Consider the following 72,089-nt stretch of genomic DNA (forward strand, 5'->3'; position numbering starts at 1 on the left):
GAACGGTGCAAAATCTACCCAGCCATACACAAATGTCTTCCCCAGTCACTGTCTCATTAAACATTCTAACAATCACAGTTTTAAGTGTGTTATCAGAGAGCTTTTCAACAGTAAACATAGAGAACTGGGATTTAGCTGCTTCAAATCTGTGCCAAAACTCGTTCAGGTGGGAAATCGCTCTAAAGCTAACATCATAACCTTTGTTAAGGGGCAGAGTCACAATACAATTCAAATCCTCAGGTTTAAAATTTAAAGTCTTTTGGATCAGCTTCCTGGAGAAGTCAAGACGTGACATCCCCAGGAGCTTCCCCTCAACTTCTTTAAAAAGGAAACGCACGCTGTGGTGCCTCCGCATGCCGGCACGAGCAGCCGACATGGTGGAGGCACCAACAGCCTAAAAATTTAAAGGAACAATAAATAAATAAATAGATAAATAGATAAAATGTCTTACCTTAAAACTGTACAGTCGTAAAATCAGCTGGATCAATGTACCTCCTAAAAGTTGTGTGGCTCGGGATACAAGGCTGATCTCGAGCCAAGAAACCTCCAAGAGGCGATCGCTGTCTCTACCTGACGACCAGATACTTGATCTTAGCCAAAAGGCCGAGAAGCGATGACACAATGACGCCGAGGCGGGGGAGCCGGCAAAGGCCACGCCCACCTGGGCCGCGGCGAGAGGGCCTAAGGTCGCCAACAAACAAGCTCACCGAAAATGGATCACAACAGAGTGCCCAACACGACACTTTGGAGTGCAACCTGGGACTTTGGATCATCATCGTTCAAAAGCACGAAATGGCTCGTAACTCCTAAAGCGTCGGTCGCAGACCCAAGTGTCTTACATCACCGGAATCCTTGGCTCGGGCCGAACGAGACGCACGCCTCGGATTGGAGGGTCGCGCTGGCGAGATTTTCGGGTATTTTGGATTTTCTGAAAAACCTACTTTTGCACAGTAGTCCTGGGCCGTTTGCCCAATCTGGCCCAAACCGGTGCCGAAAGATTCTCTGGAGTCTGACTGCCAACAGTGACCGGAAAAAAAGTGGGAATTTCGATTCCCGCTGGCGACGGGACGCCAAAACGTTGGCAGTGGGCGAGGCAGGCTTTACTTAAATGGCCATAACTCTCCGGCGGCAAAGAGACAATTACACCCAAGTCGGTACACCTGTGTACGGGCTCAGCCCGTGGTCACGTGAAAAGGGATGTGGCGACTGGCCACCTGGTGGCGCTGTAAACAGAAAAAAAAACAACAACAACTTGAATACGGCCATATAGGCGACTGTGTATCACGTGATTTTTCACACGTGCACAAGGTATTCATAACCACATGATAGAACTCCTCATTCTGAACAACTTTGGACCACTGCTGTCAATCAAAGCGTTCCTTAAATATTGGAGATTGCTTGAAGAATGAAAAAAACAAACAAAACAACAAGCCTACTTTCGCAGATTGGTCCCAGGTTGTTTTCTATCTCTGGATCAACCACTGCAGTTCAATTCTCTGGACTTCCTAGGTTGCATTACCCACCAGAGGAAGGAGAAAAAAAATAAGCGGAGCTTTAACAGTCTGCTCTTTTAACCAGTGTGCGTCCAGGGGAGAGCGCGAACGCAGTCCCCCACTACCATAAATTATGCAGTCGAGATTCCCACATTTGGGGAATTCGCAGGGGTCAGCACAACCGGAGTGCAATGGCCGAGCCTCGCCCTGGGTGAACCACCTTCCTGATCATGGTGTCTCCCCTGCCAGGTAAGTATGAGTTCCCAGGCCTCCAGTCAGAGGGACCCTGTCCCTCTTCGCAATCCTCACCGACGGTTAGTAAAAGACTCCAAGAGACAAGAGAGACATCAAAAATGTGCGGTGACTTTTTTTTTTTTTTCTTCTTTTTTTTGGTTTCATGCTCCGGAAAATGGATTTAATACGCAGTCCCCGGAGAGTGGACGAATCAGATATTAAACTGATAAGAGCAGAGTTTATTCTTTTTTTTTTTTTTTTTTTTTTTCCACACCCACCATTCTACCTTCACCGGTATTGCATATGATCACCTACGACATTCCACGAACATCTGCTGTCACACTATAAGACATTTCTTTCATTGAACACTTTAAGGGTGGGTGCACCGTTCCCAGAAGTACTGCAATACCGGGTCGATGCGTGGAGTGGACGGAGCAAGCCCCTATTCCATCTCCCAGTTCCAAAAATCAATTTAATATATGGTGCCCGGGTAGGGCACGTATCAGATATTAAACTGATAAGAACAGATTTTTCTTTCGAAAAAAGTTTATTGTCACATTTTCATTTCATTTTCACATTTTTTCCTTTTAAACAATACACGTCTTTAAAATACAAATGACACATTTAACTTTTAAAAATCAGTTTTGTGTGGTGTGTCATGTAAAAGTCCATGTATGTAAAAGTGCTTGGTTTAAAAGAAAGGTAAAATGGATGAAAATAAATAGAAATAAAAGATATAAAACAATAAAGCATGCCAACTAAAACATCATCTCTTGTACAGGATCGCGGGTGAGTCCCTATCAAGATTTTCCATTCACTCCAGGTCTCCAGAACAGGCTCCAGACTCCCCGCTTCCAGTGCCCAGCGAAGATCCCCTCTCCTCCGGCCCGCTGGCCCGCTGTTCCCGTAGCCGGTGTGGTGAGGGTGCATCTACGGGCGGCCAGGGTCGGTGGCGGCCGGGACCTTTTCTGTGCAGCCTGGCCCCCTCATCCGAATAACGACGTGCGGCCCACCCTGCAGCGTTGATGTTATTCTCTGCTCGCACGCGTGGAGGGGGACCGTCACGCGTTTCCCCACCAGCAGGTTTCTGGTGACCCAGATGGCATCCTTGATCATGTTTAGGGTGAGCCAGAGCGAGGAAAATGTTGGTGGTGTCAGCTCCTTCAAGCCCTGACCCACCCCCAGGATGGCGAGCTTGTAGTCCACCTGGGCCCCACCCGCTGGCAGGCACGGGAAAAACAGGGGGCCGGTCTTGGCCCACAGGTCCCGCGCAGCGCCGCACTCCCAGAGCAGATGGTAGACGGTCTCCGGGGAACCACATCCGGACCGTGGGCAGGTGGAGTTTTTGGCCATGCCTCTGGAGTGCATGACCGCCCTGACCGGGAGGATCTCATGAGCCACCATCCACGACAAGTCCTTAAGCCTGTTCTGGAGAGCTGGGTGGGCTGCGTTCCTCCAAACGTCTTTGGCCTCACCTAGTGTGAGGCCTGGAATCGGACTCACCGGTTCGCGGTCCTGCACAAGAGAGATAAGAGACTTGTGGTTAGTTAAAACTGTGACATCTTGATTCTCTAAAAGGTATTTCTTTAAAAATTTCTTGATAAAACAATACTCTCTGGGCAAGTTAAAAGACACTGGACATTTAAGATCAACTGGTAAAATTTTCAAATATCTTAGGTACGACCCCATCCAGAAACGGGTCATGGCTGCAGTCTTGTTCTCTCTGGATGGGGTCATTGCATATTTAATATGGAGGGCGGTGAAGCGACTGCCTAAAAACAGGTGGGGGTCTGGGAGGCCTTTCCCGCCGTTTTCTGTTTTTTTCTTTACGACGTCTCTTTTGAGTCGCTCCCACTTGGACCCCCACAGGAAATAAAACACTGCCCTCTCCAGGTTGATGAGGAAACTTCGTGGGGGACTAAAAACAGAACAGACAAGTAAAATCAGTGGTAAAATCACAGCTTTGAAAATTAAAATCTTGCCTTCGTAAGTCAGTTGTCTTAGTCCCCAAAACCCGAGTCTTTGCCTAACTTTCCCTATCAAGTCAGTCCAGTTTCCTTGTCCTCCACCCTCTCTGTCAAATTTGACTCCTAAAATTTTCAAATTATTTTCTTTAAAATCCAAATCTAGTCCACCTGTGTCCACGTCCCCCCACGGCCCGAAGAGCTGGGCCTCGGACTTGCTCCTGTTGAGCTTAGCGCCCGAGGCCCGACCGTACCAGTCAGTCAAGTCCATTGCTCTTCGTACTGATAAAAGGTCAGTCGCTAAAAGGGTCACGTCATCCATATATAAAACACAGGTCGCCGTCAGTCCACCAGTTCCTGGGATGTCTAGTCCTTTAATCCATTTATCCCTTCTCAAGATTTGTGCCAGTGGCTCAATACAAGCCACATACAGAAGGGCAGATAATGGACACCCCTGACGGACGCCGCTGCGGATATTTACCGCGTTGGATAAATGCCCATTAACTACAAATCTGCTGATCAGACTGTTGTACAGCAGTCCCACCCAGGCTATGAACCTCCCTGGAAACCCCATTTTATCCAGTACCTTAAAAAGGAACTGGTGCGAGATGCGGTCGAATGCTTTTTCAAAGTCTAAATTTAGGACTACTAGCCGAATGTTTCTGTCTCTCGCGTAACAGATGGCGTCTCTGATCAGCACCAGGCTGTCCGTGATCTTCCTTCCGGGCACAGCGCATGCTTGATCCGGGTGGATTACGTCCGCTAAAACCGTCAACATACGTGTGGCTAAAATTTTGCTAAAAAGTTTGCAGTCAACGTTTAAAAGAGTAATGGGTCGCCAGTTCCGTAAGTCCGTCTTGTCTCCTTTTTTATGTAAAAGTGAAACTATCCCTATTCTAAAACTGTCAGGAAGTCTTTCAAGAGTCTCAAATTCTTTAAAAACAGTCAGTAAGTCGAACGCTAAAATATCCCAAAAGGTTAAATAAAACTCTAGAGGAAGTCCGTCTGTACCAGGGGACTTTCCTCGTTTAAAACTTTTAAGAGCTTTGTGAATTTCTAAGATGTTAAAATCTTGAGATAAAATTGTGCATTCGCTGTCGACTTTCTTTTCTAAAAACTCTAAAACTTCCCTTAGCGTGTCATTGTGAACGTCTTTTGTGCTGTATAGGTTTTCATAAAATACTTCAGTTTCCTTTAAAATTTCTTTTGTGGTGTAAACCTCCCTTCCTCCACTTTTCAAACCAGTGATAGCCCCACCCCGTGAAATAATCTTTTTAAAAAAATACCTAGTACACCTTTCACCTTCCTCTATCTCCCTCTCCCTGCTCCTTAAAATGACACCTTTGTTTTGACTTTCGGATAAAACTGACATTTCTTGTTTTATTTCTTTAATTTCTTCGCTAAAATCAATCCCATTATTTGAAAGATTAAAATACCTCTGTAGTCGTTTTTGCAGCCCCATCATGCATCGATTTAAACTATTCTTTTTATTTTGTCCTATCTTTCTAAAAAACTGTCTCGTCCGTTCCTTTACCATCTCCCACCACTGTGCACGTGAGTCGTAAAAGTCTTGGAGGGTCTGCCATTGGCTGAACTGCTCCCTGTACTCACTAACTACTTCCTTATCTTCCAAAAGGGAGCAGTTCAGCTTCCACAGCCCTCCCCCTACAGTCACACCGGTGGGTAGTGAAAGGGTGCATGACAGCATTATGTGATCTGAAAAAAAGAGGGGGGTTAATGTTGCATCGGTTGGCAGGCAGTCTCGTGTAAAAACATAGTCAATGCGGGAGGCTCTGGTGCCGTCACCACTGAACCAGGTGAAGCCCTCCTCTCTGTGATGCATTGCTTTAAAACAGTCTACTAATTTAAAATCTCTAACTAAACCCTGCAATAAAACCGATGTTTTGTCAACTTTAAAATCCTCTGTCCTCTTCCTATCTTTCTTAGTTAAAACACAATTAAAATCCCCTGCTACCACTAGGGGAGCCCTACCTAACATGTGGGGCTGCAGGTCTTCTAAAAGCTCATGCCTGTTATTTTTATCTGTAAAACCATACACATTTAAAATGTTAAAATCCTTACCTAAAAAAGTCAGATTAGTTAAAATTGCCCGCCCATCCCTCACCACAGTGCTGCCCTTCACCAAAATATTGGGATTTTTGATTAAAATAGCAACACCGTCATTTTTGTTAAAACTGGACCCACTCCAGATGGAAAGTCCTGGGGTCCAAATCTCCTCCCATTTCCTGTAGTTTGTTAAAAAAGGCAGACCACATTCTTGCAATAAAAACACATCTGACTTAAAAGATTTTAAAAAGGATAACACGCTCTGTGCTCGTATATTGCTCTTCACACTTCTCACATTGATTGTGGAGATAGTGAGAGCCATGAGCAGTATGGTTAAAAAGGTGTGAGACATTTAAAAGCAACCGAGTGACTACAGAGATATAGTTAAAATCATGTTACATCTTGTTGCACTTGCCTTCCCTTTTCCCCAGAAGGACTGGGATCAGGGGGGAAAGTGCTTGACGCCTCAGGGCTCGCAGAGAAAACCTCTTGCGACTCCTTTGGCGACGATGTTCTCAGCTTAAAATGCAGAAAAGAGACTTCATTTGGAGATTCTGCGGGCCACATACGGTCTAGATCTTCAGTGGGGGAACTATCTAGCCGATGCGCTACCCGCAGCTTTTTCTCCTCTGTTTGAACCAGAGGAGATCTCGCAGTTCTTTTCTGCACTTGAGCATTTGGGAGTGAAATATCACTTTCACTCCCACTGGAGGGCATACTCATCTCCGAGACGGTGTTGAGGGAGGAAACCGTTTCATCCTCTCCGCTTTCTGTTTCATTTCCTTTTTCTTGTTCGGGAGTGGTTTCCTCCCCCTGTTCCGTGTCAATCCGTGACTCTGCCCCTGTGGCCGCCCCACTTCCTTTTTCCTGGCCAATCCCTGAGGCTGGCTGGGAATTTGAAATTCCCGCCAAAACCTCAGGGACCGCCTCCTCCTCCCTTTGTTCTTTTGTTTGCTTTGCTTGTGGGGCGGCCATTTTGTTGCTTTTAAGTTTGTTGGCAAAACTTTTTGGGCAATCTCTGTAGAGATGGTTTGATTCTCCACACAGGTTGCACCGCCTGCCATTGGTACACTCCTCAAAGTTATGACCAATTTCTCTGCATTTCCCACATATAATTTCCTGGCATGCTTCAGCTAAGTGCCCAAACTTTCCACACTTCCTGCATAATTTGGGCATACCCTGGTAATGGATGTAGCCTCTGTTCTCACCAAGCACAATCATTGAAGGCAGATGCTTCAGGCCCTGGTAGCCCCCGGCGTCTTCCCATTGTTTAATGGGAATTCGCCAAGAGCATGTCCAGATGCCATCCTCATCTAAAACCTTGACTGGCTGGCTTCGAACGGTGCAAAATCTACCCAGCCATACACAAATGTCTTCCCCAGTCACTGTCTCATTAAACATTCTAACAATCACAGTTTTAAGTGTGTTATCAGAGAGCTTTTCAACAGTAAACATAGAGAACTGGGATTTAGCTGCTTCAAATCTGTGCCAAAACTCGTTCAGGTGGGAAATCGCTCTAAAGCTAACATCATAACCTTTGTTAAGGGGCAGAGTCACAATACAATTCAAATCCTCAGGTTTAAAATTTAAAGTCTTTTGGATCAGCTTCCTGGAGAAGTCAAGACGTGACATCCCCAGGAGCTTCCCCTCAACTTCTTTAAAAAGGAAACGCACGCTGTGGTGCCTCCGCATGCCGGCACGAGCAGCCGACATGGTGGAGGCACCAACAGCCTAAAAATTTAAAGGAACAATAAATAAATAAATAGATAAATAGATAAAATGTCTTACCTTAAAACTGTACAGTCGTAAAATCAGCTGGATCAATGTACCTCCTAAAAGTTGTGTGGCTCGGGATACAAGGCTGATCTCGAGCCAAGAAACCTCCAAGAGGCGATCGCTGTCTCTACCTGACGACCAGATACTTGATCTTAGCCAAAAGGCCGAGAAGCGATGACACAATGACGCCGAGGCGGGGGAGCCGGCAAAGGCCACGCCCACCTGGGCCGCGGCGAGAGGGCCTAAGGTCGCCAACAAACAAGCTCACCGAAAATGGATCACAACAGAGTGCCCAACACGACACTTTGGAGTGCAACCTGGGACTTTGGATCATCATCGTTCAAAAGCACGAAATGGCTCGTAACTCCTAAAGCGTCGGTCGCAGACCCAAGTGTCTTACATCACCGGAATCCTTGGCTCGGGCCGAACGAGACGCACGCCTCGGATTGGAGGGTCGCGCTGGCGAGATTTTCGGGTATTTTGGATTTTCTGAAAAACCTACTTTTGCACAGTAGTCCTGGGCCGTTTGCCCAATCTGGCCCAAACCGGTGCCGAAAGATTCTCTGGAGTCTGACTGCCAACAGTGACCGGAAAAAAAGTGGGAATTTCGATTCCCGCTGGCGACGGGACGCCAAAACGTTGGCAGTGGGCGAGGCAGGCTTTACTTAAATGGCCATAACTCTCCGGCGGCAAAGAGACAATTACACCCAAGTCGGTACACCTGTGTACGGGCTCAGCCCGTGGTCACGTGAAAAGGGATGTGGCGACTGGCCACCTGGTGGCGCTGTAAACAGAAAAAAAAACAACAACAACTTGAATACGGCCATATAGGCGACTGTGTATCACGTGATTTTTCACACGTGCACAAGGTATTCATAACCACATGATAGAACTCCTCATTCTGAACAACTTTGGACCACTGCTGTCAATCAAAGCGTTCCTTAAATATTGGAGATTGCTTGAAGAATGAAAAAAACAAACAAAACAACAAGCCTACTTTCGCAGATTGGTCCCAGGTTGTTTTCTATCTCTGGATCAACCACTGCAGTTCAATTCTCTGGACTTCCTAGGTTGCATTACCCACCAGAGGAAGGAGAAAAAAAATAAGCGGAGCTTTAACAGTCTGCTCTTTTAACCAGTGTGCGTCCAGGGGAGAGCGCGAACGCAGTCCCCCACTACCATAAATTATGCAGTCGAGATTCCCACATTTGGGGAATTCGCAGGGGTCAGCACAACCGGAGTGCAATGGCCGAGCCTCGCCCTGGGTGAACCACCTTCCTGATCATGGTGTCTCCCCTGCCAGGTAAGTATGAGTTCCCAGGCCTCCAGTCAGAGGGACCCTGTCCCTCTTCGCAATCCTCACCGACGGTTAGTAAAAGACTCCAAGAGACAAGAGAGACATCAAAAATGTGCGGTGACTTTTTTTTTTTTTTCTTCTTTTTTTTGGTTTCATGCTCCGGAAAATGGATTTAATACGCAGTCCCCGGAGAGTGGACGAATCAGATATTAAACTGATAAGAGCAGAGTTTATTCTTTTTTTTTTTTTTTTTTTTTTTCCACACCCACCATTCTACCTTCACCGGTATTGCATATGATCACCTACGACATTCCACGAACATCTGCTGTCACACTATAAGACATTTCTTTCATTGAACACTTTAAGGGTGGGTGCACCGTTCCCAGAAGTACTGCAATACCGGGTCGATGCGTGGAGTGGACGGAGCAAGCCCCTATTCCATCTCCCAGTTCCAAAAATCAATTTAATATATGGTGCCCGGGTAGGGCACGTATCAGATATTAAACTGATAAGAACAGATTTTTCTTTCGAAAAAAGTTTATTGTCACATTTTCATTTCATTTTCACATTTTTTCCTTTTAAACAATACACGTCTTTAAAATACAAATGACACATTTAACTTTTAAAAATCAGTTTTGTGTGGTGTGTCATGTAAAAGTCCATGTATGTAAAAGTGCTTGGTTTAAAAGAAAGGTAAAATGGATGAAAATAAATAGAAATAAAAGATATAAAACAATAAAGCATGCCAACTAAAACATCATCTCTTGTACAGGATCGCGGGTGAGTCCCTATCAAGATTTTCCATTCACTCCAGGTCTCCAGAACAGGCTCCAGACTCCCCGCTTCCAGTGCCCAGCGAAGATCCCCTCTCCTCCGGCCCGCTGGCCCGCTGTTCCCGTAGCCGGTGTGGTGAGGGTGCATCTACGGGCGGCCAGGGTCGGTGGCGGCCGGGACCTTTTCTGTGCAGCCTGGCCCCCTCATCCGAATAACGACGTGCGGCCCACCCTGCAGCGTTGATGTTATTCTCTGCTCGCACGCGTGGAGGGGGACCGTCACGCGTTTCCCCACCAGCAGGTTTCTGGTGACCCAGATGGCATCCTTGATCATGTTTAGGGTGAGCCAGAGCGAGGAAAATGTTGGTGGTGTCAGCTCCTTCAAGCCCTGACCCACCCCCAGGATGGCGAGCTTGTAGTCCACCTGGGCCCCACCCGCTGGCAGGCACGGGAAAAACAGGGGGCCGGTCTTGGCCCACAGGTCCCGCGCAGCGCCGCACTCCCAGAGCAGATGGTAGACGGTCTCCGGGGAACCACATCCGGACCGTGGGCAGGTGGAGTTTTTGGCCATGCCTCTGGAGTGCATGACCGCCCTGACCGGGAGGATCTCATGAGCCACCATCCACGACAAGTCCTTAAGCCTGTTCTGGAGAGCTGGGTGGGCTGCGTTCCTCCAAACGTCTTTGGCCTCACCTAGTGTGAGGCCTGGAATCGGACTCACCGGTTCGCGGTCCTGCACAAGAGAGATAAGAGACTTGTGGTTAGTTAAAACTGTGACATCTTGATTCTCTAAAAGGTATTTCTTTAAAAATTTCTTTATAAAACAATACTCTCTGGGCAAGTTAAAAGACACTGGACATTTAAGATCAACTGGTAAAATTTTCAAATATCTTAGGTACGACCCCATCCAGAAACGGGTCATGGCTGCAGTCTTGTTCTCTCTGGATGGGGTCATTGCATATTTAATATGGAGGGCGGTGAAGCGACTGCCTAAAAACAGGTGGGGGTCTGGGAGGCCTTTCCCGCCGTTTTCTGTTTTTTTCTTTACGACGTCTCTTTTGAGTCGCTCCCACTTGGACCCCCACAGGAAATAAAACACTGCCCTCTCCAGGTTGATGAGGAAACTTCGTGGGGGACTAAAAACAGAACAGACAAGTAAAATCAGTGGTAAAATCACAGCTTTGAAAATTAAAATCTTGCCTTCGTAAGTCAGTTGTCTTAGTCCCCAAAACCCGAGTCTTTGCCTAACTTTCCCTATCAAGTCAGTCCAGTTTCCTTGTCCTCCACCCTCTCTGTCAAATTTGACTCCTAAAATTTTCAAATTATTTTCTTTAAAATCCAAATCTAGTCCACCTGTGTCCACGTCCCCCCACGGCCCGAAGAGCTGGGCCTCGGACTTGCTCCTGTTGAGCTTAGCGCCCGAGGCCCGACCGTACCAGTCAGTCAAGTCCATTGCTCTTCGTACTGATAAAAGGTCAGTCGCTAAAAGGGTCACGTCATCCATATATAAAACACAGGTCGCCGTCAGTCCACCAGTTCCTGGGATGTCTAGTCCTTTAATCCATTTATCCCTTCTCAAGATTTGTGCCAGTGGCTCAATACAAGCCACATACAGAAGGGCAGATAATGGACACCCCTGACGGACGCCGCTGCGGATATTTACCGCGTTGGATAAATGCCCATTAACTACAAATCTGCTGATCAGACTGTTGTACAGCAGTCCCACCCAGGCTATGAACCTCCCTGGAAACCCCATTTTATCCAGTACCTTAAAAAGGAACTGGTGCGAGATGCGGTCGAATGCTTTTTCAAAGTCTAAATTTAGGACTACTAGCCGAATGTTTCTGTCTCTCGCGTAACAGATGGCGTCTCTGATCAGCACCAGGCTGTCCGTGATCTTCCTTCCGGGCACAGCGCATGCTTGATCCGGGTGGATTACGTCCGCTAAAACCGTCGACATACGTGTGGCTAAAATTTTGCTAAAAAGTTTGCAGTCAACGTTTAAAAGAGTAATGGGTTGCCAGTTCCGTAAGTCCGTCTTGTCTCCTTTTTTATGTAAAAGTGAAACTATCCCTATTCTAAAACTGTCAGGAAGTCTTTCAAGAGTCTCAAATTCTTTAAAAACAGTCAGTAAGTCGAACGCTAAAATATCCCAAAAGGTTAAATAAAACTCTAGAGGAAGTCCGTCTGTACCAGGGGACTTTCCTCGTTTAAAACTTTTAAGAGCTTTGTGAATTTCTAAGATGTTAAAATCTTGAGATAAAATTGTGCATTCGCTGTCGACTTTCTTTTCTAAAAACTCTAAAACTTCCCTTAGCGTGTCATTGTGAACGTCTTTTGTGCTGTATAGGTTTTCATAAAATACTTCAGTTTCCTTTAAAATTTCTTTTGTGGTGTAAACCTCCCTTCCTCCACTTTTCAAACCAGTGATAGCCCCACCCCGTGAAATAATCTTTTTAAAAAAATACCTAGTACACCTTTCACCTTCCTCTATCTCCCTCTCCCTGCTCCTTAAAATGACACCTTTGCTTTGACTTTCGGATAAAACTGACATTTCTTGTTTTATTTCTTTAATTTCTTCGCTAAAATCAATCCCATTATTTGAAAGATTAAAATACCTCTGTAGTCGTTTTTGCAGCCCCATCATGCATCGATTTAAACTATTCTTTTTATTTTTTCCTATCTTTCTAAAAAACTGTCTCGTCCGTTCCTTTACCATCTCCCACCACTGTGCACGTGAGTCGTAAAAGTCTTGGAGGGTCTGCCATTGGCTGAACTGCTCCCTGTACTCACTAACTACTTCCTTATCTTCCAAAAGGGAGCAGTTCAGCTTCCACAGCCCTCCCCCTACAGTCACACCGGTGGGTAGTGAAAGGGTGCATGACAGCATTATGTGATCTGAAAAAAAGAGGGGGGTTAATGTTGCATCGGTTGGCAGGCAGTCTCGTGTAAAAACATAGTCAATGCGGGAGGCTCTGGTGCCGTCACCACTGAACCAGGTGAAGCCCTCCTCTCTGTGATGCATTGCTTTAAAACAGTCTACTAATTTAAAATCTCTAACTAAACCCTGCAATAAAACCGATGTTTTGTCAACTTTAAAATCCTCTGTCCTCTTCCTATCTTTCTTAGTTAAAACACAATTAAAATCCCCTGCTACCACTAGGGGAGCCCTACCTAACATGTGGGGCTGCAGGTCTTCTAAAAGCTCATGCCTGTTATTTTTATCTGTAAAACCATACACATTTAAAATGTTAAAATCCTTACCTAAAAAAGTCAGATTAGTTAAAATTGCCCGCCCATCCCTCACCACAGTGCTGCCCTTCACCAAAATATTGGGATTTTTGATTAAAATAGCAACACCGTCATTTTTGTTAAAACTGGACCCACTCCAGATGGAAAGTCCTGGGGTCCAAATCTCCTCCCATTTCCTGTAGTTTGTTAAAAAAGGCAGACCACATTCTTGCAATAAAAACACATCTGACTTAAAAGATTTTAAAAAGGATAACACGCTCTGTGCTCGTATATTGCTCTTCACACTTCTCACATTGATTGTGGAGATAGTGAGAGCCATGAGCAGTATGGTTAAAAAGGTGTGAGACATTTAAAAGCAACCGAGTGACTACAGAGATATAGTTAAAATCATGTTACATCTTGTTGCACTTGCCTTCCCTTTTCCCCAGAAGGACTGGGATCAGGGGGGAAAGTGCTTGACGCCTCAGGGCTCGCAGAGAAAACCTCTTGCGACTCCTTTGGCGACGATGTTCTCAGCTTAAAATGCAGAAAAGAGACTTCATTTGGAGATTCTGCGGGCCACATACGGTCTAGATCTTCAGTGGGGGAACTATCTAGCCGATGCGCTACCCGCAGCTTTTTCTCCTCTGTTTGAACCAGAGGAGATCTCGCAGTTCTTTTCTGCACTTGAGCATTTGGGAGTGAAATATCACTTTCACTCCCACTGGAGGGCATACTCATCTCCGAGACGGTGTTGAGGGAGGAAACCGTTTCATCCTCTCCGCTTTCTGTTTCATTTCCTTTTTCTTGTTCGGGAGTGGTTTCCTCCCCCTGTTCCGTGTCAATCCGTGACTCTGCCCCTGTGGCCGCCCCACTTCCTTTTTCCTGGCCAATCCCTGAGGCTGGCTGGGAATTTGAAATTCCCGCCAAAACCTCAGGGACCGCCTCCTCCTCCCTTTGTTCTTTTGTTTGCTTTGCTTGTGGGGCGGCCATTTTGTTGCTTTTAAGTTTGTTGGCAAAACTTTTTGGGCAATCTCTGTAGAGATGGTTTGATTCTCCACACAGGTTGCACCGCCTGCCATTGGTACACTCCTCAAAGTTATGACCAATTTCTCTGCATTTCCCACATATAATTTCCTGGCATGCTTCAGCTAAGTGCCCAAACTTTCCACACTTCCTGCATAATTTGGGCATACCCTGGTAATGGATGTAGCCTCTGTTCTCACCAAGCACAATCATTGAAGGCAGATGCTTCAGGCCCTGGTAGCCCCCGGCGTCTTCCCATTGTTTAATGGGAATTCGCCAAGAGCATGTCCAGATGCCATCCTCATCTAAAACCTTGACTGGCTGGCTTCGAACGGTGCAAAATCTACCCAGCCATACACAAATGTCTTCCCCAGTCACTGTCTCATTAAACATTCTAACAATCACAGTTTTAAGTGTGTTATCAGAGAGCTTTTCAACAGTAAACATAGAGAACTGGGATTTAGCTGCTTCAAATCTGTGCCAAAACTCGTTCAGGTGGGAAATCGCTCTAAAGCTAACATCATAACCTTTGTTAAGGGGCAGAGTCACAATACAATTCAAATCCTCAGGTTTAAAATTTAAAGTCTTTTGGATCAGCTTCCTGGAGAAGTCAAGACGTGACATCCCCAGGAGCTTCCCCTCAACTTCTTTAAAAAGGAAACGCACGCTGTGGTGCCTCCGCATGCCGGCACGAGCAGCCGACATGGTGGAGGCACCAACAGCCTAAAAATTTAAAGGAACAATAAATAAATAAATAGATAAATAGATAAAATGTCTTACCTTAAAACTGTACAGTCGTAAAATCAGCTGGATCAATGTACCTCCTAAAAGTTGTGTGGCTCGGGATACAAGGCTGATCTCGAGCCAAGAAACCTCCAAGAGGCGATCGCTGTCTCTACCTGACGACCAGATACTTGATCTTAGCCAAAAGGCCGAGAAGCGATGACACAATGACGCCGAGGCGGGGGAGCCGGCAAAGGCCACGCCCACCTGGGCCGCGGCGAGAGGGCCTAAGGTCGCCAACAAACAAGCTCACCGAAAATGGATCACAACAGAGTGCCCAACACGACACTTTGGAGTGCAACCTGGGACTTTGGATCATCATCGTTCAAAAGCACGAAATGGCTCGTAACTCCTAAAGCGTCGGTCGCAGACCCAAGTGTCTTACATCACCGGAATCCTTGGCTCGGGCCGAACGAGACGCACGCCTCGGATTGGAGGGTCGCGCTGGCGAGATTTTCGGGTATTTTGGATTTTCTGAAAAACCTACTTTTGCACAGTAGTCCTGGGCCGTTTGCCCAATCTGGCCCAAACCGGTGCCGAAAGATTCTCTGGAGTCTGACTGCCAACAGTGACCGGAAAAAAAGTGGGAATTTCGATTCCCGCTGGCGACGGGACGCCAAAACGTTGGCAGTGGGCGAGGCAGGCTTTACTTAAATGGCCATAACTCTCCGGCGGCAAAGAGACAATTACACCCAAGTCGGTACACCTGTGTACGGGCTCAGCCCGTGGTCACGTGAAAAGGGATGTGGCGACTGGCCACCTGGTGGCGCTGTAAACAGAAAAAAAAACAACAACAACTTGAATACGGCCATATAGGCGACTGTGTATCACGTGATTTTTCACACGTGCACAAGGTATTCATAACCACATGATAGAACTCCTCATTCTGAACAACTTTGGACCACTGCTGTCAATCAAAGCGTTCCTTAAATATTGGAGATTGCTTGAAGAATGAAAAAAACAAACAAAACAACAAGCCTACTTTCGCAGATTGGTCCCAGGTTGTTTTCTATCTCTGGATCAACCACTGCAGTTCAATTCTCTGGACTTCCTAGGTTGCATTACCCACCAGAGGAAGGAGAAAAAAAATAAGCGGAGCTTTAACAGTCTGCTCTTTTAACCAGTGTGCGTCCAGGGGAGAGCGCGAACGCAGTCCCCCACTACCATAAATTATGCAGTCGAGATTCCCACATTTGGGGAATTCGCAGGGGTCAGCACAACCGGAGTGCAATGGCCGAGCCTCGCCCTGGGTGAACCACCTTCCTGATCATGGTGTCTCCCCTGCCAGGTAAGTATGAGTTCCCAGGCCTCCAGTCAGAGGGACCCTGTCCCTCTTCGCAATCCTCACCGACGGTTAGTAAAAGACTCCAAGAGACAAGAGAGACATCAAAAATGTGCGGTGACTTTTTTTTTTTTTTCTTCTTTTTTTTGGTTTCATGCTCCGGAAAATGGATTTAATACGCAGTCCCCGGAGAGTGGACGAATCAGATATTAAACTGATAAGAGCAGAGTTTATTCTTTTTTTTTTTTTTTTTTTTTTTCCACACCCACCATTCTACCTTCACCGGTATTGCATATGATCACCTACGACATTCCACGAACATCTGCTGTCACACTATAAGACATTTCTTTCATTGAACACTTTAAGGGTGGGTGCACCGTTCCCAGAAGTACTGCAATACCGGGTCGATGCGTGGAGTGGACGGAGCAAGCCCCTATTCCATCTCCCAGTTCCAAAAATCAATTTAATATATGGTGCCCGGGTAGGGCACGTATCAGATATTAAACTGATAAGAACAGATTTTTCTTTCGAAAAAAGTTTATTGTCACATTTTCATTTCATTTTCACATTTTTTCCTTTTAAACAATACACGTCTTTAAAATACAAATGACACATTTAACTTTTAAAAATCAGTTTTGTGTGGTGTGTCATGTAAAAGTCCATGTATGTAAAAGTGCTTGGTTTAAAAGAAAGGTAAAATGGATGAAAATAAATAGAAATAAAAGATATAAAACAATAAAGCATGCCAACTAAAACATCATCTCTTGTACAGGATCGCGGGTGAGTCCCTATCAAGATTTTCCATTCACTCCAGGTCTCCAGAACAGGCTCCAGACTCCCCGCTTCCAGTGCCCAGCGAAGATCCCCTCTCCTCCGGCCCGCTGGCCCGCTGTTCCCGTAGCCGGTGTGGTGAGGGTGCATCTACGGGCGGCCAGGGTCGGTGGCGGCCGGGACCTTTTCTGTGCAGCCTGGCCCCCTCATCCGAATAACGACGTGCGGCCCACCCTGCAGCGTTGATGTTATTCTCTGCTCGCACGCGTGGAGGGGGACCGTCACGCGTTTCCCCACCAGCAGGTTTCTGGTGACCCAGATGGCATCCTTGATCATGTTTAGGGTGAGCCAGAGCGAGGAAAATGTTGGTGGTGTCAGCTCCTTCAAGCCCTGACCCACCCCCAGGATGGCGAGCTTGTAGTCCACCTGGGCCCCACCCGCTGGCAGGCACGGGAAAAACAGGGGGCCGGTCTTGGCCCACAGGTCCCGCGCAGCGCCGCACTCCCAGAGCAGATGGTAGACGGTCTCCGGGGAACCACATCCGGACCGTGGGCAGGTGGAGTTTTTGGCCATGCCTCTGGAGTGCATGACCGCCCTGACCGGGAGGATCTCATGAGCCACCATCCACGACAAGTCCTTAAGCCTGTTCTGGAGAGCTGGGTGGGCTGCGTTCCTCCAAACGTCTTTGGCCTCACCTAGTGTGAGGCCTGGAATCGGACTCACCGGTTCGCGGTCCTGCACAAGAGAGATAAGAGACTTGTGGTTAGTTAAAACTGTGACATCTTGATTCTCTAAAAGGTATTTCTTTAAAAATTTCTTGATAAAACAATACTCTCTGGGCAAGTTAAAAGACACTGGACATTTAAGATCAACTGGTAAAATTTTCAAATATCTTAGGTACGACCCCATCCAGAAACGGGTCATGGCTGCAGTCTTGTTCTCTCTGGATGGGGTCATTGCATATTTAATATGGAGGGCGGTGAAGCGACTGCCTAAAAACAGGTGGGGGTCTGGGAGGCCTTTCCCGCCGTTTTCTGTTTTTTTCTTTACGACGTCTCTTTTGAGTCGCTCCCACTTGGACCCCCACAGGAAATAAAACACTGCCCTCTCCAGGTTGATGAGGAAACTTCGTGGGGGACTAAAAACAGAACAGACAAGTAAAATCAGTGGTAAAATCACAGCTTTGAAAATTAAAATCTTGCCTTCGTAAGTCAGTTGTCTTAGTCCCCAAAACCCGAGTCTTTGCCTAACTTTCCCTATCAAGTCAGTCCAGTTTCCTTGTCCTCCACCCTCTCTGTCAAATTTGACTCCTAAAATTTTCAAATTATTTTCTTTAAAATCCAAATCTAGTCCACCTGTGTCCACGTCCCCCCACGGCCCGAAGAGCTGGGCCTCGGACTTGCTCCTGTTGAGCTTAGCGCCCGAGGCCCGACCGTACCAGTCAGTCAAGTCCATTGCTCTTCGTACTGATAAAAGGTCAGTCGCTAAAAGGGTCACGTCATCCATATATAAAACACAGGTCGCCGTCAGTCCACCAGTTCCTGGGATGTCTAGTCCTTTAATCCATTTATCCCTTCTCAAGATTTGTGCCAGTGGCTCAATACAAGCCACATACAGAAGGGCAGATAATGGACACCCCTGACGGACGCCGCTGCGGATATTTACCGCGTTGGATAAATGCCCATTAACTACAAATCTGCTGATCAGACTGTTGTACAGCAGTCCCACCCAGGCTATGAACCTCCCTGGAAACCCCATTTTATCCAGTACCTTAAAAAGGAACTGGTGCGAGATGCGGTCGAATGCTTTTTCAAAGTCTAAATTTAGGACTACTAGCCGAATGTTTCTGTCTCTCGCGTAACAGATGGCGTCTCTGATCAGCACCAGGCTGTCCGTGATCTTCCTTCCGGGCACAGCGCATGCTTGATCCGGGTGGATTACGTCCGCTAAAACCGTCAACATACGTGTGGCTAAAATTTTGCTAAAAAGTTTGCAGTCAACGTTTAAAAGAGTAATGGGTCGCCAGTTCCGTAAGTCCGTCTTGTCTCCTTTTTTATGTAAAAGTGAAACTATCCCTATTCTAAAACTGTCAGGAAGTCTTTCAAGAGTCTCAAATTCTTTAAAAACAGTCAGTAAGTCGAACGCTAAAATATCCCAAAAGGTTAAATAAAACTCTAGAGGAAGTCCGTCTGTACCAGGGGACTTTCCTCGTTTAAAACTTTTAAGAGCTTTGTGAATTTCTAAGATGTTAAAATCTTGAGATAAAATTGTGCATTCGCTGTCGACTTTCTTTTCTAAAAACTCTAAAACTTCCCTTAGCGTGTCATTGTGAACGTCTTTTGTGCTGTATAGGTTTTCATAAAATACTTCAGTTTCCTTTAAAATTTCTTTTGTGGTGTAAACCTCCCTTCCTCCACTTTTCAAACCAGTGATAGCCCCACCCCGTGAAATAATCTTTTTAAAAAAATACCTAGTACACCTTTCACCTTCCTCTATCTCCCTCTCCCTGCTCCTTAAAATGACACCTTTGTTTTGACTTTCGGATAAAACTGACATTTCTTGTTTTATTTCTTTAATTTCTTCGCTAAAATCAATCCCATTATTTGAAAGATTAAAATACCTCTGTAGTCGTTTTTGCAGCCCCATCATGCATCGATTTAAACTATTCTTTTTATTTTGTCCTATCTTTCTAAAAAACTGTCTCGTCCGTTCCTTTACCATCTCCCACCACTGTGCACGTGAGTCGTAAAAGTCTTGGAGGGTCTGCCATTGGCTGAACTGCTCCCTGTACTCACTAACTACTTCCTTATCTTCCAAAAGGGAGCAGTTCAGCTTCCACAGCCCTCCCCCTACAGTCACACCGGTGGGTAGTGAAAGGGTGCATGACAGCATTATGTGATCTGAAAAAAAGAGGGGGGTTAATGTTGCATCGGTTGGCAGGCAGTCTCGTGTAAAAACATAGTCAATGCGGGAGGCTCTGGTGCCGTCACCACTGAACCAGGTGAAGCCCTCCTCTCTGTGATGCATTGCTTTAAAACAGTCTACTAATTTAAAATCTCTAACTAAACCCTGCAATAAAACCGATGTTTTGTCAACTTTAAAATCCTCTGTCCTCTTCCTATCTTTCTTAGTTAAAACACAATTAAAATCCCCTGCTACCACTAGGGGAGCCCTACCTAACATGTGGGGCTGCAGGTCTTCTAAAAGCTCATGCCTGTTATTTTTATCTGTAAAACCATACACATTTAAAATGTTAAAATCCTTACCTAAAAAAGTCAGATTAGTTAAAATTGCCCGCCCATCCCTCACCACAGTGCTGCCCTTCACCAAAATATTGGGATTTTTGATTAAAATAGCAACACCGTCATTTTTGTTAAAACTGGACCCACTCCAGATGGAAAGTCCTGGGGTCCAAATCTCCTCCCATTTCCTGTAGTTTGTTAAAAAAGGCAGACCACATTCTTGCAATAAAAACACATCTGACTTAAAAGATTTTAAAAAGGATAACACGCTCTGTGCTCGTATATTGCTCTTCACACTTCTCACATTGATTGTGGAGATAGTGAGAGCCATGAGCAGTATGGTTAAAAAGGTGTGAGACATTTAAAAGCAACCGAGTGACTACAGAGATATAGTTAAAATCATGTTACATCTTGTTGCACTTGCCTTCCCTTTTCCCCAGAAGGACTGGGATCAGGGGGGAAAGTGCTTGACGCCTCAGGGCTCGCAGAGAAAACCTCTTGCGACTCCTTTGGCGACGATGTTCTCAGCTTAAAATGCAGAAAAGAGACTTCATTTGGAGATTCTGCGGGCCACATACGGTCTAGATCTTCAGTGGGGGAACTATCTAGCCGATGCGCTACCCGCAGCTTTTTCTCCTCTGTTTGAACCAGAGGAGATCTCGCAGTTCTTTTCTGCACTTGAGCATTTGGGAGTGAAATATCACTTTCACTCCCACTGGAGGGCATACTCATCTCCGAGACGGTGTTGAGGGAGGAAACCGTTTCATCCTCTCCGCTTTCTGTTTCATTTCCTTTTTCTTGTTCGGGAGTGGTTTCCTCCCCCTGTTCCGTGTCAATCCGTGACTCTGCCCCTGTGGCCGCCCCACTTCCTTTTTCCTGGCCAATCCCTGAGGCTGGCTGGGAATTTGAAATTCCCGCCAAAACCTCAGGGACCGCCTCCTCCTCCCTTTGTTCTTTTGTTTGCTTTGCTTGTGGGGCGGCCATTTTGTTGCTTTTAAGTTTGTTGGCAAAACTTTTTGGGCAATCTCTGTAGAGATGGTTTGATTCTCCACACAGGTTGCACCGCCTGCCATTGGTACACTCCTCAAAGTTATGACCAATTTCTCTGCATTTCCCACATATAATTTCCTGGCATGCTTCAGCTAAGTGCCCAAACTTTCCACACTTCCTGCATAATTTGGGCATACCCTGGTAATGGATGTAGCCTCTGTTCTCACCAAGCACAATCATTGAAGGCAGATGCTTCAGGCCCTGGTAGCCCCCGGCGTCTTCCCATTGTTTAATGGGAATTCGCCAAGAGCATGTCCAGATGCCATCCTCATCTAAAACCTTGACTGGCTGGCTTCGAACGGTGCAAAATCTACCCAGCCATACACAAATGTCTTCCCCAGTCACTGTCTCATTAAACATTCTAACAATCACAGTTTTAAGTGTGTTATCAGAGAGCTTTTCAACAGTAAACATAGAGAACTGGGATTTAGCTGCTTCAAATCTGTGCCAAAACTCGTTCAGGTGGGAAATCGCTCTAAAGCTAACATCATAACCTTTGTTAAGGGGCAGAGTCACAATACAATTCAAATCCTCAGGTTTAAAATTTAAAGTCTTTTGGATCAGCTTCCTGGAGAAGTCAAGACGTGACATCCCCAGGAGCTTCCCCTCAACTTCTTTAAAAAGGAAACGCACGCTGTGGTGCCTCCGCATGCCGGCACGAGCAGCCGACATGGTGGAGGCACCAACAGCCTAAAAATTTAAAGGAACAATAAATAAATAAATAGATAAATAGATAAAATGTCTTACCTTAAAACTGTACAGTCGTAAAATCAGCTGGATCAATGTACCTCCTAAAAGTTGTGTGGCTCGGGATACAAGGCTGATCTCGAGCCAAGAAACCTCCAAGAGGCGATCGCTGTCTCTACCTGACGACCAGATACTTGATCTTAGCCAAAAGGCCGAGAAGCGATGACACAATGACGCCGAGGCGGGGGAGCCGGCAAAGGCCACGCCCACCTGGGCCGCGGCGAGAGGGCCTAAGGTCGCCAACAAACAAGCTCACCGAAAATGGATCACAACAGAGTGCCCAACACGACACTTTGGAGTGCAACCTGGGACTTTGGATCATCATCGTTCAAAAGCACGAAATGGCTCGTAACTCCTAAAGCGTCGGTCGCAGACCCAAGTGTCTTACATCACCGGAATCCTTGGCTCGGGCCGAACGAGACGCACGCCTCGGATTGGAGGGTCGCGCTGGCGAGATTTTCGGGTATTTTGGATTTTCTGAAAAACCTACTTTTGCACAGTAGTCCTGGGCCGTTTGCCCAATCTGGCCCAAACCGGTGCCGAAAGATTCTCTGGAGTCTGACTGCCAACAGTGACCGGAAAAAAAGTGGGAATTTCGATTCCCGCTGGCGACGGGACGCCAAAACGTTGGCAGTGGGCGAGGCAGGCTTTACTTAAATGGCCATAACTCTCCGGCGGCAAAGAGACAATTACACCCAAGTCGGTACACCTGTGTACGGGCTCAGCCCGTGGTCACGTGAAAAGGGATGTGGCGACTGGCCACCTGGTGGCGCTGTAAACAGAAAAAAAAACAACAACAACTTGAATACGGCCATATAGGCGACTGTGTATCACGTGATTTTTCACACGTGCACAAGGTATTCATAACCACATGATAGAACTCCTCATTCTGAACAACTTTGGACCACTGCTGTCAATCAAAGCGTTCCTTAAATATTGGAGATTGCTTGAAGAATGAAAAAAACAAACAAAACAACAAGCCTACTTTCGCAGATTGGTCCCAGGTTGTTTTCTATCTCTGGATCAACCACTGCAGTTCAATTCTCTGGACTTCCTAGGTTGCATTACCCACCAGAGGAAGGAGAAAAAAAATAAGCGGAGCTTTAACAGTCTGCTCTTTTAACCAGTGTGCGTCCAGGGGAGAGCGCGAACGCAGTCCCCCACTACCATAAATTATGCAGTCGAGATTCCCACATTTGGGGAATTCGCAGGGGTCAGCACAACCGGAGTGCAATGGCCGAGCCTCGCCCTGGGTGAACCACCTTCCTGATCATGGTGTCTCCCCTGCCAGGTAAGTATGAGTTCCCAGGCCTCCAGTCAGAGGGACCCTGTCCCTCTTCGCAATCCTCACCGACGGTTAGTAAAAGACTCCAAGAGACAAGAGAGACATCAAAAATGTGCGGTGACTTTTTTTTTTTTTTCTTCTTTTTTTTGGTTTCATGCTCCGGAAAATGGATTTAATACGCAGTCCCCGGAGAGTGGACGAATCAGATATTAAACTGATAAGAGCAGAGTTTATTCTTTTTTTTTTTTTTTTTTTTTTTCCACACCCACCATTCTACCTTCACCGGTATTGCATATGATCACCTACGACATTCCACGAACATCTGCTGTCACACTATAAGACATTTCTTTCATTGAACACTTTAAGGGTGGGTGCACCGTTCCCAGAAGTACTGCAATACCGGGTCGATGCGTGGAGTGGACGGAGCAAGCCCCTATTCCATCTCCCAGTTCCAAAAATCAATTTAATATATGGTGCCCGGGTAGGGCACGTATCAGATATTAAACTGATAAGAACAGATTTTTCTTTCGAAAAAAGTTTATTGTCACATTTTCATTTCATTTTCACATTTTTTCCTTTTAAACAATACACGTCTTTAAAATACAAATGACACATTTAACTTTTAAAAATCAGTTTTGTGTGGTGTGTCATGTAAAAGTCCATGTATGTAAAAGTGCTTGGTTTAAAAGAAAGGTAAAATGGATGAAAATAAATAGAAATAAAAGATATAAAACAATAAAGCATGCCAACTAAAACATCATCTCTTGTACAGGATCGCGGGTGAGTCCCTATCAAGATTTTCCATTCACTCCAGGTCTCCAGAACAGGCTCCAGACTCCCCGCTTCCAGTGCCCAGCGAAGATCCCCTCTCCTCCGGCCCGCTGGCCCGCTGTTCCCGTAGCCGGTGTGGTGAGGGTGCATCTACGGGCGGCCAGGGTCGGTGGCGGCCGGGACCTTTTCTGTGCAGCCTGGCCCCCTCATCCGAATAACGACGTGCGGCCCACCCTGCAGCGTTGATGTTATTCTCTGCTCGCACGCGTGGAGGGGGACCGTCACGCGTTTCCCCACCAGCAGGTTTCTGGTGACCCAGATGGCATCCTTGATCATGTTTAGGGTGAGCCAGAGCGAGGAAAATGTTGGTGGTGTCAGCTCCTTCAAGCCCTGACCCACCCCCAGGATGGCGAGCTTGTAGTCCACCTGGGCCCCACCCGCTGGCAGGCACGGGAAAAACAGGGGGCCGGTCTTGGCCCACAGGTCCCGCGCAGCGCCGCACTCCCAGAGCAGATGGTAGACGGTCTCCGGGGAACCACATCCGGACCGTGGGCAGGTGGAGTTTTTGGCCATGCCTCTGGAGTGCATGACCGCCCTGACCGGGAGGATCTCATGAGCCACCATCCACGACAAGTCCTTAAGCCTGTTCTGGAGAGCTGGGTGGGCTGCGTTCCTCCAAACGTCTTTGGCCTCACCTAGTGTGAGGCCTGGAATCGGACTCACCGGTTCGCGGTCCTGCACAAGAGAGATAAGAGACTTGTGGTTAGTTAAAACTGTGACATCTTGATTCTCTAAAAGGTATTTCTTTAAAAATTTCTTGATAAAACAATACTCTCTGGGCAAGTTAAAAGACACTGGACATTTAAGATCAACTGGTAAAATTTTCAAATATCTTAGGTACGACCCCATCCAGAAACGGGTCATGGCTGCAGTCTTGTTCTCTCTGGATGGGGTCATTGCATATTTAATATGGAGGGCGGTGAAGCGACTGCCTAAAAACAGGTGGGGGTCTGGGAGGCCTTTCCCGCCGTTTTCTGTTTTTTTCTTTACGACGTCTCTTTTGAGTCGCTCCCACTTGGACCCCCACAGGAAATAAAACACTGCCCTCTCCAGGTTGATGAGGAAACTTCGTGGGGGACTAAAAACAGAACAGACAAGTAAAATCAGTGGTAAAATCACAGCTTTGAAAATTAAAATCTTGCCTTCGTAAGTCAGTTGTCTTAGTCCCCAAAACCCGAGTCTTTGCCTAACTTTCCCTATCAAGTCAGTCCAGTTTCCTTGTCCTCCACCCTCTCTGTCAAATTTGACTCCTAAAATTTTCAAATTATTTTCTTTAAAATCCAAATCTAGTCCACCTGTGTCCACGTCCCCCCACGGCCCGAAGAGCTGGGCCTCGGACTTGCTCCTGTTGAGCTTAGCGCCCGAGGCCCGACCGTACCAGTCAGTCAAGTCCATTGCTCTTCGTACTGATAAAAGGTCAGTCGCTAAAAGGGTCACGTCATCCATATATAAAACACAGGTCGCCGTCAGTCCACCAGTTCCTGGGATGTCTAGTCCTTTAATCCATTTATCCCTTCTCAAGATTTGTGCCAGTGGCTCAATACAAGCCACATACAGAAGGGCAGATAATGGACACCCCTGACGGACGCCGCTGCGGATATTTACCGCGTTGGATAAATGCCCATTAACTACAAATCTGCTGATCAGACTGTTGTACAGCAGTCCCACCCAGGCTATGAACCTCCCTGGAAACCCCATTTTATCCAGTACCTTAAAAAGGAACTGGTGCGAGATGCGGTCGAATGCTTTTTCAAAGTCTAAATTTAGGACTACTAGCCGAATGTTTCTGTCTCTCGCGTAACAGATGGCGTCTCTGATCAGCACCAGGCTGTCCGTGATCTTCCTTCCGGGCACAGCGCATGCTTGATCCGGGTGGATTACGTCCGCTAAAACCGTCGACATACGTGTGGCTAAAATTTTGCTAAAAAGTTTGCAGTCAACGTTTAAAAGAGTAATGGGTCGCCAGTTCCGTAAGTCCGTCTTGTCTCCTTTTTTATGTAAAAGTGAAACTATCCCTATTCTAAAACTGTCAGGAAGTCTTTCAAGAGTCTCAAATTCTTTAAAAACAGTCAGTAAGTCGAACGCTAAAATATCCCAAAAGGTTAAATAAAACTCTAGAGGAAGTCCGTCTGTACCAGGGGACTTTCCTCGTTTAAAACTTTTAAGAGCTTTGTGAATTTCTAAGATGTTAAAATCTTGAGATAAAATTGTGCATTCGCTGTCGACTTTCTTTTCTAAAAACTCTAAAACTTCCCTTAGCGTGTCATTGTGAACGTCTTTTGTGCTGTATAGGTTTTCATAAAATACTTCAGTTTCCTTTAAAATTTCTTTTGTGGTGTAAACCTCCCTTCCTCCACTTTTCAAACCAGTGATAGCCCCACCCCGTGAAATAATCTTTTTAAAAAAATACCTAGTACACCTTTCACCTTCCTCTATCTCCCTCTCCCTGCTCCTTAAAATGACACCTTTGTTTTGACTTTCGGATAAAACTGACATTTCTTGTTTTATTTCTTTAATTTCTTCGCTAAAATCAATCCCATTATTTGAAAGATTAAAATACCTCTGTAGTCGTTTTTGCAGCCCCATCATGCATCGATTTAAACTATTCTTTTTATTTTGTCCTATCTTTCTAAAAAACTGTCTCGTCCGTTCCTTTACCATCTCCCACCACTGTGCACGTGAGTCGTAAAAGTCTTGGAGGGTCTGCCATTGGCTGAACTGCTCCCTGTACTCACTAACTACTTCCTTATCTTCCAAAAGGGAGCAGTTCAGCTTCCACAGCCCTCCCCCTACAGTCACACCGGTGGGTAGTGAAAGGGTGCATGACAGCATTATGTGATCTGAAAAAAAGAGGGGGGTTAATGTTGCATCGGTTGGCAGGCAGTCTCGTGTAAAAACATAGTCAATGCGGGAGGCTCTGGTGCCGTCACCACTGAACCAGGTGAAGCCCTCCTCTCTGTGATGCATTGCTTTAAAACAGTCTACTAATTTAAAATCTCTAACTAAACCCTGCAATAAAACCGATGTTTTGTCAACTTTAAAATCCTCTGTCCTCTTCCTATCTTTCTTAGTTAAAACACAATTAAAATCCCCTGCTACCACTAGGGGAGCCCTACCTAACATGTGGGGCTGCAGGTCTTCTAAAAGCTCATGCCTGTTATTTTTATCTGTAAAACCATACACATTTAAAATGTTAAAATCCTTACCTAAAAAAGTCAGATTAGTTAAAATTGCCCGCCCATCCCTCACCACAGTGCTGCCCTTCACCAAAATATTGGGATTTTTGATTAAAATAGCAACACCGTCATTTTTGTTAAAACTGGACCCACTCCAGATGGAAAGTCCTGGGGTCCAAATCTCCTCCCATTTCCTGTAGTTTGTTAAAAAAGGCAGACCACATTCTTGCAATAAAAACACATCTGACTTAAAAGATTTTAAAAAGGATAACACGCTCTGTGCTCGTATATTGCTCTTCACACTTCTCACATTGATTGTGGAGATAGTGAGAGCCATGAGCAGTATGGTTAAAAAGGTGTGAGACATTTAAAAGCAACCGAGTGACTACAGAGATATAGTTAAAATCATGTTACATCTTGTTGCACTTGCCTTCCCTTTTCCCCAGAAGGACTGGGATCAGGGGGGAAAGTGCTTGACGCCTCAGGGCTCGCAGAGAAAACCTCTTGCGACTCCTTTGGCGACGATGTTCTCAGCTTAAAATGCAGAAAAGAGACTTCATTTGGAGATTCTGCGGGCCACATACGGTCTAGATCTTCAGTGGGGGAACTATCTAGCCGATGCGCTACCCGCAGCTTTTTCTCCTCTGTTTGAACCAGAGGAGATCTCGCAGTTCTTTTCTGCACTTGAGCATTTGGGAGTGAAATATCACTTTCACTCCCACTGGAGGGCATACTCATCTCCGAGACGGTGTTGAGGGAGGAAACCGTTTCATCCTCTCCGCTTTCTGTTTCATTTCCTTTTTCTTGTTCGGGAGTGGTTTCCTCCCCCTGTTCCGTGTCAATCCGTGACTCTGCCCCTGTGGCCGCCCCACTTCCTTTTTCCTGGCCAATCCCTGAGGCTGGCTGGGAATTTGAAATTCCCGCCAAAACCTCAGGGACCGCCTCCTCCTCCCTTTGTTCTTTTGTTTGCTTTGCTTGTGGGGCGGCCATTTTGTTGCTTTTAAGTTTGTTGGCAAAACTTTTTGGGCAATCTCTGTAGAGATGGTTTGATTCTCCACACAGGTTGCACCGCCTGCCATTGGTACACTCCTCAAAGTTATGACCAATTTCTCTGCATTTCCCACATATAATTTCCTGGCATGCTTCAGCTAAGTGCCCAAACTTTCCACACTTCCTGCATAATTTGGGCATACCCTGGTAATGGATGTAGCCTCTGTTCTCACCAAGCACAATCATTGAAGGCAGATGCTTCAGGCCCTGGTAGCCCCCGGCGTCTTCCCATTGTTTAATGGGAATTCGCCAAGAGCATGTCCAGATGCCATCCTCATCTAAAACCTTGACTGGCTGGCTTCGAACGGTGCAAAATCTACCCAGCCATACACAAATGTCTTCCCCAGTCACTGTCTCATTAAACATTCTAACAATCACAGTTTTAAGTGTGTTATCAGAGAGCTTTTCAACAGTAAACATAGAGAACTGGGATTTAGCTGCTTCAAATCTGTGCCAAAACTCGTTCAGGTGGGAAATCGCTCTAAAGCTAACATCATAACCTTTGTTAAGGGGCAGAGTCACAATACAATTCAAATCCTCAGGTTTAAAATTTAAAGTCTTTTGGATCAGCTTCCTGGAGAAGTCAAGACGTGACATCCCCAGGAGCTTCCCCTCAACTTCTTTAAAAAGGAAACGCACGCTGTGGTGCCTCCGCATGCCGGCACGAGCAGCCGACATGGTGGAGGCACCAACAGCCTAAAAATTTAAAGGAACAATAAATAAATAAATAGATAAATAGATAAAATGTCTTACCTTAAAACTGTACAGTCGTAAAATCAGCTGGATCAATGTACCTCCTAAAAGTTGTGTGGCTCGGGATACAAGGCTGATCTCGAGCCAAGAAACCTCCAAGAGGCGATCGCTGTCTCTACCTGACGACCAGATACTTGATCTTAGCCAAAAGGCCGAGAAGCGATGACACAATGACGCCGAGGCGGGGGAGCCGGCAAAGGCCACGCCCACCTGGGCCGCGGCGAGAGGGCCTAAGGTCGCCAACAAACAAGCTCACCGAAAATGGATCACAACAGAGTGCCCAACACGACACTTTGGAGTGCAACCTGGGACTTTGGATCATCATCGTTCAAAAGCACGAAATGGCTCGTAACTCCTAAAGCGTCGGTCGCAGACCCAAGTGTCTTACATCACCGGAATCCTTGGCTCGGGCCGAACGAGACGCACGCCTCGGATTGGAGGGTCGCGCTGGCGAGATTTTCGGGTATTTTGGATTTTCTGAAAAACCTACTTTTGCACAGTAGTCCTGGGCCGTTTGCCCAATCTGGCCCAAACCGGTGCCGAAAGATTCTCTGGAGTCTGACTGCCAACAGTGACCGGAAAAAAAGTGGGAATTTCGATTCCCGCTGGCGACGGGACGCCAAAACGTTGGCAGTGGGCGAGGCAGGCTTTACTTAAATGGCCATAACTCTCCGGCGGCAAAGAGACAATTACACCCAAGTCGGTACACCTGTGTACGGGCTCAGCCCGTGGTCACGTGAAAAGGGATGTGGCGACTGGCCACCTGGTGGCGCTGTAAACAGAAAAAAAAACAACAACAACTTGAATACGGCCATATAGGCGACTGTGTATCACGTGATTTTTCACACGTGCACAAGGTATTCATAACCACATGATAGAACTCCTCATTCTGAACAACTTTGGACCACTGCTGTCAATCAAAGCGTTCCTTAAATATTGGAGATTGCTTGAAGAATGAAAAAAACAAACAAAACAACAAGCCTACTTTCGCAGATTGGTCCCAGGTTGTTTTCTATCTCTGGATCAACCACTGCAGTTCAATTCTCTGGACTTCCTAGGTTGCATTACCCACCAGAGGAAGGAGAAAAAAAATAAGCGGAGCTTTAACAGTCTGCTCTTTTAACCAGTGTGCGTCCAGGGGAGAGCGCGAACGCAGTCCCCCACTACCATAAATTATGCAGTCGAGATTCCCACATTTGGGGAATTCGCAGGGGTCAGCACAACCGGAGTGCAATGGCCGAGCCTCGCCCTGGGTGAACCACCTTCCTGATCATGGTGTCTCCCCTGCCAGGTAAGTATGAGTTCCCAGGCCTCCAGTCAGAGGGACCCTGTCCCTCTTCGCAATCCTCACCGACGGTTAGTAAAAGACTCCAAGAGACAAGAGAGACATCAAAAATGTGCGGTGACTTTTTTTTTTTTTTCTTCTTTTTTTTGGTTTCATGCTCCGGAAAATGGATTTAATACGCAGTCCCCGGAGAGTGGACGAATCAGATATTAAACTGATAAGAGCAGAGTTTATTCTTTTTTTTTTTTTTTTTTTTTTTCCACACCCACCATTCTACCTTCACCGGTATTGCATATGATCACCTACGACATTCCACGAACATCTGCTGTCACACTATAAGACATTTCTTTCATTGAACACTTTAAGGGTGGGTGCACCGTTCCCAGAAGTACTGCAATACCGGGTCGATGCGTGGAGTGGACGGAGCAAGCCCCTATTCCATCTCCCAGTTCCAAAAATCAATTTAATATATGGTGCCCGGGTAGGGCACGTATCAGATATTAAACTGATAAGAACAGATTTTTCTTTCGAAAAAAGTTTATTGTCACATTTTCATTTCATTTTCACATTTTTTCCTTTTAAACAATACACGTCTTTAAAATACAAATGACACATTTAACTTTTAAAAATCAGTTTTGTGTGGTGTGTCATGTAAAAGTCCATGTATGTAAAAGTGCTTGGTTTAAAAGAAAGGTAAAATGGATGAAAATAAATAGAAATAAAAGATATAAAACAATAAAGCATGCCAACTAAAACATCATCTCTTGTACAGGATCGCGGGTGAGTCCCTATCAAGATTTTCCATTCACTCCAGGTCTCCAGAACAGGCTCCAGACTCCCCGCTTCCAGTGCCCAGCGAAGATCCCCTCTCCTCCGGCCCGCTGGCCCGCTGTTCCCGTAGCCGGTGTGGTGAGGGTGCATCTACGGGCGGCCAGGGTCGGTGGCGGCCGGGACCTTTTCTGTGCAGCCTGGCCCCCTCATCCGAATAACGACGTGCGGCCCACCCTGCAGCGTTGATGTTATTCTCTGCTCGCACGCGTGGAGGGGGACCGTCACGCGTTTCCCCACCAGCAGGTTTCTGGTGACCCAGATGGCATCCTTGATCATGTTTAGGGTGAGCCAGAGCGAGGAAAATGTTGGTGGTGTCAGCTCCTTCAAGCCCTGACCCACCCCCAGGATGGCGAGCTTGTAGTCCACCTGGGCCCCACCCGCTGGCAGGCACGGGAAAAACAGGGGGCCGGTCTTGGCCCACAGGTCCCGCGCAGCGCCGCACTCCCAGAGCAGATGGTAGACGGTCTCCGGGGAACCACATCCGGACCGTGGGCAGGTGGAGTTTTTGGCCATGCCTCTGGAGTGCATGACCGCCCTGACCGGGAGGATCTCATGAGCCACCATCCACGACAAGTCCTTAAGCCTGTTCTGGAGAGCTGGGTGGGCTGCGTTCCTCCAAACGTCTTTGGCCTCACCTAGTGTGAGGCCTGGAATCGGACTCACCGGTTCGCGGTCCTGCACAAGAGAGATAAGAGACTTGTGGTTAGTTAAAACTGTGACATCTTGATTCTCTAAAAGGTATTTCTTTAAAAATTTCTTGATAAAACAATACTCTCTGGGCAAGTTAAAAGACACTGGACATTTAAGATCAACTGGTAAAATTTTCAAATATCTTAGGTACGACCCCATCCAGAAACGGGTCATGGCTGCAGTCTTGTTCTCTCTGGATGGGGTCATTGCATATTTAATATGGAGGGCGGTGAAGCGACTGCCTAAAAACAGGTGGGGGTCTGGGAGGCCTTTCCCGCCGTTTTCTGTTTTTTTCTTTACGACGTCTCTTTTGAGTCGCTCCCACTTGGACCCCCACAGGAAATAAAACACTGCCCTCTCCAGGTTGATGAGGAAACTTCGTGGGGGACTAAAAACAGAACAGACAAGTAAAATCAGTGGTAAAATCACAGCTTTGAAAATTAAAATCTTGCCTTCGTAAGTCAGTTGTCTTAGTCCCCAAAACCCGAGTCTTTGCCTAACTTTCCCTATCAAGTCAGTCCAGTTTCCTTGTCCTCCACCCTCTCTGTCAAATTTGACTCCTAAAATTTTCAAATTATTTTCTTTAAAATCCAAATCTAGTCCACCTGTGTCCACGTCCCCCCACGGCCCGAAGAGCTGGGCCTCGGACTTGCTCCTGTTGAGCTTAGCGCCCGAGGCCCGACCGTACCAGTCAGTCAAGTCCATTGCTCTTCGTACTGATAAAAGGTCAGTCGCTAAAAGGGTCACGTCATCCATATATAAAACACAGGTCGCCGTCAGTCCACCAGTTCCTGGGATGTCTAGTCCTTTAATCCATTTATCCCTTCTCAAGATTTGTGCCAGTGGCTCAATACAAGCCACATACAGAAGGGCAGATAATGGACACCCCTGACGGACGCCGCTGCGGATATTTACCGCGTTGGATAAATGCCCATTAACTACAAATCTGCTGATCAGACTGTTGTACAGCAGTCCCACCCAGGCTATGAACCTCCCTGGAAACCCCATTTTATCCAGTACCTTAAAAAGGAACTGGTGCGAGATGCGGTCGAATGCTTTTTCAAAGTCTAAATTTAGGACTACTAGCCGAATGTTTCTGTCTCTCGCGTAACAGATGGCGTCTCTGATCAGCACCAGGCTGTCCGTGATCTTCCTTCCGGGCACAGCGCATGCTTGATCCGGGTGGATTACGTCCGCTAAAACCGTCGACATACGTGTGGCTAAAATTTTGCTAAAAAGTTTGCAGTCAACGTTTAAAAGAGTAATGGGTCGCCAGTTCCGTAAGTCCGTCTTGTCTCCTTTTTTATGTAAAAGTGAAACTATCCCTATTCTAAAACTGTCAGGAAGTCTTTCAAGAGTCTCAAATTCTTTAAAAACAGTCAGTAAGTCGAACGCTAAAATATCCCAAAAGGTTAAATAAAACTCTAGAGGAAGTCCGTCTGTACCAGGGGACTTTCCTCGTTTAAAACTTTTAAGAGCTTTGTGAATTTCTAAGATGTTAAAATCTTGAGATAAAATTGTGCATTCGCTGTCGACTTTCTTTTCTAAAAACTCTAAAACTTCCCTTAGCGTGTCATTGTGAACGTCTTTTGTGCTGTATAGGTTTTCATAAAATACTTCAGTTTCCTTTAAAATTTCTTTTGTGGTGTAAACCTCCCTTCCTCCACTTTTCAAACCAGTGATAGCCCCACCCCGTGAAATAATCTTTTTAAAAAAATACCTAGTACACCTTTCACCTTCCTCTATCTCCCTCTCCCTGCTCCTTAAAATGACACCTTTGTTTTGACTTTCGGATAAAACTGACATTTCTTGTTTTATTTCTTTAATTTCTTCGCTAAAATCAATCCCATTATTTGAAAGATTAAAATACCTCTGTAGTCGTTTTTGCAGCCCCATCATGCATCGATTTAAACTATTCTTTTTATTTTGTCCTATCTTTCTAAAAAACTGTCTCGTCCGTTCCTTTACCATCTCCCACCACTGTGCACGTGAGTCGTAAAAGTCTTGGAGGGTCTGCCATTGGCTGAACTGCTCCCTGTACTCACTAACTACTTCCTTATCTTCCAAAAGGGAGCAGTTCAGCTTCCACAGCCCTCCCCCTACAGTCACACCGGTGGGTAGTGAAAGGGTGCATGACAGCATTATGTGATCTGAAAAAAAGAGGGGGGTTAATGTTGCATCGGTTGGCAGGCAGTCTCGTGTAAAAACATAGTCAATGCGGGAGGCTCTGGTGCCGTCACCACTGAACCAGGTGAAGCCCTCCTCTCTGTGATGCATTGCTTTAAAACAGTCTACTAATTTAAAATCTCTAACTAAACCCTGCAATAAAACCGATGTTTTGTCAACTTTAAAATCCTCTGTCCTCTTCCTATCTTTCTTAGTTAAAACACAATTAAAATCCCCTGCTACCACTAGGGGAGCCCTACCTAACATGTGGGGCTGCAGGTCTTCTAAAAGCTCATGCCTGTTATTTTTATCTGTAAAACCATACACATTTAAAATGTTAAAATCCTTACCTAAAAAAGTCAGATTAGTTAAAATTGCCCGCCCATCCCTCACCACAGTGCTGCCCTTCACCAAAATATTGGGATTTTTGATTAAAATAGCAACACCGTCATTTTTGTTAAAACTGGACCCACTCCAGATGGAAAGTCCTGGGGTCCAAATCTCCTCCCATTTCCTGTAGTTTGTTAAAAAAGGCAGACCACATTCTTGCAATAAAAACACATCTGACTTAAAAGATTTTAAAAAGGATAACACGCTCTGTGCTCGTATATTGCTCTTCACACTTCTCACATTGATTGTGGAGATAGTGAGAGCCATGAGCAGTATGGTTAAAAAGGTGTGAGACATTTAAAAGCAACCGAGTGACTACAGAGATATAGTTAAAATCATGTTACATCTTGTTGCACTTGCCTTCCCTTTTCCCCAGAAGGACTGGGATCAGGGGGGAAAGTGCTTGACGCCTCAGGGCTCGCAGAGAAAACCTCTTGCGACTCCTTTGGCGACGATGTTCTCAGCTTAAAATGCAGAAAAGAGACTTCATTTGGAGATTCTGCGGGCCACATACGGTCTAGATCTTCAGTGGGGGAACTATCTAGCCGATGCGCTACCCGCAGCTTTTTCTCCTCTGTTTGAACCAGAGGAGATCTCGCAGTTCTTTTCTGCACTTGAGCATTTGGGAGTGAAATATCACTTTCACTCCCACTGGAGGGCATACTCATCTCCGAGACGGTGTTGAGGGAGGAAACCGTTTCATCCTCTCCGCTTTCTGTTTCATTTCCTTTTTCTTGTTCGGGAGTGGTTTCCTCCCCCTGTTCCGTGTCAATCCGTGACTCTGCCCCTGTGGCCGCCCCACTTCCTTTTTCCTGGCCAATCCCTGAGGCTGGCTGGGAATTTGAAATTCCCGCCAAAACCTCAGGGACCGCCTCCTCCTCCCTTTGTTCTTTTGTTTGCTTTGCTTGTGGGGCGGCCATTTTGTTGCTTTTAAGTTTGTTGGCAAAACTTTTTGGGCAATCTCTGTAGAGATGGTTTGATTCTCCACACAGGTTGCACCGCCTGCCATTGGTACACTCCTCAAAGTTATGACCAATTTCTCTGCATTTCCCACATATAATTTCCTGGCATGCTTCAGCTAAGTGCCCAAACTTTCCACACTTCCTGCATAATTTGGGCATACCCTGGTAATGGATGTAGCCTCTGTTCTCACCAAGCACAATCATTGAAGGCAGATGCTTCAGGCCCTGGTAGCCCCCGGCGTCTTCCCATTGTTTAATGGGAATTCGCCAAGAGCATGTCCAGATGCCATCCTCATCTAAAACCTTGACTGGCTGGCTTCGAACGGTGCAAAATCTACCCAGCCATACACAAATGTCTTCCCCAGTCACTGTCTCATTAAACATTCTAACAATCACAGTTTTAAGTGTGTTATCAGAGAGCTTTTCAACAGTAAACATAGAGAACTGGGATTTAGCTGCTTCAAATCTGTGCCAAAACTCGTTCAGGTGGGAAATCGCTCTAAAGCTAACATCATAACCTTTGTTAAGGGGCAGAGTCACAATACAATTCAAATCCTCAGGTTTAAAATTTAAAGTCTTTTGGATCAGCTTCCTGGAGAAGTCAAGACGTGACATCCCCAGGAGCTTCCCCTCAACTTCTTTAAAAAGGAAACGCACGCTGTGGTGCCTCCGCATGCCGGCACGAGCAGCCGACATGGTGGAGGCACCAACAGCCTAAAAATTTAAAGGAACAATAAATAAATAAATAGATAAATAGATAAAATGTCTTACCTTAAAACTGTACAGTCGTAAAATCAGCTGGATCAATGTACCTCCTAAAAGTTGTGTGGCTCGGGATACAAGGCTGATCTCGAGCCAAGAAACCTCCAAGAGGCGATCGCTGTCTCTACCTGACGACCAGATACTTGATCTTAGCCAAAAGGCCGAGAAGCGATGACACAATGACGCCGAGGCGGGGGAGCCGGCAAAGGCCACGCCCACCTGGGCCGCGGCGAGAGGGCCTAAGGTCGCCAACAAACAAGCTCACCGAAAATGGATCACAACAGAGTGCCCAACACGACACTTTGGAGTGCAACCTGGGACTTTGGATCATCATCGTTCAAAAGCACGAAATGGCTCGTAACTCCTAAAGCGTCGGTCGCAGACCCAAGTGTCTTACATCACCGGAATCCTTGGCTCGGGCCGAACGAGACGCACGCCTCGGATTGGAGGGTCGCGCTGGCGAGATTTTCGGGTATTTTGGATTTTCTGAAAAACCTACTTTTGCACAGTAGTCCTGGGCCGTTTGCCCAATCTGGCCCAAACCGGTGCCGAAAGATTCTCTGGAGTCTGACTGCCAACAGTGACCGGAAAAAAAGTGGGAATTTCGATTCCCGCTGGCGACGGGACGCCAAAACGTTGGCAGTGGGCGAGGCAGGCTTTACTTAAATGGCCATAACTCTCCGGCGGCAAAGAGACAATTACACCCAAGTCGGTACACCTGTGTACGGGCTCAGCCCGTGGTCACGTGAAAAGGGATGTGGCGACTGGCCACCTGGTGGCGCTGTAAACAGAAAAAAAAACAACAACAACTTGAATACGGCCATATAGGCGACTGTGTATCACGTGATTTTTCACACGTGCACAAGGTATTCATAACCACATGATAGAACTCCTCATTCTGAACAACTTTGGACCACTGCTGTCAATCAAAGCGTTCCTTAAATATTGGAGATTGCTTGAAGAATGAAAAAAACAAACAAAACAACAAGCCTACTTTCGCAGATTGGTCCCAGGTTGTTTTCTATCTCTGGATCAACCACTGCAGTTCAATTCTCTGGACTTCCTAGGTTGCATTACCCACCAGAGGAAGGAGAAAAAAAATAAGCGGAGCTTTAACAGTCTGCTCTTTTAACCAGTGTGCGTCCAGGGGAGAGCGCGAACGCAGTCCCCCACTACCATAAATTATGCAGTCGAGATTCCCACATTTGGGGAATTCGCAGGGGTCAGCACAACCGGAGTGCAATGGCCGAGCCTCGCCCTGGGTGAACCACCTTCCTGATCATGGTGTCTCCCCTGCCAGGTAAGTATGAGTTCCCAGGCCTCCAGTCAGAGGGACCCTGTCCCTCTTCGCAATCCTCACCGACGGTTAGTAAAAGACTCCAAGAGACAAGAGAGACATCAAAAATGTGCGGTGACTTTTTTTTTTTTTTCTTCTTTTTTTTGGTTTCATGCTCCGGAAAATGGATTTAATACGCAGTCCCCGGAGAGTGGACGAATCAGATATTAAACTGATAAGAGCAGAGTTTATTCTTTTTTTTTTTTTTTTTTTTTTTCCACACCCACCATTCTACCTTCACCGGTATTGCATATGATCACCTACGACATTCCACGAACATCTGCTGTCACACTATAAGACATTTCTTTCATTGAACACTTTAAGGGTGGGTGCACCGTTCCCAGAAGTACTGCAATACCGGGTCGATGCGTGGAGTGGACGGAGCAAGCCCCTATTCCATCTCCCAGTTCCAAAAATCAATTTAATATATGGTGCCCGGGTAGGGCACGTATCAGATATTAAACTGATAAGAACAGATTTTTCTTTCGAAAAAAGTTTATTGTCACATTTTCATTTCATTTTCACATTTTTTCCTTTTAAACAATACACGTCTTTAAAATACAAATGACACATTTAACTTTTAAAAATCAGTTTTGTGTGGTGTGTCATGTAAAAGTCCATGTATGTAAAAGTGCTTGGTTTAAAAGAAAGGTAAAATGGATGAAAATAAATAGAAATAAAAGATATAAAACAATAAAGCATGCCAACTAAAACATCATCTCTTGTACAGGATCGCGGGTGAGTCCCTATCAAGATTTTCCATTCACTCCAGGTCTCCAGAACAGGCTCCAGACTCCCCGCTTCCAGTGCCCAGCGAAGATCCCCTCTCCTCCGGCCCGCTGGCCCGCTGTTCCCGTAGCCGGTGTGGTGAGGGTGCATCTACGGGCGGCCAGGGTCGGTGGCGGCCGGGACCTTTTCTGTGCAGCCTGGCCCCCTCATCCGAATAACGACGTGCGGCCCACCCTGCAGCGTTGATGTTATTCTCTGCTCGCACGCGTGGAGGGGGACCGTCACGCGTTTCCCCACCAGCAGGTTTCTGGTGACCCAGATGGCATCCTTGATCATGTTTAGGGTGAGCCAGAGCGAGGAAAATGTTGGTGGTGTCAGCTCCTTCAAGCCCTGACCCACCCCCAGGATGGCGAGCTTGTAGTCCACCTGGGCCCCACCCGCTGGCAGGCACGGGAAAAACAGGGGGCCGGTCTTGGCCCACAGGTCCCGCGCAGCGCCGCACTCCCAGAGCAGATGGTAGACGGTCTCCGGGGAACCACATCCGGACCGTGGGCAGGTGGAGTTTTTGGCCATGCCTCTGGAGTGCATGACCGCCCTGACCGGGAGGATCTCATGAGCCACCATCCACGACAAGTCCTTAAGCCTGTTCTGGAGAGCTGGGTGGGCTGCGTTCCTCCAAACGTCTTTGGCCTCACCTAGTGTGAGGCCTGGAATCGGACTCACCGGTTCGCGGTCCTGCACAAGAGAGATAAGAGACTTGTGGTTAGTTAAAACTGTGACATCTTGATTCTCTAAAAGGTATTTCTTTAAAAATTTCTTGATAAAACAATACTCTCTGGGCAAGTTAAAAGACACTGGACATTTAAGATCAACTGGTAAAATTTTCAAATATCTTAGGTACGACCCCATCCAGAAACGGGTCATGGCTGCAGTCTTGTTCTCTCTGGATGGGGTCATTGCATATTTAATATGGAGGGCGGTGAAGCGACTGCCTAAAAACAGGTGGGGGTCTGGGAGGCCTTTCCCGCCGTTTTCTGTTTTTTTCTTTACGACGTCTCTTTTGAGTCGCTCCCACTTGGACCCCCACAGGAAATAAAACACTGCCCTCTCCAGGTTGATGAGGAAACTTCGTGGGGGACTAAAAACAGAACAGACAAGTAAAATCAGTGGTAAAATCACAGCTTTGAAAATTAAAATCTTGCCTTCGTAAGTCAGTTGTCTTAGTCCCCAAAACCCGAGTCTTTGCCTAACTTTCCCTATCAAGTCAGTCCAGTTTCCTTGTCCTCCACCCTCTCTGTCAAATTTGACTCCTAAAATTTTCAAATTATTTTCTTTAAAATCCAAATCTAGTCCACCTGTGTCCACGTCCCCCCACGGCCCGAAGAGCTGGGCCTCGGACTTGCTCCTGTTGAGCTTAGCGCCCGAGGCCCGACCGTACCAGTCAGTCAAGTCCATTGCTCTTCGTACTGATAAAAGGTCAGTCGCTAAAAGGGTCACGTCATCCATATATAAAACACAGGTCGCCGTCAGTCCACCAGTTCCTGGGATGTCTAGTCCTTTAATCCATTTATCCCTTCTCAAGATTTGTGCCAGTGGCTCAATACAAGCCACATACAGAAGGGCAGATAATGGACACCCCTGACGGACGCCGCTGCGGATATTTACCGCGTTGGATAAATGCCCATTAACTACAAATCTGCTGATCAGACTGTTGTACAGCAGTCCCACCCAGGCTATGAACCTCCCTGGAAACCCCATTTTATCCAGTACCTTAAAAAGGAACTGGTGCGAGATGCGGTCGAATGCTTTTTCAAAGTCTAAATTTAGGACTACTAGCCGAATGTTTCTGTCTCTCGCGTAACAGATGGCGTCTCTGATCAGCACCAGGCTGTCCGTGATCTTCCTTCCGGGCACAGCGCATGCTTGATCCGGGTGGATTACGTCCGCTAAAACCGTCGACATACGTGTGGCTAAAATTTTGCTAAAAAGTTTGCAGTCAACGTTTAAAAGAGTAATGGGTCGCCAGTTCCGTAAGTCCGTCTTGTCTCCTTTTTTATGTAAAAGTGAAACTATCCCTATTCTAAAACTGTCAGGAAGTCTTTCAAGAGTCTCAAATTCTTTAAAAACAGTCAGTAAGTCGAACGCTAAAATATCCCAAAAGGTTAAATAAAACTCTAGAGGAAGTCCGTCTGTACCAGGGGACTTTCCTCGTTTAAAACTTTTAAGAGCTTTGTGAATTTCTAAGATGTTAAAATCTTGAGATAAAATTGTGCATTCGCTGTCGACTTTCTTTTCTAAAAACTCTAAAACTTCCCTTAGCGTGTCATTGTGAACGTCTTTTGTGCTGTATAGGTTTTCATAAAATACTTCAGTTTCCTTTAAAATTTCTTTTGTGGTGTAAACCTCCCTTCCTCCACTTTTCAAACCAGTGATAGCCCCACCCCGTGAAATAATCTTTTTAAAAAAATACCTAGTACACCTTTCACCTTCCTCTATCTCCCTCTCCCTGCTCCTTAAAATGACACCTTTGTTTTGACTTTCGGATAAAACTGACATTTCTTGTTTTATTTCTTTAATTTCTTCGCTAAAATCAATCCCATTATTTGAAAGATTAAAATACCTCTGTAGTCGTTTTTGCAGCCCCATCATGCATCGATTTAAACTATTCTTTTTATTTTGTCCTATCTTTCTAAAAAACTGTCTCGTCCGTTCCTTTACCATCTCCCACCACTGTGCACGTGAGTCGTAAAAGTCTTGGAGGGTCTGCCATTGGCTGAACTGCTCCCTGTACTCACTAACTACTTCCTTATCTTCCAAAAGGGAGCAGTTCAGCTTCCACAGCCCTCCCCCTACAGTCACACCGGTGGGTAGTGAAAGGGTGCATGACAGCATTATGTGATCTGAAAAAAAGAGGGGGGTTAATGTTGCATCGGTTGGCAGGCAGTCTCGTGTAAAAACATAGTCAATGCGGGAGGCTCTGGTGCCGTCACCACTGAACCAGGTGAAGCCCTCCTCTCTGTGATGCATTGCTTTAAAACAGTCTACTAATTTAAAATCTCTAACTAAACCCTGCAATAAAACCGATGTTTTGTCAACTTTAAAATCCTCTGTCCTCTTCCTATCTTTCTTAGTTAAAACACAATTAAAATCCCCTGCTACCACTAGGGGAGCCCTACCTAACATGTGGGGCTGCAGGTCTTCTAAAAGCTCATGCCTGTTATTTTTATCTGTAAAACCATACACATTTAAAATGTTAAAATCCTTACCTAAAAAAGTCAGATTAGTTAAAATTGCCCGCCCATCCCTCACCACAGTGCTGCCCTTCACCAAAATATTGGGATTTTTGATTAAAATAGCAACACCGTCATTTTTGTTAAAACTGGACCCACTCCAGATGGAAAGTCCTGGGGTCCAAATCTCCTCCCATTTCCTGTAGTTTGTTAAAAAAGGCAGACCACATTCTTGCAATAAAAACACATCTGACTTAAAAGATTTTAAAAAGGATAACACGCTCTGTGCTCGTATATTGCTCTTCACACTTCTCACATTGATTGTGGAGATAGTGAGAGCCATGAGCAGTATGGTTAAAAAGGTGTGAGACATTTAAAAGCAACCGAGTGACTACAGAGATATAGTTAAAATCATGTTACATCTTGTTGCACTTGCCTTCCCTTTTCCCCAGAAGGACTGGGATCAGGGGGGAAAGTGCTTGACGCCTCAGGGCTCGCAGAGAAAACCTCTTGCGACTCCTTTGGCGACGATGTTCTCAGCTTAAAATGCAGAAAAGAGACTTCATTTGGAGATTCTGCGGGCCACATACGGTCTAGATCTTCAGTGGGGGAACTATCTAGCTGATGCGCTACCCGCAGCTTTTTCTCCTCTGTTTGAACCAGAGGAGATCTCGCAGTTCTTTTCTGCACTTGAGCATTTGGGAGTGAAATATCACTTTCACTCCCACTGGAGGGCATACTCATCTCCGAGACGGTGTTGAGGGAGGAAACCGTTTCATCCTCTCCGCTTTCTGTTTCATTTCCTTTTTCTTGTTCGGGAGTGGTTTCCTCCCCCTGTTCCGTGTCAATCCGTGACTCTGCCCCTGTGGCCGCCCCACTTCCTTTTTCCTGGCCAATCCCTGAGGCTGGCTGGGAATTTGAAATTCCCGCCAAAACCTCAGGGACCGCCTCCTCCTCCCTTTGTTCTTTTGTTTGCTTTGCTTGTGGGGCGGCCATTTTGTTGCTTTTAAGTTTGTTGGCAAAACTTTTTGGGCAATCTCTGTAGAGATGGTTTGATTCTCCACACAGGTTGCACCGCCTGCCATTGGTACACTCCTCAAAGTTATGACCAATTTCTCTGCATTTCCCACATATAATTTCCTGGCATGCTTCAGCTAAGTGCCCAAACTTTCCACACTTCCTGCATAATTTGGGCATACCCTGGTAATGGATGTAGCCTCTGTTCTCACCAAGCACAATCATTGAAGGCAGATGCTTCAGGCCCTGGTAGCCCCCGGCGTCTTCCCATTGTTTAATGGGAATTCGCCAAGAGCATGTCCAGATGCCATCCTCATCTAAAACCTTGACTGGCTGGCTTCGAACGGTGCAAAATCTACCCAGCCATACACAAATGTCTTCCCCAGTCACTGTCTCATTAAACATTCTAACAATCACAGTTTTAAGTGTGTTATCAGAGAGCTTTTCAACAGTAAACATAGAGAACTGGGATTTAGCTGCTTCAAATCTGTGCCAAAACTCGTTCAGGTGGGAAATCGCTCTAAAGCTAACATCATAACCTTTGTTAAGGGGCAGAGTCACAATACAATTCAAATCCTCAGGTTTAAAATTTAAAGTCTTTTGGATCAGCTTCCTGGAGAAGTCAAGACGTGACATCCCCAGGAGCTTCCCCTCAACTTCTTTAAAAAGGAAACGCACGCTGTGGTGCCTCCGCATGCCGGCACGAGCAGCCGACATGGTGGAGGCACCAACAGCCTAAAAATTTAAAGGAACAATAAATAAATAAATAGATAAATAGATAAAATGTCTTACCTTAAAACTGTACAGTCGTAAAATCAGCTGGATCAATGTACCTCCTAAAAGTTGTGTGGCTCGGGATACAAGGCTGATCTCGAGCCAAGAAACCTCCAAGAGGCGATCGCTGTCTCTACCTGACGACCAGATACTTGATCTTAGCCAAAAGGCCGAGAAGCGATGACACAATGACGCCGAGGCGGGGGAGCCGGCAAAGGCCACGCCCACCTGGGCCGCGGCGAGAGGGCCTAAGGTCGCCAACAAACAAGCTCACCGAAAATGGATCACAACAGAGTGCCCAACACGACACTTTGGAGTGCAACCTGGGACTTTGGATCATCATCGTTCAAAAGCACGAAATGGCTCGTAACTCCTAAAGCGTCGGTCGCAGACCCAAGTGTCTTACATCACCGGAATCCTTGGCTCGGGCCGAACGAGACGCACGCCTCGGATTGGAGGGTCGCGCTGGCGAGATTTTCGGGTATTTTGGATTTTCTGAAAAACCTACTTTTGCACAGTAGTCCTGGGCCGTTTGCCCAATCTGGCCCAAACCGGTGCCGAAAGATTCTCTGGAGTCTGACTGCCAACAGTGACCGGAAAAAAAGTGGGAATTTCGATTCCCGCTGGCGACGGGACGCCAAAACGTTGGCAGTGGGCGAGGCAGGCTTTACTTAAATGGCCATAACTCTCCGGCGGCAAAGAGACAATTACACCCAAGTCGGTACACCTGTGTACGGGCTCAGCCCGTGGTCACGTGAAAAGGGATGTGGCGACTGGCCACCTGGTGGCGCTGTAAACAGAAAAAAAAACAACAACAACTTGAATACGGCCATATAGGCGACTGTGTATCACGTGATTTTTCACACGTGCACAAGGTATTCATAACCACATGATAGAACTCCTCATTCTGAACAACTTTGGACCACTGCTGTCAATCAAAGCGTTCCTTAAATATTGGAGATTGCTTGAAGAATGAAAAAAACAAACAAAACAACAAGCCTACTTTCGCAGATTGGTCCCAGGTTGTTTTCTATCTCTGGATCAACCACTGCAGTTCAATTCTCTGGACTTCCTAGGTTGCATTACCCACCAGAGGAAGGAGAAAAAAAATAAGCGGAGCTTTAACAGTCTGCTCTTTTAACCAGTGTGCGTCCAGGGGAGAGCGCGAACGCAGTCCCCCACTACCATAAATTATGCAGTCGAGATTCCCACATTTGGGGAATTCGCAGGGGTCAGCACAACCGGAGTGCAATGGCCGAGCCTCGCCCTGGGTGAACCACCTTCCTGATCATGGTGTCTCCCCTGCCAGGTAAGTATGAGTTCCCAGGCCTCCAGTCAGAGGGACCCTGTCCCTCTTCGCAATCCTCACCGACGGTTAGTAAAAGACTCCAAGAGACAAGAGAGACATCAAAAATGTGCGGTGACTTTTTTTTTTTTTTCTTCTTTTTTTTGGTTTCATGCTCCGGAAAATGGATTTAATACGCAGTCCCCGGAGAGTGGACGAATCAGATATTAAACTGATAAGAGCAGAGTTTATTCTTTTTTTTTTTTTTTTTTTTTTTCCACACCCACCATTCTACCTTCACCGGTATTGCATATGATCACCTACGACATTCCACGAACATCTGCTGTCACACTATAAGACATTTCTTTCATTGAACACTTTAAGGGTGGGTGCACCGTTCCCAGAAGTACTGCAATACCGGGTCGATGCGTGGAGTGGACGGAGCAAGCCCCTATTCCATCTCCCAGTTCCAAAAATCAATTTAATATATGGTGCCCGGGTAGGGCACGTATCAGATATTAAACTGATAAGAACAGATTTTTCTTTCGAAAAAAGTTTATTGTCACATTTTCATTTCATTTTCACATTTTTTCCTTTTAAACAATACACGTCTTTAAAATACAAATGACACATTTAACTTTTAAAAATCAGTTTTGTGTGGTGTGTCATGTAAAAGTCCATGTATGTAAAAGTGCTTGGTTTAAAAGAAAGGTAAAATGGATGAAAATAAATAGAAATAAAAGATATAAAACAATAAAGCATGCCAACTAAAACATCATCTCTTGTACAGGATCGCGGGTGAGTCCCTATCAAGATTTTCCATTCACTCCAGGTCTCCAGAACAGGCTCCAGACTCCCCGCTTCCAGTGCCCAGCGAAGATCCCCTCTCCTCCGGCCCGCTGGCCCGCTGTTCCCGTAGCCGGTGTGGTGAGGGTGCATCTACGGGCGGCCAGGGTCGGTGGCGGCCGGGACCTTTTCTGTGCAGCCTGGCCCCCTCATCCGAATAACGACGTGCGGCCCACCCTGCAGCGTTGATGTTATTCTCTGCTCGCACGCGTGGAGGGGGACCGTCACGCGTTTCCCCACCAGCAGGTTTCTGGTGACCCAGATGGCATCCTTGATCATGTTTAGGGTGAGCCAGAGCGAGGAAAATGTTGGTGGTGTCAGCTCCTTCAAGCCCTGACCCACCCCCAGGATGGCGAGCTTGTAGTCCACCTGGGCCCCACCCGCTGGCAGGCACGGGAAAAACAGGGGGCCGGTCTTGGCCCACAGGTCCCGCGCAGCGCCGCACTCCCAGAGCAGATGGTAGACGGTCTCCGGGGAACCACATCCGGACCGTGGGCAGGTGGAGTTTTTGGCCATGCCTCTGGAGTGCATGACCGCCCTGACCGGGAGGATCTCATGAGCCACCATCCACGACAAGTCCTTAAGCCTGTTCTGGAGAGCTGGGTGGGCTGCGTTCCTCCAAACGTCTTTGGCCTCACCTAGTGTGAGGCCTGGAATCGGACTCACCGGTTCGCGGTCCTGCACAAGAGAGATAAGAGACTTGTGGTTAGTTAAAACTGTGACATCTTGATTCTCTAAAAGGTATTTCTTTAAAAATTTCTTGATAAAACAATACTCTCTGGGCAAGTTAAAAGACACTGGACATTTAAGATCAACTGGTAAAATTTTCAAATATCTTAGGTACGACCCCATCCAGAAACGGGTCATGGCTGCAGTCTTGTTCTCTCTGGATGGGGTCATTGCATATTTAATATGGAGGGCGGTGAAGCGACTGCCTAAAAACAGGTGGGGGTCTGGGAGGCCTTTCCCGCCGTTTTCTGTTTTTTTCTTTACGACGTCTCTTTTGAGTCGCTCCCACTTGGACCCCCACAGGAAATAAAACACTGCCCTCTCCAGGTTGATGAGGAAACTTCGTGGGGGACTAAAAACAGAACAGACAAGTAAAATCAGTGGTAAAATCACAGCTTTGAAAATTAAAATCTTGCCTTCGTAAGTCAGTTGTCTTAGTCCCCAAAACCCGAGTCTTTGCCTAACTTTCCCTATCAAGTCAGTCCAGTTTCCTTGTCCTCCACCCTCTCTGTCAAATTTGACTCCTAAAATTTTCAAATTATTTTCTTTAAAATCCAAATCTAGTCCACCTGTGTCCACGTCCCCCCACGGCCCGAAGAGCTGGGCCTCGGACTTGCTCCTGTTGAGCTTAGCGCCCGAGGCCCGACCGTACCAGTCAGTCAAGTCCATTGCTCTTCGTACTGATAAAAGGTCAGTCGCTAAAAGGGTCACGTCATCCATATATAAAACACAGGTCGCCGTCAGTCCACCAGTTCCTGGGATGTCTAGTCCTTTAATCCATTTATCCCTTCTCAAGATTTGTGCCAGTGGCTCAATACAAGCCACATACAGAAGGGCAGATAATGGACACCCCTGACGGACGCCGCTGCGGATATTTACCGCGTTGGATAAATGCCCATTAACTACAAATCTGCTGATCAGACTGTTGTACAGCAGTCCCACCCAGGCTATGAACCTCCCTGGAAACCCCATTTTATCCAGTACCTTAAAAAGGAACTGGTGCGAGATGCGGTCGAATGCTTTTTCAAAGTCTAAATTTAGGACTACTAGCCGAATGTTTCTGTCTCTCGCGTAAAAGATGGCGTCTCTGATCAGCACCAGGCTGTCCGTGATCTTCCTTCCGGGCACAGCGCATGCTTGATCCGGGTGGATTACGTCCGCTAAAACCGTCGACATACGTGTGGCTAAAATTTTGCTAAAAAGTTTGCAGTCAACGTTTAAAAGAGTAATGGGTCGCCAGTTCCGTAAGTCCGTCTTGTCTCCTTTTTTATGTAAAAGTGAAACTATCCCTATTCTAAAACTGTCAGGAAGTCTTTCAAGAGTCTCAAATTCTTTAAAAACAGTCAGTAAGTCGAACGCTAAAATATCCCAAAAGGTTAAATAAAACTCTAGAGGAAGTCCGTCTGTACCAGGGGACTTTCCTCGTTTAAAACTTTTAAGAGCTTTGTGAATTTCTAAGATGTTAAAATCTTGAGATAAAATTGTGCATTCGCTGTCGACTTTCTTTTCTAAAAACTCTAAAACTTCCCTTAGCGTGTCATTGTGAACGTCTTTTGTGCTGTATAGGTTTTCATAAAATACTTCAGTTTCCTTTAAAATTTCTTTTGTGGTGTAAACCTCCCTTCCTCCACTTTTCAAACCAGTGATAGCCCCACCCCGTGAAATAATCTTTTTAAAAAAATACCTAGTACACCTTTCACCTTCCTCTATCTCCCTCTCCCTGCTCCTTAAAATGACACCTTTGCTTTGACTTTCGGATAAAACTGACATTTCTTGTTTTATTTCTTTAATTTCTTCGCTAAAATCAATCCCATTATTTGAAAGATTAAAATACCTCTGTAGTCGTTTTTGCAGCCCCATCATGCATCGATTTAAACTATTCTTTTTATTTTTTCCTATCTTTCTAAAAAACTGTCTCGTCCGTTCCTTTACCATCTCCCACCACTGTGCACGTGAGTCGTAAAAGTCTTGGAGGGTCTGCCATTGGCTGAACTGCTCCCTGTACTCACTAACTACTTCCTTATCTTCCAAAAGGGAGCAGTTCAGCTTCCACAGCCCTCCCCCTACAGTCACACCGGTGGGTAGTGAAAGGGTGCATGACAGCATTATGTGATCTGAAAAAAAGAGGGGGGTTAATGTTGCATCGGTTGGCAGGCAGTCTCGTGTAAAAACATAGTCAATGCGGGAGGCTCTGGTGCCGTCACCACTGAACCAGGTGAAGCCCTCCTCTCTGTGATGCATTGCTTTAAAACAGTCTACTAATTTAAAATCTCTAACTAAACCCTGCAATAAAACCGATGTTTTGTCAACTTTAAAATCCTCTGTCCTCTTCCTATCTTTCTTAGTTAAAACACAATTAAAATCCCCTGCTACCACTAGGGGAGCCCTACCTAACATGTGGGGCTGCAGGTCTTCTAAAAGCTCATGCCTGTTATTTTTATCTGTAAAACCATACACATTTAAAATGTTAAAATCCTTACCTAAAAAAGTCAGATTAGTTAAAATTGCCCGCCCATCCCTCACCACAGTGCTGCCCTTCACCAAAATATTGGGATTTTTGATTAAAATAGCAACACCGTCATTTTTGTTAAAACTGGACCCACTCCAGATGGAAAGTCCTGGGGTCCAAATCTCCTCCCATTTCCTGTAGTTTGTTAAAAAAGGCAGACCACATTCTTGCAATAAAAACACATCTGACTTAAAAGATTTTAAAAAGGATAACACGCTCTGTGCTCGTATATTGCTCTTCACACTTCTCACATTGATTGTGGAGATAGTGAGAGCCATGAGCAGTATGGTTAAAAAGGTGTGAGACATTTAAAAGCAACCGAGTGACTACAGAGATATAGTTAAAATCATGTTACATCTTGTTGCACTTGCCTTCCCTTTTCCCCAGAAGGACTGGGATCAGGGGGGAAAGTGCTTGACGCCTCAGGGCTCGCAGAGAAAACCTCTTGCGACTCCTTTGGCGACGATGTTCTCAGCTTAAAATGCAGAAAAGAGACTTCATTTGGAGATTCTGCGGGCCACATACGGTCTAGATCTTCAGTGGGGGAACTATCTAGCCGATGCGCTACCCGCAGCTTTTTCTCCTCTGTTTGAACCAGAGGAGATCTCGCAGTTCTTTTCTGCACTTGAGCATTTGGGAGTGAAATATCACTTTCACTCCCACTGGAGGGCATACTCATCTCCGAGACGGTGTTGAGGGAGGAAACCGTTTCATCCTCTCCGCTTTCTGTTTCATTTCCTTTTTCTTGTTCGGGAGTGGTTTCCTCCCCCTGTTCCGTGTCAATCCGTGACTCTGCCCCTGTGGCCGCCCCACTTCCTTTTTCCTGGCCAATCCCTGAGGCTGGCTGGGAATTTGAAATTCCCGCCAAAACCTCAGGGACCGCCTCCTCCTCCCTTTGTTCTTTTGTTTGCTTTGCTTGTGGGGCGGCCATTTTGTTGCTTTTAAGTTTGTTGGCAAAACTTTTTGGGCAATCTCTGTAGAGATGGTTTGATTCTCCACACAGGTTGCACCGCCTGCCATTGGTACACTCCTCAAAGTTATGACCAATTTCTCTGCATTTCCCACATATAATTTCCTGGCATGCTTCAGCTAAGTGCCCAAACTTTCCACACTTCCTGCATAATTTGGGCATACCCTGGTAATGGATGTAGCCTCTGTTCTCACCAAGCACAATCATTGAAGGCAGATGCTTCAGGCCCTGGTAGCCCCCGGCGTCTTCCCATTGTTTAATGGGAATTCGCCAAGAGCATGTCCAGATGCCATCCTCATCTAAAACCTTGACTGGCCTCATCTAAAACCCACCTGGGCCGCGGCGAGAGGGCCTAAGGTCGCCAACAAACAAGCTCACCGAAAATGGATCACAACAGAGTGCCCAACACGACACTTTGGAGTGCAACCTGGGACTTTGGATCATCATCGTTCAAAAGCACGAAATGGCTCGTAACTCCTAAAGCGTCGGTCGCAGACCCAAGTGTCTTACATCACCGGAATCCTTGGCTCGGGCCGAACGAGACGCACGCCTCGGATTGGAGGGTCGCGCTGGCGAGATTTTCGGGTATTTTGGATTTTCTGAAAAACCTACTTTTGCACAGTAGTCCTGGGCCGTTTGCCCAATCTGGCCCAAACCGGTGCCGAAAGATTCTCTGGAGTCTGACTGCCAACAGTGACCGGAAAAAAAGTGGGAATTTCGATTCCCGCTGGCGACGGGACGCCAAAACGTTGGCAGTGGGCGAGGCAGGCTTTACTTAAATGGCCATAACTCTCCGGCGGCAAAGAGACAATTACACCCAAGTCGGTACACCTGTGTACGGGCTCAGCCCGTGGTCACGTGAAAAGGGATGTGGCGACTGGCCACCTGGTGGCGCTGTAAACAGAAAAAAAAACAACAACAACTTGAATACGGCCATATAGGCGACTGTGTATCACGTGATTTTTCACACGTGCACAAGGTATTCATAACCACATGATAGAACTCCTCATTCTGAACAACTTTGGACCACTGCTGTCAATCAAAGCGTTCCTTAAATATTGGAGATTGCTTGAAGAATGAAAAAAACAAACAAAACAACAAGCCTACTTTCGCAGATTGGTCCCAGGTTGTTTTCTATCTCTGGATCAACCACTGCAGTTCAATTCTCTGGACTTCCTAGGTTGCATTACCCACCAGAGGAAGGAGAAAAAAAATAAGCGGAGCTTTAACAGTCTGCTCTTTTAACCAGTGTGCGTCCAGGGGAGAGCGCGAACGCAGTCCCCCACTACCATAAATTATGCAGTCGAGATTCCCACATTTGGGGAATTCGCAGGGGTCAGCACAACCGGAGTGCAATGGCCGAGCCTCGCCCTGGGTGAACCACCTTCCTGATCATGGTGTCTCCCCTGCCAGGTAAGTATGAGTTCCCAGGCCTCCAGTCAGAGGGACCCTGTCCCTCTTCGCAATCCTCACCGACGGTTAGTAAAAGACTCCAAGAGACAAGAGAGACATCAAAAATGTGCGGTGACTTTTTTTTTTTTTTCTTCTTTTTTTTGGTTTCATGCTCCGGAAAATGGATTTAATACGCAGTCCCCGGAGAGTGGACGAATCAGATATTAAACTGATAAGAGCAGAGTTTATTCTTTTTTTTTTTTTTTTTTTTTTTCCACACCCACCATTCTACCTTCACCGGTATTGCATATGATCACCTACGACATTCCACGAACATCTGCTGTCACACTATAAGACATTTCTTTCATTGAACACTTTAAGGGTGGGTGCACCGTTCCCAGAAGTACTGCAATACCGGGTCGATGCGTGGAGTGGACGGAGCAAGCCCCTATTCCATCTCCCAGTTCCAAAAATCAATTTAATATATGGTGCCCGGGTAGGGCACGTATCAGATATTAAACTGATAAGAACAGATTTTTCTTTCGAAAAAAGTTTATTGTCACATTTTCATTTCATTTTCACATTTTTTCCTTTTAAACAATACACGTCTTTAAAATACAAATGACACATTTAACTTTTAAAAATCAGTTTTGTGTGGTGTGTCATGTAAAAGTCCATGTATGTAAAAGTGCTTGGTTTAAAAGAAAGGTAAAATGGATGAAAATAAATAGAAATAAAAGATATAAAACAATAAAGCATGCCAACTAAAACATCATCTCTTGTACAGGATCGCGGGTGAGTCCCTATCAAGATTTTCCATTCACTCCAGGTCTCCAGAACAGGCTCCAGACTCCCCGCTTCCAGTGCCCAGCGAAGATCCCCTCTCCTCCGGCCCGCTGGCCCGCTGTTCCCGTAGCCGGTGTGGTGAGGGTGCATCTACGGGCGGCCAGGGTCGGTGGCGGCCGGGACCTTTTCTGTGCAGCCTGGCCCCCTCATCCGAATAACGACGTGCGGCCCACCCTGCAGCGTTGATGTTATTCTCTGCTCGCACGCGTGGAGGGGGACCGTCACGCGTTTCCCCACCAGCAGGTTTCTGGTGACCCAGATGGCATCCTTGATCATGTTTAGGGTGAGCCAGAGCGAGGAAAATGTTGGTGGTGTCAGCTCCTTCAAGCCCTGACCCACCCCCAGGATGGCGAGCTTGTAGTCCACCTGGGCCCCACCCGCTGGCAGGCACGGGAAAAACAGGGGGCCGGTCTTGGCCCACAGGTCCCGCGCAGCGCCGCACTCCCAGAGCAGATGGTAGACGGTCTCCGGGGAACCACATCCGGACCGTGGGCAGGTGGAGTTTTTGGCCATGCCTCTGGAGTGCATGACCGCCCTGACCGGGAGGATCTCATGAGCCACCATCCACGACAAGTCCTTAAGCCTGTTCTGGAGAGCTGGGTGGGCTGCGTTCCTCCAAACGTCTTTGGCCTCACCTAGTGTGAGGCCTGGAATCGGACTCACCGGTTCGCGGTCCTGCACAAGAGAGATAAGAGACTTGTGGTTAGTTAAAACTGTGACATCTTGATTCTCTAAAAGGTATTTCTTTAAAAATTTCTTTATAAAACAATACTCTCTGGGCAAGTTAAAAGACACTGGACATTTAAGATCAACTGGTAAAATTTTCAAATATCTTAGGTACGACCCCATCCAGAAACGGGTCATGGCTGCAGTCTTGTTCTCTCTGGATGGGGTCATTGCATATTTAATATGGAGGGCGGTGAAGCGACTGCCTAAAAACAGGTGGGGGTCTGGGAGGCCTTTCCCGCCGTTTTCTGTTTTTTTCTTTACGACGTCTCTTTTGAGTCGCTCCCACTTGGACCCCCACAGGAAATAAAACACTGCCCTCTCCAGGTTGATGAGGAAACTTCGTGGGGGACTAAAAACAGAACAGACAAGTAAAATCAGTGGTAAAATCACAGCTTTGAAAATTAAAATCTTGCCTTCGTAAGTCAGTTGTCTTAGTCCCCAAAACCCGAGTCTTTGCCTAACTTTCCCTATCAAGTCAGTCCAGTTTCCTTGTCCTCCACCCTCTCTGTCAAATTTGACTCCTAAAATTTTCAAATTATTTTCTTTAAAATCCAAATCTAGTCCACCTGTGTCCACGTCCCCCCACGGCCCGAAGAGCTGGGCCTCGGACTTGCTCCTGTTGAGCTTAGCGCCCGAGGCCCGACCGTACCAGTCAGTCAAGTCCATTGCTCTTCGTACTGATAAAAGGTCAGTCGCTAAAAGGGTCACGTCATCCATATATAAAACACAGGTCGCCGTCAGTCCACCAGTTCCTGGGATGTCTAGTCCTTTAATCCATTTATCCCTTCTCAAGATTTGTGCCAGTGGCTCAATACAAGCCACATACAGAAGGGCAGATAATGGACACCCCTGACGGACGCCGCTGCGGATATTTACCGCGTTGGATAAATGCCCATTAACTACAAATCTGCTGATCAGACTGTTGTACAGCAGTCCCACCCAGGCTATGAACCTCCCTGGAAACCCCATTTTATCCAGTACCTTAAAAAGGAACTGGTGCGAGATGCGGTCGAATGCTTTTTCAAAGTCTAAATTTAGGACTACTAGCCGAATGTTTCTGTCTCTCGCGTAACAGATGGCGTCTCTGATCAGCACCAGGCTGTCCGTGATCTTCCTTCCGGGCACAGCGCATGCTTGATCCGGGTGGATTACGTCCGCTAAAACCGTCGACATACGTGTGGCTAAAATTTTGCTAAAAAGTTTGCAGTCAACGTTTAAAAGAGTAATGGGTCGCCAGTTCCGTAAGTCCGTCTTGTCTCCTTTTTTATGTAAAAGTGAAACTATCCCTATTCTAAAACTGTCAGGAAGTCTTTCAAGAGTCTCAAATTCTTTAAAAACAGTCAGTAAGTCGAACGCTAAAATATCCCAAAAGGTTAAATAAAACTCTAGAGGAAGTCCGTCTGTACCAGGGGACTTTCCTCGTTTAAAACTTTTAAGAGCTTTGTGAATTTCTAAGATGTTAAAATCTTGAGATAAAATTGTGCATTCGCTGTCGACTTTCTTTTCTAAAAACTCTAAAACTTCCCTTAGCGTGTCATTGTGAACGTCTTTTGTGCTGTATAGGTTTTCATAAAATACTTCAGTTTCCTTTAAAATTTCTTTTGTGGTGTAAACCTCCCTTCCTCCACTTTTCAAACCAGTGATAGCCCCACCCCGTGAAATAATCTTTTTAAAAAAATACCTAGTACACCTTTCACCTTCCTCTATCTCCCTCTCCCTGCTCCTTAAAATGACACCTTTGTTTTGACTTTCGGATAAAACTGACATTTCTTGTTTTATTTCTTTAATTTCTTCGCTAAAATCAATCCCATTATTTGAAAGATTAAAATACCTCTGTAGTCGTTTTTGCAGCCCCATCATGCATCGATTTAAACTATTCTTTTTATTTTGTCCTATCTTTCTAAAAAACTGTCTCGTCCGTTCCTTTACCATCTCCCACCACTGTGCACGTGAGTCGTAAAAGTCTTGGAGGGTCTGCCATTGGCTGAACTGCTCCCTGTACTCACTAACTACTTCCTTATCTTCCAAAAGGGAGCAGTTCAGCTTCCACAGCCCTCCCCCTACAGTCACACCGGTGGGTAGTGAAAGGGTGCATGACAGCATTATGTGATCTGAAAAAAAGAGGGGGGTTAATGTTGCATCGGTTGGCAGGCAGTCTCGTGTAAAAACATAGTCAATGCGGGAGGCTCTGGTGCCGTCACCACTGAACCAGGTGAAGCCCTCCTCTCTGTGATGCATTGCTTTAAAACAGTCTACTAATTTAAAATCTCTAACTAAACCCTGCAATAAAACCGATGTTTTGTCAACTTTAAAATCCTCTGTCCTCTTCCTATCTTTCTTAGTTAAAACACAATTAAAATCCCCTGCTACCACTAGGGGAGCCCTACCTAACATGTGGGGCTGCAGGTCTTCTAAAAGCTCATGCCTGTTATTTTTATCTGTAAAACCATACACATTTAAAATGTTAAAATCCTTACCTAAAAAAGTCAGATTAGTTAAAATTGCCCGCCCATCCCTCACCACAGTGCTGCCCTTCACCAAAATATTGGGATTTTTGATTAAAATAGCAACACCGTCATTTTTGTTAAAACTGGACCCACTCCAGATGGAAAGTCCTGGGGTCCAAATCTCCTCCCATTTCCTGTAGTTTGTTAAAAAAGGCAGACCACATTCTTGCAATAAAAACACATCTGACTTAAAAGATTTTAAAAAGGATAACACGCTCTGTGCTCGTATATTGCTCTTCACACTTCTCACATTGATTGTGGAGATAGTGAGAGCCATGAGCAGTATGGTTAAAAAGGTGTGAGACATTTAAAAGCAACCGAGTGACTACAGAGATATAGTTAAAATCATGTTACATCTTGTTGCACTTGCCTTCCCTTTTCCCCAGAAGGACTGGGATCAGGGGGGAAAGTGCTTGACGCCTCAGGGCTCGCAGAGAAAACCTCTTGCGACTCCTTTGGCGACGATGTTCTCAGCTTAAAATGCAGAAAAGAGACTTCATTTGGAGATTCTGCGGGCCACATACGGTCTAGATCTTCAGTGGGGGAACTATCTAGCCGATGCGCTACCCGCAGCTTTTTCTCCTCTGTTTGAACCAGAGGAGATCTCGCAGTTCTTTTCTGCACTTGAGCATTTGGGAGTGAAATATCACTTTCACTCCCACTGGAGGGCATACTCATCTCCGAGACGGTGTTGAGGGAGGAAACCGTTTCATCCTCTCCGCTTTCTGTTTCATTTCCTTTTTCTTGTTCGGGAGTGGTTTCCTCCCCCTGTTCCGTGTCAATCCGTGACTCTGCCCCTGTGGCCGCCCCACTTCCTTTTTCCTGGCCAATCCCTGAGGCTGGCTGGGAATTTGAAATTCCCGCCAAAACCTCAGGGACCGCCTCCTCCTCCCTTTGTTCTTTTGTTTGCTTTGCTTGTGGGGCGGCCATTTTGTTGCTTTTAAGTTTGTTGGCAAAACTTTTTGGGCAATCTCTGTAGAGATGGTTTGATTCTCCACACAGGTTGCACCGCCTGCCATTGGTACACTCCTCAAAGTTATGACCAATTTCTCTGCATTTCCCACATATAATTTCCTGGCATGCTTCAGCTAAGTGCCCAAACTTTCCACACTTCCTGCATAATTTGGGCATACCCTGGTAATGGATGTAGCCTCTGTTCTCACCAAGCACAATCATTGAAGGCAGATGCTTCAGGCCCTGGTAGCCCCCGGCGTCTTCCCATTGTTTAATGGGAATTCGCCAAGAGCATGTCCAGATGCCATCCTCATCTAAAACCTTGACTGGCTGGCTTCGAACGGTGCAAAATCTACCCAGCCATACACAAATGTCTTCCCCAGTCACTGTCTCATTAAACATTCTAACAATCACAGTTTTAAGTGTGTTATCAGAGAGCTTTTCAACAGTAAACATAGAGAACTGGGATTTAGCTGCTTCAAATCTGTGCCAAAATTCGTTCAGGTGGGAAATCGCTCTAAAGCTAACATCATAACCTTTGTTAAGGGGCAGAGTCACAATACAATTCAAATCCTCAGGTTTAAAATTTAAAGTCTTTTGGATCAGCTTCCTGGAGAAGTCAAGACGTGACATCCCCAGGAGCTTCCCCTCAACTTCTTTAAAAAGGAAACGCACGCTGTGGTGCCTCCGCATGCCGGCACGAGCAGCCGACATGGTGGAGGCACCAACAGCCTAAAAATTTAAAGGAACAATAAATAAATAAATAGATAAATAGATAAAATGTCTTACCTTAAAACTGTACAGTCGTAAAATCAGCTGGATCAATGTACCTCCTAAAAGTTGTGTGGCTCGGGATACAAGGCTGATCTCGAGCCAAGAAACCTCCAAGAGGCGATCGCTGTCTCTACCTGACGACCAGATACTTGATCTTAGCCAAAAGGCCGAGAAGCGATGACACAATGACGCCGAGGCGGGGGAGCCGGCAAAGGCCACGCCCACCTGGGCCGCGGCGAGAGGGCCTAAGGTCGCCAACAAACAAGCTCACCGAAAATGGATCACAACAGAGTGCCCAACACGACACTTTGGAGTGCAACCTGGGACTTTGGATCATCATCGTTCAAAAGCACGAAATGGCTCGTAACTCCTAAAGCGTCGGTCGCAGACCCAAGTGTCTTACATCACCGGAATCCTTGGCTCGGGCCGAACGAGACGCACGCCTCGGATTGGAGGGTCGCGCTGGCGAGATTTTCGGGTATTTTGGATTTTCTGAAAAACCTACTTTTGCACAGTAGTCCTGGGCCGTTTGCCCAATCTGGCCCAAACCGGTGCCGAAAGATTCTCTGGAGTCTGACTGCCAACAGTGACCGGAAAAAAAGTGGGAATTTCGATTCCCGCTGGCGACGGGACGCCAAAACGTTGGCAGTGGGCGAGGCAGGCTTTACTTAAATGGCCATAACTCTCCGGCGGCAAAGAGACAATTACACCCAAGTCGGTACACCTGTGTACGGGCTCAGCCCGTGGTCACGTGAAAAGGGATGTGGCGACTGGCCACCTGGTGGCGCTGTAAACAGAAAAAAAAACAACAACAACTTGAATACGGCCATATAGGCGACTGTGTATCACGTGATTTTTCACACGTGCACAAGGTATTCATAACCACATGATAGAACTCCTCATTCTGAACAACTTTGGACCACTGCTGTCAATCAAAGCGTTCCTTAAATATTGGAGATTGCTTGAAGAATGAAAAAAACAAACAAAACAACAAGCCTACTTTCGCAGATTGGTCCCAGGTTGTTTTCTATCTCTGGATCAACCACTGCAGTTCAATTCTCTGGACTTCCTAGGTTGCATTACCCACCAGAGGAAGGAGAAAAAAAATAAGCGGAGCTTTAACAGTCTGCTCTTTTAACCAGTGTGCGTCCAGGGGAGAGCGCGAACGCAGTCCCCCACTACCATAAATTATGCAGTCGAGATTCCCACATTTGGGGAATTCGCAGGGGTCAGCACAACCGGAGTGCAATGGCCGAGCCTCGCCCTGGGTGAACCACCTTCCTGATCATGGTGTCTCCCCTGCCAGGTAAGTATGAGTTCCCAGGCCTCCAGTCAGAGGGACCCTGTCCCTCTTCGCAATCCTCACCGACGGTTAGTAAAAGACTCCAAGAGACAAGAGAGACATCAAAAATGTGCGGTGACTTTTTTTTTTTTTTCTTCTTTTTTTTGGTTTCATGCTCCGGAAAATGGATTTAATACGCAGTCCCCGGAGAGTGGACGAATCAGATATTAAACTGATAAGAGCAGAGTTTATTCTTTTTTTTTTTTTTTTTTTTTTTCCACACCCACCATTCTACCTTCACCGGTATTGCATATGATCACCTACGACATTCCACGAACATCTGCTGTCACACTATAAGACATTTCTTTCATTGAACACTTTAAGGGTGGGTGCACCGTTCCCAGAAGTACTGCAATACCGGGTCGATGCGTGGAGTGGACGGAGCAAGCCCCTATTCCATCTCCCAGTTCCAAAAATCAATTTAATATATGGTGCCCGGGTAGGGCACGTATCAGATATTAAACTGATAAGAACAGATTTTTCTTTCGAAAAAAGTTTATTGTCACATTTTCATTTCATTTTCACATTTTTTCCTTTTAAACAATACACGTCTTTAAAATACAAATGACACATTTAACTTTTAAAAATCAGTTTTGTGTGGTGTGTCATGTAAAAGTCCATGTATGTAAAAGTGCTTGGTTTAAAAGAAAGGTAAAATGGATGAAAATAAATAGAAATAAAAGATATAAAACAATAAAGCATGCCAACTAAAACATCATCTCTTGTACAGGATCGCGGGTGAGTCCCTATCAAGATTTTCCATTCACTCCAGGTCTCCAGAACAGGCTCCAGACTCCCCGCTTCCAGTGCCCAGCGAAGATCCCCTCTCCTCCGGCCCGCTGGCCCGCTGTTCCCGTAGCCGGTGTGGTGAGGGTGCATCTACGGGCGGCCAGGGTCGGTGGCGGCCGGGACCTTTTCTGTGCAGCCTGGCCCCCTCATCCGAATAACGACGTGCGGCCCACCCTGCAGCGTTGATGTTATTCTCTGCTCGCACGCGTGGAGGGGGACCGTCACGCGTTTCCCCACCAGCAGGTTTCTGGTGACCCAGATGGCATCCTTGATCATGTTTAGGGTGAGCCAGAGCGAGGAAAATGTTGGTGGTGTCAGCTCCTTCAAGCCCTGACCCACCCCCAGGATGGCGAGCTTGTAGTCCACCTGGGCCCCACCCGCTGGCAGGCACGGGAAAAACAGGGGGCCGGTCTTGGCCCACAGGTCCCGCGCAGCGCCGCACTCCCAGAGCAGATGGTAGACGGTCTCCGGGGAACCACATCCGGACCGTGGGCAGGTGGAGTTTTTGGCCATGCCTCTGGAGTGCATGACCGCCCTGACCGGGAGGATCTCATGAGCCACCATCCACGACAAGTCCTTAAGCCTGTTCTGGAGAGCTGGGTGGGCTGCGTTCCTCCAAACGTCTTTGGCCTCACCTAGTGTGAGGCCTGGAATCGGACTCACCGGTTCGCGGTCCTGCACAGTTTAGTTAAAACTGTGACATCTTGATTCTCTAAAAGGTATTTCTTTAAAAATTTCTTGATAAAACAATACTCTCTGGGCAAGTTAAAAGACACTGGACATTTAAGATCAACTGGTAAAATTTTCAAATATCTTAGGTACGACCCCATCCAGAAACGGGTCATGGCTGCAGTCTTGTTCTCTCTGGATGGGGTCATTGCATATTTAATATGGAGGGCGGTGAAGCGACTGCCTAAAAACAGGTGGGGGTCTGGGAGGCCTTTCCCGCCGTTTTCTGTTTTTTTCTTTACGACGTCTCTTTTGAGTCGCTCCCACTTGGACCCCCACAGGAAATAAAACACTGCCCTCTCCAGGTTGATGAGGAAACTTCGTGGGGGACTAAAAACAGAACAGACAAGTAAAATCAGTGGTAAAATCACAGCTTTGAAAATTAAAATCTTGCCTTCGTAAGTCAGTTGTCTTAGTCCCCAAAACCCGAGTCTTTGCCTAACTTTCCCTATCAAGTCAGTCCAGTTTCCTTGTCCTCCACCCTCTCTGTCAAATTTGACTCCTAAAATTTTCAAATTATTTTCTTTAAAATCCAAATCTAGTCCACCTGTGTCCACGTCCCCCCACGGCCCGAAGAGCTGGGCCTCGGACTTGCTCCTGTTGAGCTTAGCGCCCGAGGCCCGACCGTACCAGTCAGTCAAGTCCATTGCTCTTCGTACTGATAAAAGGTCAGTCGCTAAAAGGGTCACGTCATCCATATATAAAACACAGGTCGCCGTCAGTCCACCAGTTCCTGGGATGTCTAGTCCTTTAATCCATTTATCCCTTCTCAAGATTTGTGCCAGTGGCTCAATACAAGCCACATACAGAAGGGCAGATAATGGACACCCCTGACGGACGCCGCTGCGGATATTTACCGCGTTGGATAAATGCCCATTAACTACAAATCTGCTGATCAGACTGTTGTACAGCAGTCCCACCCAGGCTATGAACCTCCCTGGAAACCCCATTTTATCCAGTACCTTAAAAAGGAACTGGTGCGAGATGCGGTCGAATGCTTTTTCAAAGTCTAAATTTAGGACTACTAGCCGAATGTTTCTGTCTCTCGCGTAACAGATGGCGTCTCTGATCAGCACCAGGCTGTCCGTGATCTTCCTTCCGGGCACAGCGCATGCTTGATCCGGGTGGATTACGTCCGCTAAAACCGTCGACATACGTGTGGCTAAAATTTTGCTAAAAAGTTTGCAGTCAACGTTTAAAAGAGTAATGGGTCGCCAGTTCCGTAAGTCCGTCTTGTCTCCTTTTTTATGTAAAAGTGAAACTATCCCTATTCTAAAACTGTCAGGAAGTCTTTCAAGAGTCTCAAATTCTTTAAAAACAGTCAGTAAGTCGAACGCTAAAATATCCCAAAAGGTTAAATAAAACTCTAGAGGAAGTCCGTCTGTACCAGGGGACTTTCCTCGTTTAAAACTTTTAAGAGCTTTGTGAATTTCTAAGATGTTAAAATCTTGAGATAAAATTGTGCATTCGCTGTCGACTTTCTTTTCTAAAAACTCTAAAACTTCCCTTAGCGTGTCATTGTGAACGTCTTTTGTGCTGTATAGGTTTTCATAAAATACTTCAGTTTCCTTTAAAATTTCTTTTGTGGTGTAAACCTCCCTTCCTCCACTTTTCAAACCAGTGATAGCCCCACCCCGTGAAATAATCTTTTTAAAAAAATACCTAGTACACCTTTCACCTTCCTCTATCTCCCTCTCCCTGCTCCTTAAAATGACACCTTTGTTTTGACTTTCGGATAAAACTGACATTTCTTGTTTTATTTCTTTAATTTCTTCGCTAAAATCAATCCCATTATTTGAAAGATTAAAATACCTCTGTAGTCGTTTTTGCAGCCCCATCATGCATCGATTTAAACTATTCTTTTTATTTTGTCCTATCTTTCTAAAAAACTGTCTCGTCCGTTCCTTTACCATCTCCCACCACTGTGCACGTGAGTCGTAAAAGTCTTGGAGGGTCTGCCATTGGCTGAACTGCTCCCTGTACTCACTAACTACTTCCTTATCTTCCAAAAGGGAGCAGTTCAGCTTCCACAGCCCTCCCCCTACAGTCACACCGGTGGGTAGTGAAAGGGTGCATGACAGCATTATGTGATCTGAAAAAAAGAGGGGGGTTAATGTTGCATCGGTTGGCAGGCAGTCTCGTGTAAAAACATAGTCAATGCGGGAGGCTCTGGTGCCGTCACCACTGAACCAGGTGAAGCCCTCCTCTCTGTGATGCATTGCTTTAAAACAGTCTACTAATTTAAAATCTCTAACTAAACCCTGCAATAAAACCGATGTTTTGTCAACTTTAAAATCCTCTGTCCTCTTCCTATCTTTCTTAGTTAAAACACAATTAAAATCCCCTGCTACCACTAGGGGAGCCCTACCTAACATGTGGGGCTGCAGGTCTTCTAAAAGCTCATGCCTGTTATTTTTATCTGTAAAACCATACACATTTAAAATGTTAAAATCCTTACCTAAAAAAGTCAGATTAGTTAAAATTGCCCGCCCATCCCTCACCACAGTGCTGCCCTTCACCAAAATATTGGGATTTTTGATTAAAATAGCAACACCGTCATTTTTGTTAAAACTGGACCCACTCCAGATGGAAAGTCCTGGGGTCCAAATCTCCTCCCATTTCCTGTAGTTTGTTAAAAAAGGCAGACCACATTCTTGCAATAAAAACACATCTGACTTAAAAGATTTTAAAAAGGATAACATGCTCTGTGCTCGTATATTGCTCTTCACACTTCTCACATTGATTGTGGAGATAGTGAGAGCCATGAGCAGTATGGTTAAAAAGGTGTGAGACATTTAAAAGCAACCGAGTGACTACAGAGATATAGTTAAAATCATGTTACATCTTGTTGCACTTGCCTTCCCTTTTCCCCAGAAGGACTGGGATCAGGGGGGAAAGTGCTTGACGCCTCAGGGCTCGCAGAGAAAACCTCTTGCGACTCCTTTGGCGACGATGTTCTCAGCTTAAAATGCAGAAAAGAGACTTCATTTGGAGATTCTGCGGGCCACATACGGTCTAGATCTTCAGTGGGGGAACTATCTAGCCGATGCGCTACCCGCAGCTTTTTCTCCTCTGTTTGAACCAGAGGAGATCTCGCAGTTCTTTTCTGCACTTGAGCATTTGGGAGTGAAATATCACTTTCACTCCCACTGGAGGGCATACTCATCTCCGAGACGGTGTTGAGGGAGGAAACCGTTTCATCCTCTCCGCTTTCTGTTTCATTTCCTTTTTCTTGTTCGGGAGTGGTTTCCTCCCCCTGTTCCGTGTCAATCCGTGACTCTGCCCCTGTGGCCGCCCCACTTCCTTTTTCCTGGCCAATCCCTGAGGCTGGCTGGGAATTTGAAATTCCCGCCAAAACCTCAGGGACCGCCTCCTCCTCCCTTTGTTCTTTTGTTTGCTTTGCTTGTGGGGCGGCCATTTTGTTGCTTTTAAGTTTGTTGGCAAAACTTTTTGGGCAATCTCTGTAGAGATGGTTTGATTCTCCACACAGGTTGCACCGCCTGCCATTGGTACACTCCTCAAAGTTATGACCAATTTCTATGCATTTCCCACATATAATTTCCTGGCATGCTTCAGCTAAGTGCCCAAACTTTCCACACTTCCTGCATAATTTGGGCATACCCTGGTAATGGATGTAGCCTCTGTTCTCACCAAGCACAATCATTGAAGGCAGATGCTTCAGGCCCTGGTAGCCCCCGGCGTCTTCCCATTGTTTAATGGGAATTCGCCAAGAGCATGTCCAGATGCCATCCTCATCTAAAACCTTGACTGGCTGGCTTCGAACGGTGCAAAATCTACCCAGCCATACACAAATGTCTTCCCCAGTCACTGTCTCATTAAACATTCTAACAATCACAGTTTTAAGTGTGTTATCAGAGAGCTTTTCAACAGTAAACATAGAGAACTGGGATTTAGCTGCTTCAAATCTGTGCCAAAACTCGTTCAGGTGGGAAATCGCTCTAAAGCTAACATCATAACCTTTGTTAAGGGGCAGAGTCACAATACAATTCAAATCCTCAGGTTTAAAATTTAAAGTCTTTTGGATCAGCTTCCTGGAGAAGTCAAGACGTGACATCCCCAGGAGCTTCCCCTCAACTTCTTTAAAAAGGAAACGCACGCTGTGGTGCCTCCGCATGCCGGCACGAGCAGCCGACATGGTGGAGGCACCAACAGCCTAAAAATTTAAAGGAACAATAAATAAATAAATAGATAAATAGATAAAATGTCTTACCTTAAAACTGTACAGTCGTAAAATCAGCTGGATCAATGTACCTCCTAAAAGTTGTGTGGCTCGGGATACAAGGCTGATCTCGAGCCAAGAAACCTCCAAGAGGCGATCGCTGTCTCTACCTGACGACCAGATACTTGATCTTAGCCAAAAGGCCGAGAAGCGATGACACAATGACGCCGAGGCGGGGGAGCCGGCAAAGGCCACGCCCACCTGGGCCGCGGCGAGAGGGCCTAAGGTCGCCAACAAACAAGCTCACCGAAAATGGATCACAACAGAGTGCCCAACACGACACTTTGGAGTGCAACCTGGGACTTTGGATCATCATCGTTCAAAAGCACGAAATGGCTCGTAACTCCTAAAGCGTCGGTCGCAGACCCAAGTGTCTTACATCACCGGAATCCTTGGCTCGGGCCGAACGAGACGCACGCCTCGGATTGGAGGGTCGCGCTGGCGAGATTTTCGGGTATTTTGGATTTTCTGAAAAACCTACTTTTGCACAGTAGTCCTGGGCCGTTTGCCCAATCTGGCCCAAACCGGTGCCGAAAGATTCTCTGGAGTCTGACTGCCAACAGTGACCGGAAAAAAAGTGGGAATTTCGATTCCCGCTGGCGACGGGACGCCAAAACGTTGGCAGTGGGCGAGGCAGGCTTTACTTAAATGGCCATAACTCTCCGGCGGCAAAGAGACAATTACACCCAAGTCGGTACACCTGTGTACGGGCTCAGCCCGTGGTCACGTGAAAAGGGATGTGGCGACTGGCCACCTGGTGGCGCTGTAAACAGAAAAAAAAACAACAACAACTTGAATACGGCCATATAGGCGACTGTGTATCACGTGATTTTTCACACGTGCACAAGGTATTCATAACCACATGATAGAACTCCTCATTCTGAACAACTTTGGACCACTGCTGTCAATCAAAGCGTTCCTTAAATATTGGAGATTGCTTGAAGAATGAAAAAAACAAACAAAACAACAAGCCTACTTTCGCAGATTGGTCCCAGGTTGTTTTCTATCTCTGGATCAACCACTGCAGTTCAATTCTCTGGACTTCCTAGGTTGCATTACCCACCAGAGGAAGGAGAAAAAAAATAAGCGGAGCTTTAACAGTCTGCTCTTTTAACCAGTGTGCGTCCAGGGGAGAGCGCGAACGCAGTCCCCCACTACCATAAATTATGCAGTCGAGATTCCCACATTTGGGGAATTCGCAGGGGTCAGCACAACCGGAGTGCAATGGCCGAGCCTCGCCCTGGGTGAACCACCTTCCTGATCATGGTGTCTCCCCTGCCAGGTAAGTATGAGTTCCCAGGCCTCCAGTCAGAGGGACCCTGTCCCTCTTCGCAATCCTCACCGACGGTTAGTAAAAGACTCCAAGAGACAAGAGAGACATCAAAAATGTGCGGTGACTTTTTTTTTTTTTTCTTCTTTTTTTTGGTTTCATGCTCCGGAAAATGGATTTAATACGCAGTCCCCGGAGAGTGGACGAATCAGATATTAAACTGATAAGAGCAGAGTTTATTCTTTTTTTTTTTTTTTTTTTTTTTCCACACCCACCATTCTACCTTCACCGGTATTGCATATGATCACCTACGACATTCCACGAACATCTGCTGTCACACTATAAGACATTTCTTTCATTGAACACTTTAAGGGTGGGTGCACCGTTCCCAGAAGTACTGCAATACCGGGTCGATGCGTGGAGTGGACGGAGCAAGCCCCTATTCCATCTCCCAGTTCCAAAAATCAATTTAATATATGGTGCCCGGGTAGGGCACGTATCAGATATTAAACTGATAAGAACAGATTTTTCTTTCGAAAAAAGTTTATTGTCACATTTTCATTTCATTTTCACATTTTTTCCTTTTAAACAATACACGTCTTTAAAATACAAATGACACATTTAACTTTTAAAAATCAGTTTTGTGTGGTGTGTCATGTAAAAGTCCATGTATGTAAAAGTGCTTGGTTTAAAAGAAAGGTAAAATGGATGAAAATAAATAGAAATAAAAGATATAAAACAATAAAGCATGCCAACTAAAACATCATCTCTTGTACAGGATCGCGGGTGAGTCCCTATCAAGATTTTCCATTCACTCCAGGTCTCCAGAACAGGCTCCAGACTCCCCGCTTCCAGTGCCCAGCGAAGATCCCCTCTCCTCCGGCCCGCTGGCCCGCTGTTCCCGTAGCCGGTGTGGTGAGGGTGCATCTACGGGCGGCCAGGGTCGGTGGCGGCCGGGACCTTTTCTGTGCAGCCTGGCCCCCTCATCCGAATAACGACGTGCGGCCCACCCTGCAGCGTTGATGTTATTCTCTGCTCGCACGCGTGGAGGGGGACCGTCACGCGTTTCCCCACCAGCAGGTTTCTGGTGACCCAGATGGCATCCTTGATCATGTTTAGGGTGAGCCAGAGCGAGGAAAATGTTGGTGGTGTCAGCTCCTTCAAGCCCTGACCCACCCCCAGGATGGCGAGCTTGTAGTCCACCTGGGCCCCACCCGCTGGCAGGCACGGGAAAAACAGGGGGCCGGTCTTGGCCCACAGGTCCCGCGCAGCGCCGCACTCCCAGAGCAGATGGTAGACGGTCTCCGGGGAACCACATCCGGACCGTGGGCAGGTGGAGTTTTTGGCCATGCCTCTGGAGTGCATGACCGCCCTGACCGGGAGGATCTCATGAGCCACCATCCACGACAAGTCCTTAAGCCTGTTCTGGAGAGCTGGGTGGGCTGCGTTCCTCCAAACGTCTTTGGCCTCACCTAGTGTGAGGCCTGGAATCGGACTCACCGGTTCGCGGTCCTGCACAAGAGAGATAAGAGACTTGTGGTTAGTTAAAACTGTGACATCTTGATTCTCTAAAAGGTATTTCTTTAAAAATTTCTTGATAAAACAATACTCTCTGGGCAAGTTAAAAGACACTGGACATTTAAGATCAACTGGTAAAATTTTCAAATATCTTAGGTACGACCCCATCCAGAAACGGGTCATGGCTGCAGTCTTGTTCTCTCTGGATGGGGTCATTGCATATTTAATATGGAGGGCGGTGAAGCGACTGCCTAAAAACAGGTGGGGGTCTGGGAGGCCTTTCCCGCCGTTTTCTGTTTTTTTCTTTACGACGTCTCTTTTGAGTCGCTCCCACTTGGACCCCCACAGGAAATAAAACACTGCCCTCTCCAGGTTGATGAGGAAACTTCGTGGGGGACTAAAAACAGAACAGACAAGTAAAATCAGTGGTAAAATCACAGCTTTGAAAATTAAAATCTTGCCTTCGTAAGTCAGTTGTCTTAGTCCCCAAAACCCGAGTCTTTGCCTAACTTTCCCTATCAAGTCAGTCCAGTTTCCTTGTCCTCCACCCTCTCTGTCAAATTTGACTCCTAAAATTTTCAAATTATTTTCTTTAAAATCCAAATCTAGTCCACCTGTGTCCACGTCCCCCCACGGCCCGAAGAGCTGGGCCTCGGACTTGCTCCTGTTGAGCTTAGCGCCCGAGGCCCGACCGTACCAGTCAGTCAAGTCCATTGCTCTTCGTACTGATAAAAGGTCAGTCGCTAAAAGGGTCACGTCATCCATATATAAAACACAGGTCGCCGTCAGTCCACCAGTTCCTGGGATGTCTAGTCCTTTAATCCATTTATCCCTTCTCAAGATTTGTGCCAGTGGCTCAATACAAGCCACATACAGAAGGGCAGATAATGGACACCCCTGACGGACGCCGCTGCGGATATTTACCGCGTTGGATAAATGCCCATTAACTACAAATCTGCTGATCAGACTGTTGTACAGCAGTCCCACCCAGGCTATGAACCTCCCTGGAAACCCCATTTTATCCAGTACCTTAAAAAGGAACTGGTGCGAGATGCGGTCGAATGCTTTTTCAAAGTCTAAATTTAGGACTACTAGCCGAATGTTTCTGTCTCTCGCGTAACAGATGGCGTCTCTGATCAGCACCAGGCTGTCCGTGATCTTCCTTCCGGGCACAGCGCATGCTTGATCCGGGTGGATTACGTCCGCTAAAACCGTCGACATACGTGTGGCTAAAATTTTGCTAAAAAGTTTGCAGTCAACGTTTAAAAGAGTAATGGGTCGCCAGTTCCGTAAGTCCGTCTTGTCTCCTTTTTTATGTAAAAGTGAAACTATCCCTATTCTAAAACTGTCAGGAAGTCTTTCAAGAGTCTCAAATTCTTTAAAAACAGTCAGTAAGTCGAACGCTAAAATATCCCAAAAGGTTAAATAAAACTCTAGAGGAAGTCCGTCTGTACCAGGGGACTTTCCTCGTTTAAAACTTTTAAGAGCTTTGTGAATTTCTAAGATGTTAAAATCTTGAGATAAAATTGTGCATTCGCTGTCGACTTTCTTTTCTAAAAACTCTAAAACTTCCCTTAGCGTGTCATTGTGAACGTCTTTTGTGCTGTATAGGTTTTCATAAAATACTTCAGTTTCCTTTAAAATTTCTTTTGTGGTGTAAACCTCCCTTCCTCCACTTTTCAAACCAGTGATAGCCCCACCCCGTGAAATAATCTTTTTAAAAAAATACCTAGTACACCTTTCACCTTCCTCTATCTCCCTCTCCCTGCTCCTTAAAATGACACCTTTGCTTTGACTTTCGGATAAAACTGACATTTCTTGTTTTATTTCTTTAATTTCTTCGCTAAAATCAATCCCATTATTTGAAAGATTAAAATACCTCTGTAGTCGTTTTTGCAGCCCCATCATGCATCGATTTAAACTATTCTTTTTATTTTGTCCTATCTTTCTAAAAAACTGTCTCGTCCGTTCCTTTACCATCTCCCACCACTGTGCACGTGAGTCGTAAAAGTCTTGGAGGGTCTGCCATTGGCTGAACTGCTCCCTGTACTCACTAACTACTTCCTTATCTTCCAAAAGGGAGCAGTTCAGCTTCCACAGCCCTCCCCCTACAGTCACACCGGTGGGTAGTGAAAGGGTGCATGACAGCATTATGTGATCTGAAAAAAAGAGGGGGGTTAATGTTGCATCGGTTGGCAGGCAGTCTCGTGTAAAAACATAGTCAATGCGGGAGGCTCTGGTGCCGTCACCACTGAACCAGGTGAAGCCCTCCTCTCTGTGATGCATTGCTTTAAAACAGTCTACTAATTTAAAATCTCTAACTAAACCCTGCAATAAAACCGATGTTTTGTCAACTTTAAAATCCTCTGTCCTCTTCCTATCTTTCTTAGTTAAAACACAATTAAAATCCCCTGCTACCACTAGGGGAGCCCTACCTAACATGTGGGGCTGCAGGTCTTCTAAAAGCTCATGCCTGTTATTTTTATCTGTAAAACCATACACATTTAAAATGTTAAAATCCTTACCTAAAAAAGTCAGATTAGTTAAAATTGCCCGCCCATCCCTCACCACAGTGCTGCCCTTCACCAAAATATTGGGATTTTTGATTAAAATAGCAACACCGTCATTTTTGTTAAAACTGGACCCACTCCAGATGGAAAGTCCTGGGGTCCAAATCTCCTCCCATTTCCTGTAGTTTGTTAAAAAAGGCAGACCACATTCTTGCAATAAAAACACATCTGACTTAAAAGATTTTAAAAAGGATAACACGCTCTGTGCTCGTATATTGCTCTTCACACTTCTCACATTGATTGTGGAGATAGTGAGAGCCATGAGCAGTATGGTTAAAAAGGTGTGAGACATTTAAAAGCAACCGAGTGACTACAGAGATATAGTTAAAATCATGTTACATCTTGTTGCACTTGCCTTCCCTTTTCCCCAGAAGGACTGGGATCAGGGGGGAAAGTGCTTGACGCCTCAGGGCTCGCAGAGAAAACCTCTTGCGACTCCTTTGGCGACGATGTTCTCAGCTTAAAATGCAGAAAAGAGACTTCATTTGGAGATTCTGCGGGCCACATACGGTCTAGATCTTCAGTGGGGGAACTATCTAGCCGATGCGCTACCCGCAGCTTTTTCTCCTCTGTTTGAACCAGAGGAGATCTCGCAGTTCTTTTCTGCACTTGAGCATTTGGGAGTGAAATATCACTTTCACTCCCACTGGAGGGCATACTCATCTCCGAGACGGTGTTGAGGGAGGAAACCGTTTCATCCTCTCCGCTTTCTGTTTCATTTCCTTTTTCTTGTTCGGGAGTGGTTTCCTCCCCCTGTTCCGTGTCAATCCGTGACTCTGCCCCTGTGGCCGCCCCACTTCCTTTTTCCTGGCCAATCCCTGAGGCTGGCTGGGAATTTGAAATTCCCGCCAAAACCTCAGGGACCGCCTCCTCCTCCCTTTGTTCTTTTGTTTGCTTTGCTTGTGGGGCGGCCATTTTGTTGCTTTTAAGTTTGTTGGCAAAACTTTTTGGGCAATCTCTGTAGAGATGGTTTGATTCTCCACACAGGTTGCACCGCCTGCCATTGGTACACTCCTCAAAGTTATGACCAATTTCTCTGCATTTCCCACATATAATTTCCTGGCATGCTTCAGCTAAGTGCCCAAACTTTCCACACTTCCTGCATAATTTGGGCATACCCTGGTAATGGATGTAGCCTCTGTTCTCACCAAGCACAATCATTGAAGGCAGATGCTTCAGGCCCTGGTAGCCCCCGGCGTCTTCCCATTGTTTAATGGGAATTCGCCAAGAGCATGTCCAGATGCCATCCTCATCTAAAACCTTGACTGGCTGGCTTCGAACGGTGCAAAATCTACCCAGCCATACACAAATGTCTTCCCCAGTCACTGTCTCATTAAACATTCTAACAATCACAGTTTTAAGTGTGTTATCAGAGAGCTTTTCAACAGTAAACATAGAGAACTGGGATTTAGCTGCTTCAAATCTGTGCCAAAACTCGTTCAGGTGGGAAATCGCTCTAAAGCTAACATCATAACCTTTGTTAAGGGGCAGAGTCACAATACAATTCAAATCCTCAGGTTTAAAATTTAAAGTCTTTTGGATCAGCTTCCTGGAGAAGTCAAGACGTGACATCCCCAGGAGCTTCCCCTCAACTTCTTTAAAAAGGAAACGCACGCTGTGGTGCCTCCGCATGCCGGCACGAGCAGCCGACATGGTGGAGGCACCAACAGCCTAAAAATTTAAAGGAACAATAAATAAATAAATAGATAAATAGATAAAATGTCTTACCTTAAAACTGTACAGTCGTAAAATCAGCTGGATCAATGTACCTCCTAAAAGTTGTGTGGCTCGGGATACAAGGCTGATCTCGAGCCAAGAAACCTCCAAGAGGCGATCGCTGTCTCTACCTGACGACCAGATACTTGATCTTAGCCAAAAGGCCGAGAAGCGATGACACAATGACGCCGAGGCGGGGGAGCCGGCAAAGGCCACGCCCACCTGGGCCGCGGCGAGAGGGCCTAAGGTCGCCAACAAACAAGCTCACCGAAAATGGATCACAACAGAGTGCCCAACACGACACTTTGGAGTGCAACCTGGGACTTTGGATCATCATCGTTCAAAAGCACGAAATGGCTCGTAACTCCTAAAGCGTCGGTCGCAGACCCAAGTGTCTTACATCACCGGAATCCTTGGCTCGGGCCGAACGAGACGCACGCCTCGGATTGGAGGGTCGCGCTGGCGAGATTTTCGGGTATTTTGGATTTTCTGAAAAACCTACTTTTGCACAGTAGTCCTGGGCCGTTTGCCCAATCTGGCCCAAACCGGTGCCGAAAGATTCTCTGGAGTCTGACTGCCAACAGTGACCGGAAAAAAAGTGGGAATTTCGATTCCCGCTGGCGACGGGACGCCAAAACGTTGGCAGTGGGCGAGGCAGGCTTTACTTAAATGGCCATAACTCTCCGGCGGCAAAGAGACAATTACACCCAAGTCGGTACACCTGTGTACGGGCTCAGCCCGTGGTCACGTGAAAAGGGATGTGGCGACTGGCCACCTGGTGGCGCTGTAAACAGAAAAAAAAACAACAACAACTTGAATACGGCCATATAGGCGACTGTGTATCACGTGATTTTTCACACGTGCACAAGGTATTCATAACCACATGATAGAACTCCTCATTCTGAACAACTTTGGACCACTGCTGTCAATCAAAGCGTTCCTTAAATATTGGAGATTGCTTGAAGAATGAAAAAAACAAACAAAACAACAAGCCTACTTTCGCAGATTGGTCCCAGGTTGTTTTCTATCTCTGGATCAACCACTGCAGTTCAATTCTCTGGACTTCCTAGGTTGCATTACCCACCAGAGGAAGGAGAAAAAAAATAAGCGGAGCTTTAACAGTCTGCTCTTTTAACCAGTGTGCGTCCAGGGGAGAGCGCGAACGCAGTCCCCCACTACCATAAATTATGCAGTCGAGATTCCCACATTTGGGGAATTCGCAGGGGTCAGCACAACCGGAGTGCAATGGCCGAGCCTCGCCCTGGGTGAACCACCTTCCTGATCATGGTGTCTCCCCTGCCAGGTAAGTATGAGTTCCCAGGCCTCCAGTCAGAGGGACCCTGTCCCTCTTCGCAATCCTCACCGACGGTT

The sequence above is a fragment of the Scardinius erythrophthalmus genome (assembly GCF_964197995.2).
Source record: "Scardinius erythrophthalmus genome assembly, chromosome: 15".
Classification (NCBI taxonomy): Eukaryota; Metazoa; Chordata; class Actinopteri; order Cypriniformes; family Leuciscidae; genus Scardinius; species Scardinius erythrophthalmus.